This window comes from Magallana gigas, chromosome 1, assembly GCF_963853765.1.
Source record: "Magallana gigas chromosome 1, xbMagGiga1.1, whole genome shotgun sequence".
Classification (NCBI taxonomy): domain Eukaryota; kingdom Metazoa; phylum Mollusca; class Bivalvia; order Ostreida; family Ostreidae; genus Magallana; species Magallana gigas.
The window spans coordinates 35232348-35304436 of NC_088853.1; the positions used below are offsets into that span (position 1 = coordinate 35232348).

At 34.0% G+C, this 72089-nt stretch overlaps 2 long non-coding RNA genes across 2 annotated transcripts; one reads left to right on the plus strand and one right to left on the minus strand.

Annotated features, from left to right (window-relative positions):
• Positions 1–10901: 10901 nt before the first annotated feature.
• On the minus strand, positions 10902–15330 carry LOC117688002 (uncharacterized). Its single transcript, XR_010707767.1, has 3 exons — positions 13883–15330; positions 12896–13113; positions 10902–12388 (listed from the first exon to the last, which is right to left on the minus strand). It is a non-coding gene; the product is annotated as an uncharacterized lncRNA (long non-coding RNA).
• A 38907-nt stretch (positions 15331–54237) lies between these two features.
• On the plus strand, positions 54238–60108 carry LOC136270091 (uncharacterized). Its single transcript, XR_010707769.1, has 3 exons — positions 54238–54930; positions 58859–58954; positions 59094–60108. It is a non-coding gene; the product is annotated as an uncharacterized lncRNA (long non-coding RNA).
• Positions 60109–72089: the final 11981 nt, after the last annotated feature.

Here is a 72089-nt window from a genome sequence, read left to right on the forward strand (position 1 = left end):
AAAACGCTTCAAGATAGAAACTTGGAATTTTCTGTGTTGAAGCATTGATCGTTTGTATTTGGACATAAGGCTGGAATTTAGTTTCCGTCACTTCCGGTCCAAACCGGAAGTGTTTTAAAATTTTCGATTTTTCGAATTTTTCGTTTTAATTTCAAATGTTTATGCGGTTTGTAGAGTTGGTTATGCTGAACACGAAACTGAAATCCGTTTGAAAATCGAACGATGCAATACAGAGATATCGGGGTTTAAAAATTGATTTTTCCGGAAAATTTGATTCCGCGTCCTTGGTTTAAAAAATAGCGTAATGTTCAAAGTAAAATTAACTCGTACCAAAAATAATTGCTAAGTCGTACTTGAACACATTCGGATTTTTTTGTTAAGTCGTTCTTAAAATCGGAAAGGTTGTTGTTAAGTCGTCCTTAAAATCATTCGTATTTTGTTAAGTCGTACCAGGAATATTCGATTATTTTTATTTTTTTATTTTAGTTACTCTTGTAATTGGTTAAAGAGCTCTGCATCTTACAGGAACTTCCAGCTTTACTTCCAACATTAAAGGAAGACCCACTCGTTGCTTTGCAACGAGCTTTGCTCTAGTTATTATTCTTTTTCTTTTCTTCTGACTCCTCTTTTGCTTCATAACTCAAAAAGTTTTTAACCGATTTTGATGAAATTTTCAGAGATTTTTGCAAGTTGGCGTCCCTCGAAAGTATTAAAATTTTAAAGAGAACGTCACGTCCGTTTTGACGTGACGTCAATTTTAAAAATTTAAAAAAGTCATTTTGTCCCGGACTTTTCTCGAAAACGCTTTAAGATAGAGGCTTGAAATTTTCAATGGTTATGATTTGGTCGATTTACCTCTGTAATAAGGCTCGAAATGAAAATCTATCACTTCCGGTCCAAACCGGAAGTGAAACAAATTTTTCGAAAAAATGAATTTTCTGATCAAATCAAAAATGAATATGTGTTTTGTAGACCTTATCAAGCTGAATCTAACACTGAAATCCGTTTTAAAATCGGACGGTGCATTACAGAGATATCGGGGTTCAAAAATTGATTTTTCCGGAAATTTTGATTCCGCGTCCTTGGTTTAAAAAATGGCGTCATGTTAAAAGTAAAATTAACTCGTACCATAAATAATTGTTAAGTCGTACTGTAACACATTCGGATTTTTTTTTAAAAGTTGTTCTTGAAATCGGAAAGGTTTTTGGTAAGTCGTACTTAAAATCATTCGTATTTTGTTAAGTCGTACCAGGAATAATTCGATTTTTATCATCTTTTTATTTTAGTTACTCTTGTTATTGGTTAAAAAGCTCTGCTTCTTAAAGGAACTTCCAGCTTTACTTCCGACATTAAAGGAAGACCCACTCGTTGCTTTGCAACGAGCTTTGCTCTAGTTTTACTTTTGCAGTTTTCACCCTCACTGGAGGAGCAATAAGCACTTTACTCAAGGAGAAGTTTTAGTTGTTTAACGGCACAATGATAATATTATCTCCATCGTATATCAGTATTTTGTTTTGCTTTAAAAGAAATGTTCTATCGGGAGCAATCCCGTGTTCGTTTAAATTGCCAGCGTATATATTTGTCATGTCAGTAATACACATTGTGCTTTTTATGACGGCCGTGTATACGTATTGTAGAACAGTTGAGTTAAACTACCATGCATTGGAACCATTTTATTAACACATCTCCAAGTACTGAAACAATTCAAAATGTCTCCGTTACAGTAAAACAGTGGGGCGTTAAACATGTGTACGTCCGGCTCTACCAGCACATGCACTGTCGTCTAGGCACTATCGATCGGTTACCTGAGTCTCGTAATGCATCTAAATATAGAAAGGGGCACAGTTATGAACCAAACAACAAAAATGAGGTCAAAGAGGTTCATCTTTATGAAATGAAAATGCACATATGAATAAAAACATTTTGGTATTTTATGTGGAATTATCTTTGCGCGCTGCATGTATCAGTTAGTGCATTACAAGAAGCCCTTTCATAACCTCCTAAACGTGCACACCCCCGCAAAAAAAGACCGAACTGACAACAATTGTTTCTGCAAATACTGACTATATATTACGAAAAAATTAAATTAAATACAACGGAAGGATTTAAAATGAATTTCTTTACAACTTTGCTTCAATAAAGCATTAGAAATTGTTATTCCTTTACAAGTTATTGACAAGAAACTTTTGACGCCTCTAACTCCCTAATTAAAGGGGCCAGCCCCTTTTTCTGTATACCGAATGAAAGGTCTCGGTAAGACCAAGAACTTTTAAAATACATCGTAAAACAAATTATTATCAGGTAGAAAACTTAAACGGAAAATACGCGAATTTTTTGGCATTTTTTTCTAACCTTTGTTTCAACATCTATACCACTCCTTTTATTTGCATTAAGATAATAAATAAAATATGTCTCTCACAAATTCAAAGTATAAGCTTCCAAACCAGCCCATCTTTGAGACTTTGCAAGTCATCGTTAAAGCCAAACCCCCTTGGACAAAAGAAGTCATTAAATTTTACTAAAAGGGGAATAACTCAAAATCGGATAAGGATTTTCCTCAACAAAAATATGCAACGACAACATCGCGCGGCATGTTATCAGACCTGTAAATTTCAAGGCAATCGGTGAACAAACGAGCGAGATATTAAGGATCAAAGTTGCCGTCTAGAAGAAAAAAAAATAATAAGACATTTGAAATTTTTTCAGAATAATAGTAAGCCTAGCGGAAGACCTTAAAGGGGCATGGTCACGATTTTGTTAAAAATTCTATTTTAATGGTTTTATTATTTACAATGCTTTAGAAATGCATTTTTAACGAGCATATAAAATTTGAGAGTCATTCGTTGAGATATAAGCAGGATACAGGGCTCACAATTCTTTGTCATGTAAACAAGGCTCGTGCCCTATTTTTGTTTACATAGGTTTAATATATCAGTAAAAATTCTTTTTCCAGCTTATTTGTCTATCTTTTTATTTTTTTTAAGCATTTATAAACAGTTCCTAACGTTTAAAACATTCGATTAAGATTAAAACTGAAATTATTACTTCAACGTTCAAAATGTAAACAAACACTTTGTTTACATAGCGAAGAATTCCAAGCTCTGTAACTCGCTTAAATCTCAACAAATGACAATCAAATTTCGGTTGTCTATCAAAAATACCTTTCTGAAGCATTGTAAATATTAAAATCGGAAAAACAATTTTTGACCGAAACCGTGACCATGCCCCTTTAATTATATATTATATATTATAACGATCTCTCTCTCTCTCTCTCTCTCTTTCTCTCTCAAAGCAGCTGGAATTGAAGACACAGATCTAGATTCTATTACCGAAAAGCGATCGAGAATCTTTTGGTAAATCACAAAATTTAAGCCTAGTCTAATGGTCGCGGATCTTTCACAGCTGTTTCAGTTCTTGAATAAAAGAACAACACGTACAGTGTAGATTGGATAACTAAATAAAGAGTTTGTAAAGATTTCAAATATGAATACATATTTATTGTGATTAATTACTTGAAAATAAATGCATTAATGTAATGCATGTTAATCTGTGCTCTACATATTTAAACACAAACTTATTAGTTTTAATCGAAATAATTATCGTACGATTCACCATCTCAACTCGCCATGTTTTGACTGCAAACCCTGTCAACATTTTTAAAAGAAGCATGGCTTGCAAGACGTCGATAGTGAAAATTCAGCTCAATTAACGTATGACAGATTATGAAGGTGTGTTTCAATACAGGATATGTCGTGTTGACTTTTTCTTTTCAAAGTATATGCACTTTTCAATCTAATCCGAGGTTCCTCTGACTCTTACCCCCGCTTTTGACGTGCGCCACAATATGAAAGCGGGCCTTAAAGTCAGAGGAATCCTGGGATATTATCTGTCCAGTGTATTTTCACGTGTATGTTTTGCACATCTCTCTCTTGAATTTCTAGTTATTATTATGTATATGTATGTCTTATTGTGTATTAAACATGTTGAACAACACACCACGCACTGTAAAACAGTGCTATTAAAAGGGGTGGGGGTCCCAAGGTACACAAGAGTAGAATGTTGTAATTAGAGTGCATTGTAGTAACCTCTAATGATACAACGTTTACTAATGATATAAAGTTTCATTAGTGGTCAGGGTGTTTCATTAGCGGTCAAAAACCGTGACCTCTAATGATATGGGGAAAAATGAGAAATAAGTACTACCTTGACCATTAATGATACACATTTGCACACATTTTCAATTGCATTTAATTAGTGGATGAATTTGAAACCTTTAATGATATACATGATAAAAGATTATCTCTCTCTCTCTCTATTATCTATCTATCTATCTCTCTCTCTCTCTCTCTCTCTCTCTCTCTCTCTCTCTCTCTATATATATATATATATATGGTTTTGTTAATTATAGATTAAAACAACAAAGAATATCAATTAAAGTTGGCTTAATTAAAACTACTTAAAACAATAGGGATCATGTCGTTGTAACAATGAATGTTAACCCGGGTTAAAATTTCATTTTTAAACATTGATTATTGATTCGGGGAGGGGTTGGGGTTGGGGGGCTTTTCTAACGTTGAAAACTGAGTCAAAAGTCGTGAAATGTATACCCGAATTTCATTTCTCAACGTTGATTATTGATTTGGGATATTGGGGGGGGGGGGGCTTTTCTAACGTTAAAACTGATACCAAACGTCGTGAAACTTATACCCGGGGTCATTTTTAAACAGCATAAAAAAGTTTATTTCAATCTCTGATGACCTCACACGTTGAAAATTGACCAACTACAGGTTTTTGAACTGTCTTTAAAATAAAACTTGCTCTACGCAATTGTTGTGTATCTAATAAAAATATGGATATGGATTTTTCTTTTTTTTTTCTTCTTTTTTCGGTAGCGACAGTTTTTTATTAAGACTAAGAACTCTGTCTCTGGTTGTTAAACTGTGTAGATAGAGCTAAAAGGAATAAATGTGAAACAACATCGTCTCATGCAAGCCATGGTCCAGAGTCCGTTAATGTATACCTGTCTCCACCATGATCGTTCATGTTGGCCGTGGTTTGCTAAGATTGTAAAACCAATTCCGGCCGTTTATGTAATATTTCCGGTAAATCGCTTCAATTTCAATTTATTTTGAGAAGACATAATTATTAACTGACGGCACAATAATGAACAGTTGTCATATTTTTATCAGACAAGTCGCGATCAGTGATTATTTAATTAATTCAACTTAAAAATAAATTTTCTTAAACTTGCAAGATTTACAATTAAAAATGATAAATAATAAGCAACTGATCTTGACTGAAAAAAATATTGTGTTCAATACAGATACAAACACTACACAGAAACTTTTTCGTGTGTGTGTTTAGGGAGTATTGGACATTTATGACGCATTCGCCGGCGTAACGAAGAATCTTGAACCGGGTTGAAATTTGACCCGGATATCATTTTTGAACGTTGAAAAATTGACACCAAAAGTCGTGAAACTATACCTGGGGTCAGTTTTCAACAGCTTGAAAAATATCAGTTCGGTTTCAAAACTTTAACTTTTTCATACTATCTGCTATATTTGCCGTCTTGGGTAATTTGACAAATCAAAGGTTGATTTTTCCGACTTCAATCATTTAATATTTCATTAGACTGAAAACGTGGTATGTAGCAACCTCTAATGATACACCGTCCACTTATGATATAATGTTGCATGAGTGGACAGGATGTTGACCACTAATAATATAATTTTATTAAAACCGGGTCGGTTAACATTCTTTGTTACACCGACATAATCACCATTATTGAAGTAGTTTCAATTCAACCAACTTTTATTAATATTCTTTGTTGGTCTAATATATAATTAGGAAACCCACATATTCAACTTATCAACAGATTAGTAATTCAATTGTGCTACAGACCACAATAACAAATAGTCATCTGAATTTGACCTTTTCTATGTTAATAAAATCCCGCTAAAAGTTTAACAATGATTTTTTGATATCGTAAAATTGCTTTTCGTCAACTAAAAATTTTTAGCATAACTCCTTAATGATAATCAATTTGGATCTTCAAGTAAACAGACAAGGGTCATAAATTGTATGTATTTTGTCTGTATGCGACTGTTTCAGTTCAAGTAAAATGGCATAATTTCAGGGGCAATATGAGAATGGTATATTTTAATAAAGGACTATATAAATGATCAAATAACCGCCCCCCCCCCCCCAAAATTGTAACCAATTCGTATGTAGTATCGTATCAATATATAATTTTATATTAAATTATATCATATTATATCATCAAAGGTTGCAAATCCATCCACTAATGCAATTGAAAATGTTTGCAAATGTGTATCATTAGTGGTCAAGGTAGTACTTATTTCTCATTTTTCCCCATATCATTAGCGGTCACGGTTTTTGACCCCTAATGATATAAATCTGAAATTCTATCATTAGCGGACGGTTAGGTTGTTCGTTAATGATAAAATTATATCATTAGTGGTCAACATCCTGACTACTAATGCAACATTGTATCATTAGTGGGCGTTGTATCATTAGAGGTTGCTACAGTGCATGTTTGCATAATGATAACTTAACCGTAAATATTTGAATATAGCAAATATTTTCCATATCGCTTTCACTTATTTTATAAGTTGAAAAACTCAGACAGGCTTGTGCTTAGATAAATGAATATATTTGACATGGTTAATACCTTTCGCCTGGCTCTGAGAGTTGCTGTACTTGAAGGCTTATGAATGTTGTAATTATTCATGAAATGAATTTTAATGATTATCTTTAGTTAGAGGGATGTCTTTGTTTGAAATGGTATGCAATATGAAAGTTCCCAATGATAAGTGCATGAGAAGAAGAAGAAGTAAATTGTGAAACTTGCAGCTATGACTGTTGTGTTGATTAAACAGAGATATTGCCGGTTACCAATGGGAGGTTATATAACTCGGAATGTAGGTGAATGGGACATTATATACCTTTTAACTGGCTATGAGGATGTAGCAAGTTTATTTTCCACTAAGACAGCAACTAAAAGTATATCATGAGGCGAAGTCGAGGAAAATAGTTGCTGTCGAGGGGGACAATAAACTTGCTATCGTCCGAATAGTCAGTAAATATGTATAATATTATCCAAAAAAAACTTTATCTGTCGGCAATGCAGTATTCTTCTACGATAAGCAAATCAGAATTATCAGACTTAGAATTTAATGTAGTGATCGGATTACATCAGGGGTGTTTCGAGTTTGAAAAGGAGGGAAATTGAATGCTGCTGGTGAATGGATTTGATGACTATTCATCATTGACAGACAGCACGGAAACTATTGCCTTTGTGTATAAGGGTTTGCAGTGACCTTGAACCATGTCAATAGGTATAAGATTAAGGTAATAGCAAAGTTATGTATTAAATCCTTGTCTGGGCATATTTTCTCTTCTTTTAGTCCAATCTGGCTAATACCTCACTCACAGAGTGCCTATGGTCAAACAATATGCATAGACCTTAAATGAATTTTGTAGGGTCAAAGTCATATCAAATCACGCAAAAATCCTTTTTTTAGAGCATTTAAACTTTCAACTTAGCCCTATTTGGCTCAGACTTCACATAAATAGTGCTTTTGAGTAAGGGTGTGTACTGACCTTAAACCGCTATTTTCAAGGTCAACTGTGAAGGTTACAATGTATAGCAAAATTATATGAAAAATACTTGTCCGGAGTGTGTCTTCTCTCCTTTTTCTCCAATATGGTTCATACTTCACCCAAATAATGCCTTTGATCAAAGGATATGCAATGACCTCATATGATATTTGAAGATCAAGTGTCAAGGTCATATCAGATCACACAAAAATACTTATTTTATAAGAATATACATTCTCTTTTTAGCCCCTATTTGGCTAATGCCCCTGCGAGATGATCATGAACAATTCATGATTTCCCCTTGAATGATTCATGAATTATATTCATGAAATGTTCATGAAAAGTTCATGAGGATCCCATAAACTTATTATTGGACATTTTTTAAAATCATGAATTTTTGTTCATGAGAAAATGTTGATGAATATTCATGAACATACTTTTTCATGAATAATTCATGAACAGTTATATTCATGAAGCTTCATCATTTGATGAATGTCCAATAATAAGTTCATCGGATCTCCATGAACTGTTCATGAATAAGTTTAATGAATCTTCATGAACTGTTCATGTGAATAATTCATAAATAAAATTCATGAACTATTCAAGAAAATTCTTACCTTCTACATTTTGTATATAATAAGGTAAAATCTCCTAATAAAGCAATTATAAAATACTTTATTATAATAAATTGAAGAATAATGAGACAATATCTTTAGTATTACATAATTCTTATGTACTGACTATCACTTTAAATAATCAGCAAGTTTTATAAAGTTGTTTTAAAAAACAACAGGTAATGATATCAATACTAACTCATTAGCTTTAAAGGAATGTTACAATATTAGAATTGACATACCAATATGCAATGATTTGAAATAAACGCGACATTAGAATATGATTACTAGTTGATAACTATCAATATGTTCTTTATGAAATCTTCCTTTGTTGCATCTTCCTTGCCTTTGCTCATGTTGATTTCACTTGTATTCCATATATTGCAATGTGCATTTACTACATAGTAGGTAAAATGCTCCATCCTTTAAATGATTATTTTCTATAAACCCAGAGTGTCTTGGTGACAATACTTCTTGGTGGCAATTCTTCAGGCTTCACATATAGCCCCTTCGGTGGCAGAAGAGTTGTACCCAGGCGCGTAGCTAGGCGTACGCAAGTACGCAAGTGCTTCCATATCATTTTCAGAAAAGAAAAAAGAAATAAATTAAAAGAATAAAAATAAAATTTAAATAATGCTGATTAATGAAAACTTTCTTTTAGGAATAAAAACTAAACTAAGCCGCTGTTATCTCAGAATTTGCTGAGAAATAGCGCAGACGACTTGCCTTTCTTTTTCAATAAATAAAATAAAAATTGCCCTTCTGTTATATTCTTTTATTATTTGCATGCAATTCTATAGCCTGAGTGATAGGTTGACAATGATTATGAATAGATTATCGAGATCGAAATAACGGAATCTTAAAGTTTAAATATATGAGTATTTATGTAGACAAAAATGTTATAGACCATTAGGAGAGAAAGCACAAGACTTTTTTGATATAGAATAAATAGATTAAATTAATAACATTATAAATAAGGCACTACTTTTTTTTCTTTATCGTTGATATTATGATGAGGTTGAAGTAAGCATTTTACACATTAAAAATTAAGGTTATTTTGATGAAACTTCTTTTTATTGATACTCCAAATCAAGTGTTTGAAATGCCGAAAACTCGCCAGCTTCCGGGCGCCCCCTGGGCCTCATCATGACCTCGCTCTGAACCCATTGGGGGGATCAAGGCGGCCCCCAAATCCCCTGCCTTAGTTTGCTTCCACAATAAGGAAGCCTTGGCTACGCCCCTGGTACCTCTGTACTGTACAAAAATAATATGACAAATAGCAGTATAATTATGACATGTCGTTTAAAACATTTGGAACATCAACTAATCATTCAATCATCTCATTTAATTTTTATTTCAAATATTTTTATCACACGATAATGCTGAAATTGCACTAAAGCTTAAGAATGAGAGTGCTTACCCTAGAAAAAGTGATATCGCAAAAAAATAAAGCAAGATGAAACAAGATGAGAAATTGAAGAGAAAACATAAATAGGCATTATGGCTGCTGTTCAATCCATATCAATGTATCTATATACTTGAATAAAATACTTCTTAAATTAATTACGATGAAACTATAACTGTTTCCAAATTTGTAAATGATACTGGCCTTTCTAATAGAAATTTTCAATTACTTGCAATAGCATTTATTTATACCTTACTGAAATTTATGTTCAATGATCACTATCTTTAAGGCTGTCCAATATTCTGGTTTCACTGCATAATTCTAGAGTAAAAAAAAATTGTATTAACTCAAATGACATCAGCATATAACTTTACCTTGTAATTGCACCGATTTAGGTATATCAAATGTGTAATTTATTATCAATTATGTAGTTCAAAACATATAAATTAGTCAAAAAAGAATTTCACTACAAATTAAAAACCGCCATTTTGAAATGTTTGAAAAAATGAACAAAACTTAATCTTAGTTATTTCAATATACATGTAATATACATACTATATTACCTTTAATACCATTACTTTGAACTACATCTGCTGCATTATCTTCTTACATGTTCCATGCTTAATTAATCCATCGCTCATGTTGAAGATTCGTCTGCTTTCATTCAAAATGCGTAATCACTGGGCGGAAGTGACGTAATAGAATCAAAACAACCCACTGACTGTGTATTTTGAGACTCTTTCATTTGGTTTAATAAATTTTTTTAACATATGTTAATAATAATAAAAAAAATATCTTTAAATGAAACTCATTATAAAATGCTTAAGTTTTCATTATTTTATTTTCAGAGAATGAAGAAACGTACGATTTAATATCGTTCAGTTTACACAAGTTGTGTCTGTTAAATTTCAACCCCCTCCATTTTTGAACCCTCAAGGTTTTGGAACTTAAAAAATAATTTACACTCAATTAAATATTCTTTCATACTTTATTTCTATAAATTGCATAATATTTGAAAGTAATATTTTCATTTTTGCTTAACATTAAGTTAAGGGAGTATGGGACTGACACCAAGGTAATTAAAATTTTTTAAAAATTGGTTCAACAAATAGCATTGCATTTTTTCTAACAAAATATAACAATTTTTGGATAGGTTAATATGTTTGTTTCCATGGTAACGGTATCCAAACATACCCTTGTTGGAAATACTTCCGTTCATCAAAATACACCACTTATAACAGAAATGAAGCAATGTTACATCGTTTATAGTAATTTTATTTCATTTTTCTTATATGCTATTTAAAATACATTGACAGAAGAACAATTTATTAAAACAAAAATTCTGAAAGCCTCCTCAGTATCATACAATGTGCGACCGAATTTCCTCTGCATGATTCAAATTTGTTGCTTTTTGTGTTGACCTTCAATGCAAAATGGTCAAAAAATCTGTTTTGATATAATTGGAAGTTTTATTTTTGAACTTAAACGAAATATACAAATGTTATGCTTTCACTGGAAAAGGAGAAACTCATATGTCAATGACTTAGATAAAAAGATATTGCAATCTGAATTTACTCTGGTCTGTTTTTACAATTTCGTGCCATTTTCACTTGATCACTATTCTAGTGTAGATAAAATAATCAATACCAACTTTTTGTTCAATAAAGATTGAGTCAATTAATAATATCTTTACTACAATGCTGGTACTTTATAAAATTCACCAAAAAAGTAAAATATTATTCATTTAAATCCCAAATTTCCTCTGTTTAACTTGAAATTCCTCTGCTGAAATACAATTTTTTAAACCATTTGCACCTTATAACAATATACCAGGTAGGAACAAAATAATTCTAGTATGTATAAACAAATAAATATTTAATTTATGATTTGCTACATGTATCTTATAATTATTTTTTTCAACTCAGAAACATAAAAAAAGATTGAAATCAGCATTACATCATGTACAAAATGCACAGTACAAATGCCGAATATAATTTTAAGCTTTTTTGGCAGAACAACATCCATAACTGTTACAACCATATATTATGGTATGATTTTTTTTTAATACTAATCAAGTTTATACAGGACATTTAACTCCTCACATGTATATGTACAATGTAATAGATCAACAAACTTATACAAATAATGCACCCAAATCAAAAGCCATTTCAACATTGTTGCATGTATTACAAATCTAGCATAACTAATGAAGCTGACAATTACCGCTCCAGAACGAACGCTATCAACAATTTTATTATATATCTAACATAAATATTGAAGCAGACAAGAGCACATCCTTGGCTTATCCTTGCAACATCTGCTTTTTATTTGGGCAAAGATGTAGTATTAACATCTTTTGAGATACTGTATGACTTTGAAAGTTAAAGTTGTGTGTTATTTTCTCACAATATAGATGGTTCCTTAAGATTTCCTTCACATGATAAGCATCTAATGTTTTACCAATATTTGTGTCAATGTTTGTCCGAAGTTTGGAAATCATTGTGCTATCTTCATCACCAACTATTGTCTCTTTACAAATAGACCCATCATTCACATCCTTGACCATCTCTTCTATCATGTCACTCTCCATGGCCTTCATAGAACTTCCCGTTCCAGTTGATAATGCAATCATGTGGAGGAGGTGTTGATTTGGAATTGAGAGACAGGGTACATGTGCGACAGGATTTCGATCTTGTTGAAAAGTTTTCTATTTTTCCAGAAAATGTCCCGATCACAGATGAATGACCTGAAAGATGGGAAATAGCATCAACTTAAATACTTATACATAGAGAAATATCTAAAAACTGTTGTGACATTCAAACACAAGGATTTCTTAGGATGTACAATTATGGTTCACAAAGACGAGGCCTCGGACAATTCAGGGTTTATTTAACTACATGCAGTTTGATTTCCATGGCATTCAAAAATTATATAATATAGAATTTACTGATATAACAAACAAACTTTTTAAATGAATGAAAGACTTTCAATTGGCATACTCATGCTTAGAGTATTAAAAAGAATAAAATAAATGACAAAAAATATATTGCACAATGATAATCTCTGGGACTAAGGATTCAGTCAAAATATATATGGAATAATACATTAACTTTTACCTTACTGTATGGGGGCTTTAATTTGTTGATATGAAAGAGTATACCCTTGAAATCCATGAAAATTAAACCAATCACAGTGATACACTGTACCAAACGAAATTACCCAGTAGTTTATGTACTAGTAATTTATCAAATACCTGATAAACCGTCATGACTTCACTCTCTCTATCTATTCTGCCAACCAGCATATTTCTATATATAGCTCTTCTTCATTAGGAGATCAATACAGTCTAAAAATGGCCTCGACCATCGAGCTCTCTTAAATGCATATCTGCTTACATCCCTAATTCCACCAAACTCCTCCACTGTCTCCAACCAGAATCAGACATTTAGACAACTTCTTCATGGTCAACATCTGTAATATTAAGTTACATAATCAGGAATTTTGGCACCATGAGAGAATTTTAAATGGAACACCAGTTGGTTGCAAAGTTGATCAGTAAAAAAAATATATGCATATGTACTTGATATTATAAAGGCATAAACAGACTCTAAGGTTAACTCAGATTTAACAAACATAATAACATTTACTAAGAGAGGAATAGTTAATATAAGACAATGACTTCTGAAATCTTTACTTTTAAATTAGATGTTCTCCAATCAAATAAATGCAAATATTTCAACATGGAGAAGGGCATGGGGCTGTGAAAAGTAATTTTTGAGGGAGCATTATTGTGAAAGACTGAAAGTCACACAAAAACTCCAGACACTGTAAAAGTGTTTTAACGGAAAAAAAGACACCATCTGAGGTTGACATTGTACTTGACATCTATTTTACGCCTATTTGAAATTTATTTTGCTGTCAATATGTAAATTATGAGTTAATGTGTATAACATAGTGTATATCATTACATAAAGTGTTCAATCTGTCTTTCTATTTTAAAATACATCTCCTGACATCATGGGTTTCCAATAGTCTAACTCTTAACCCCACACATAATGGCTGTCAGTTTACAATTTCTATCAAAACTAAATCATTTTTAACCTCACTCATATATAGCATCAGAAATTACTGATACAAAATCAAAGTCATCATCATTTGCAGTTTCAACTTGTAGCTTATAGTCTGTCCCGAGTTACTGCTTCCATCACTTTTTGATTATTTTTAATAAAAATACACATACCTGTGAAAGAAATGCTGTTGAAGTCGATAAAAGGGAAAATATCCAAGATATCTTAATTGACAAATTATCTTTTTTCACTCATAAAAGTTCACAGGAACAAAAACAAATTTCTTACAGAGATTTATAATGGGAAATGTTTACATCTTTTCTCCATTCGGAAGTACTCCAGACACCTCGCACAATTATTCAACGTTATCATCCGGGCTTATTTATGGCTGATGCAATGCAAAATCTCAGCAGACTTTTTATTTTGGGATGTGTATTGAAACCCGAAGAGGTAGAGGGGGCGTTTCAAAACATATAATCTGGACATTTTTTATAATAGTGGATGAACGTAGTTTGAACTCAAAGGTATTTATGATTATCAAAGTATCAAGTGAAAAGTAGTGGAAGCAAAAACTCGGGACAGAGTATAAATATAAATTGAATACCAGATAATTTGACTAATGAATATGCATAGAGACGACAGGAGATTTCGCATGTGTGGTATGACATCATTTTGAACCATACATTTAAAATCGACTACTGGAAACATCTGATTATCTGAAACATGTGACGACATGATACAAATTCTGATATATGTTAGAATTAAGTTTAACTATTAATAATGAGAGACAAAGAATTCCACTGTGTTCTAATATGTGTATTGAACCATAGTGGCATACTGTCAAAAACTTGTTTAAATAATTATAATTATTTTTTTTTTATTATGAAATTACATCTCAGGTGCTTGGGGCTTTACTTACGAATATGTACGATGCCTACTTTGATAGGCATAGGTATCTTACATATCAATGCTTGTGCATTACAACGCCATAGCATTTATAAAGAAAAATTCAATGATGTCCATACCAATTTTACTTTTACTCTAGTCTAAGCAAGATTCGCCGAAACTGCAAATCTGAAAAAACGTCTATCAAAAACTTTCAGTCTCGGCGAACTTAATCCTGCTGAGATTACCAATACTTTTACTCTATCAACATGATCAATGAATGTAAGTCAAACCTGGACAGATCGCTTTTACTGGCGTCGAGTCATCTTCATCCATCTCTGATGAGAATTTTTTCAGCTGTAATATCAAAATATGTGATTGGTCTGCCCAAGAGAACGTCCACGTTCGCACTAGACCATCCTTTTTCTGAACATTAGCAACCTTTCTGTGGCGATTGGTCTTCGCAGCGTTCAAAATCAAATCCACGTTTCCTCCGCATTGCCGAAAACTGAGCCGATATTTATGTCGTAAAAAAATATTTTGGGTTAAATTAACTCTTATTATCATTTATATTCACGCTTTATTATTTAAAAAAACCTATAAAACCCTTTCCAATATAAATTTTATTGTTTAATACCTTAGAATTGAACAAACAGATTTAACGACCGCGAATTGGTTTACGTCATTCAGAGTTGCGCGGTAGATTCAAAATCGTGAGTCCCATACTTCCTTAATTGACAAATTGAAGTTCAGTGTGTTTTTGTAAAGGAGGCGAATCGACATGACACCTCATAAACAATGGCGGACTCCTCGAAACTCGGAGTGTAGTAACGGTAGTTGTCTAAGTTTAAACAGCTAATCATAAATGCATTCTTGGAAGTTCTCAACGGAATATTTATGTAACGGATTTGTAACTTCTTACAAATGTGTGCAACAGTAATGCCTTTTACAAAGAAACCGCAAAGGTTCTAAACTCGACGGGGTCCAAATTTCAACCGAATGTGCTCGGAACATTTTCTCTGTTGTTCTCCCAGGAACAGACGCACTTCGTCTTGTGTGTATTTATGCTTCTATGATAGACTGACAACCTACCACGTCTTGAATAATCTTGATATACAATGTACTTCAAACAAATTGGAATTCAACGTATACTAATTTTTTTTTCAAAGAAATATGCCAATTTTAAAATTATTTCACTTTTTCTGTTTAGTTTACAAGGTTTTTAACAACATAAAACAGCCATAATGTATCATCTGCAAAGACTGATTATTCACTGATAAATTATGTCATTTTTATAAAAACATAAATTGAACAATGAAGAAATTAAGCGTCAAATTTAGGATCTAGTAATGACCATTTGATCATGATGTCTGAGACCTTCGTTGTTGTCAATGAATTTACATGTTTCTTAGAATTGAATAAATAATGAAACTATAATATATCACATCTTTCTTTTTCAAAATTAAAGGCGCCACATTTATATAGGTGTTTGCATGAATATTCATGAATGTTCATGAAGACTGTGTTTTAATATTAATATTTTAAGATTTATAATTTTTTTAAAAAAGATAATATTCTGAATACTAGAGTAAACTATGTTATTTATAAAATATTTGAAATTAATTATATATTTCGTAAATTAGAACTTCATGAAAATTCATGAATGTTCAATACCTAGAACTATTGAATACCAGGTATTTCCTGTATTCTTGTACATTCATAATTTGTTCATGAATTACATTTTAAGAATATATTCATGAATAAAATTCATGAACCACCTTTACGAACCAGTTATGAACCAGTCATGAATACATCATGAAACTTCATGAACGGTTCATTAAAGTTCTTAAAATCATGAATTTCATCTCGCAGGGGTACTTTACCTAAGCAGAGCGTTTTGGTTAATTGCGTGCAGTGACTTTAAACAAAGACAATGTGAAGGTCATAGCAGATCTCTTTAAAATCAGTTTTAGACCATAGATTATTTCCCAATTGCTTAATCTTGGTCAGAATAAAGAAAATGCCTGTATTTTAGGGGGAACGATATTGAATTAGAAGTCCTATGTCAGCTGGAGAAATTTCTAAGTTATAGGTCAAGATCAAAGCAAAATTCTCTGAAATTGTTTTTATCCTATTGTCCATAACTTTTGCATTACATGTTTTAACTAAATATGTACTCATCAAAAGGTGTTACGGAAAATGTGCACACATTTTATGGAAATATTTGGTGCTATTTTTCAGGGTCAGGCGAGCTTCTAGGCCTTGAGCATTTTTCACAATTGAAAGCATGAAGAAAAATATACAGACATTCATCAACAATCCCTGAAAAATTCCAGCTGATATCTCGATTACTTTTTGAGGATATGCGTGGACAAAATGACCCTTAAAAATTTACAAAATCGTCAATATCTGAAACTGGAAGTCAGAAAAAGAAAAAAAAACCATAATAACTAGATCGTTCTCGTTGTGAGCAACGAGTGGGTCTTCCAACCGAATTTGAGTAGATAAGACGACTTTAAACACGAAATTGTTCATCTGCGCAAAAAATTAGGAGAAAAAAAATTCGGCACTCGGGACTTGAACCCGGATCGCCTGGGCCATGTACACGGCTCTATCGACTGAGCTACTCGGACTCTCCCTTCAGGACTTTGATACTTCATTTCTCGAGAATGCCTTAGTCGATTTTTCAAGAAATTTCATATTCTGAATCAGTAAACAGGTTTTTATCAACTTTTAAAATATAAAAAAGAAATATTAAAAAGTTTAAAAATTCGAAAAAAATAATTTTTGAAAGTTTCTCCTTATGACAAGAGGAAGTGGCGGCGGAAGTTTTCTTGAAAATGTTGCACCAGAAAAACGGTAGATCTATCATCTCTGAAAATTTCAGCCCTATATCTTCACTCGTTTTTTAGAAACGTCGCAGACAACATCCGCTTTTAAAAACCGTTTATCGACGATAACTTCAGACCGGAAGTGAATTTTTAAAAATTGAAAAAAACCCCAATAAACTTCAGTTTCTGAAGAAAGAAGACCCTAATAAAGAAAAAGATGCCGTAGAATAACAAGAGGTCTTCCGTTTCCAACGGAAGACACTAATAATCTTAACAAGGACAATAATAGAAAGGTCTTCTGTTCGAACGGAAGACCTTAGTAAAATAAAAGAAAAATCTTGAAAATATATAAACCAGACGCTACAAAATGTAAACTTGATCTTTTTTTTAACTTTTTGAAACTGTTCAGCAATTTTCATATTATTCCTCAAACTCATAACGAAATAAGATGTGTAAAACTGAAGTGGGACAGACGGACTGACTGACGCAGAGGAAAGCTATATTTCTGTTCCCTCCGGTGAAACCGGTGGGGATTAAAAAAGAAAATACTTACAAGTCTATACGTCTGCGGAAGTTTTCCAGTCTTTCAACAACGGTCGTTAATTCATCTGACGTATCTTTTAGTATTTTCCTAATAATTGACGATATCCCTCTTTTCATCTCGTTTCTGCGATTAAACATGTTTTGATATATTTCCATCGCAACATCTTTCCTCCATGATGTAGAATTAAGATTTGGGGTTGTCACTATTGTTAGCAAAGCATAACCTAGTATAACAACTATTTCAGCAATAGGATTCACTAGTGACGCCAGCCCATATAATATTGTTACAAGTAGCCCGGTATATACAAGTTTGAAGGCGTCTACAATTGTATTTAGTTCAAATTCGCCACGCGGATTCAATGAATAAAACCTTAGTATTTCGTCACGAATTTCGGTCGCTATGGTTTCCTTAATTAAATCCAAAGTCTTTCTAGTTAACTCTTTTTTGACTCTATTCAAAGTAAAAATCGACCGAGTGTAGTAATAACCACACTCAGTGTTTCCTATACCATCAAGATAAGCATCACAGCACAGTTCTGTAATTTTTTTTTTTGTTATAACACGATCTGTCACGTTGCTAACAATATCCTCAAGATTGCTTAATGGTATCTTCGATATCTGTGATTCAACATATTGCTGATATGATTTAATTTTTTGATGTGCAATAAATTTGACAACTTCGTCAATTTTTTCGGACACATGGTGTAGATGAAAAGTCTCAGAATCCATGTACTGTTTGTATTTTTGGGTAACTTCTGTCTTTGTTTCACGAATATCATTCCATGTGCCCTCGATAAGAATGACTTTAACGAGGTCATTTTGCCTTTTATTGAAGAATGCATCCCAATTCTCGGAATCCTATAATAAACAATAATTCTAAAGTCTGCAATTTTAAAACAAAACAAAAAACAAACAAACAAGAGGCCAATTGGCCTTAACGGTCACCTGAGTAGCATATGACCCATACACAACCTTGTCGAGGAGTCTCATATATGCATTTACAGGGTTGTCTTTAAAAATTAAAGTAAAAGGAGGAAATGAAAAAGAAGAAGGGGGTCTGGGGGTCTTGCTTATATACATGTATATGATTTAATTAATTAAGTTTCATTCTGGAGTAGAAAAGTTATAAATGTGCAATGACTACAACCTCCATGCCTGAAATGTTTCAAAAAGAACTGTGAAACCTATAATTTTGGCGAAAAACTTCTACAAAATCATGAATTCAGTTTTCCATTCTAGTGTGTGGGAGTAAAGAAGATAATTTTTAAACATTATATACATGTACACCTATACATCCATTATGGCCCTGCCTTAGAGTCAAAACCCATACTCCAGGGGACATAAAAAATCAATTTTCAGTAAACGACTTTTTGGTAAACATAATTGTAAGTCAATTTTCATACAGATGTGACAGAATGGAATAGAACATTTTTAAACATTATAAGCACTAACACAATATCCCCCCCCGCCCCGCCCCCTCATGTCCTGAGCCCCTGAGCCAGGGTTTCATGAATTTCACAATTTAGGTAGAAGAGTTAGTGGACATTATAACCATGTATTCATATTTTTTGCCCACATGTGGGAGTAGAGGAGAAGATTTTCTAAAGTTAATACATTTTAACTATATGGTTATATTGGACCCATCCTAGAGCCTGAACCCCTAACAAAGGTAGCATAGATTTCACTAATTTAATAGAGGGTTTAATGGACATTATATTCAGGCATTTAGTTTTTACCAAACATATATGGGAGTAGAGAAGACGATTTTCTTAGATGTAATACATTTTTACTATATGGCCATATTGGCCCATCCCTAGAGCCTGAACTCTTGACACATGGGTCATGAATTTCACAATTTTGGTAGAGGGCCTCATGGACATTAACATATTGCGTTTAGTTTTTAACAAATATATATGGTAGTAAAGAAGAAGATTTTTAAAGATTTATTACATTTTTACTATATGGCCGTATTGGTCACACCCTAGAGACTAACCCCTGACCCAGGGTCATAAATTTCACAATTTTGTTAGAGGGCCTCATGAACACCATAATCATGCATATAGTTTTTAACAAATATATATGGGAGAAGAGAAGAATATTTTCTAAGATTTAATACATTTTATGTATATGGCTATATTTGCCCCACCAGAAAGCCCAAACCCATGTCCCAGGGGCCAAGAATTTCACAATATAGGTAGAGCAGATTTTTGAAAATTTGGCTTTTTTGCTTATTTTGTCCCACTTGTGGCTCCCCGGTGGCGATAGAGCCATGAATTTCACAATTTGGATTCCTCTTACCATAGAAATGCCTCACACCGAAAATGGTAACAATCAGGCTGGTAGTTTACTCAGGTGATAAAACAAAAAAACAAAAACAAAAGAAGCAAAAATAAAAAAAACATCAGTTGCCAAATATTGGGCTTTGCCTTTATCTTACCATATAAGAAATTAAATTTTAAAGTGACATTACCTTTTCGTCAATAAATAGTTGGTCATCTACATCCTTCACGATAACCTCAAAGACACACACGGTTCCAGGTTTTTTATTTTTTCCTTTTAAGTCTTTACAAAGTACAATATTTTTCGCCAGTGATTTTACTTCTTCAACACACTTAGTTAATTCTGAGCCTTTAAGGTGGGCCCTTGTGGCTTCGAGATAGTTTTGTACCACAATGTCAAATGATTCCAACAAAATTTTAAGTTCTTTCGAATCCAAATCTTCTGTCCATGTGTCTGAAAGATCAAATTTTAAAAATTTAATCAAAATCAAGTACAATAACAAACGGTTACAACGGTTATAACAAAGTCTCAGGGAAGGGCGATATGACTACGTTATAAGCGTAATTCGTTTTATCCGTCAAGTTTACATACATTATAAGCGTAATTCGTTATATCCGTCAAGTTCACAACTTAAGTCAGGGGAACAAAATTCTCTTCGCTGTCGACGTCAAATCACTATAAGCGTATATATATATATATATATATATATATATATATATATATATATATATATATATATATATATATATATATACTCGAGAATCAGGGTCAATGTCGACGCTCGATATACATAGCATCAATGTCGACACTTAGGAAAATTGAGTTTATAAGCGATTTCTAGTTGTAATTTGACAAGGATGGACTTTGGTAAAATTGTTTTGCCGTAATTAATACATATCTCATCGTTTTATAAAATAAAATCTAAGAAAACAAGAGATCTCAGAATCGTGTCGACTTTCGCAATATATACGCGTCGACATTATGTTTTTCTGCAGAATGTCAACACGAAAAAATGTATATGTGTTTGAAAGGGGAATTACTGTTCACGTCTTATTTCGTGTTTTGAAAAGAAAAATAGTTTTAACATACATGGAGATTTTATTTATCGAAACGCTACACATATTCAGTGTTTTCTTTTTATGTCGTCAACTGCATTTAGTTTTTGAGCGGAATTTGCAAATCTTTCAATAAATCGATGTATTATCTCAGTTTTTCTAAAAATAGACAAAGAGTTGTCCCGCATGACAGTGATGCGGAAAGTCCCGTCTACTTTCGTTTTTCAACTTACTCGCGTATATTTACATTATGAATTCTTTATTTCTCGCGGCATTTCTTGTTTCTAGATTGTAATTTTCGTTTGAAAGATAAAAAGAAATAGTTTTATAATTGTATCCACCGGAGTATACTAATTCTTGAACTCTTTTTTAGGGAAAATACATACATACTGCGAAAGTCGACTCGATTCTTACATCTCATGTTTTCGTAAAGTTTATTAAATAAAACATTTAGATATGTTTTGGATAAGGCATATAAACATCATCTAAGTCATTTCTTATTAAATTACAACGGGAAAACGCTTATAAATTCAATTCCCCTACGTGTCGACATTAATGCTATGTATATCGAGTGTCGACATTTTATATATATACTTTCCCCCCTAAAACCAATTTTCCCGGAAATGTTACCCTTTTTGGAGAAAATAAGATTTTAAAAAATAGCGTTTGTTTATATCTATATATACACCTGTTCCTCGCTCCGGAAAGAATAAGTACAAGCCAAATATTTATAATAATATATTGTCACATTAAATGCATGTATACACTATTTCAAAACTTATAGTTTTAGGGTGTTTTCTTTTGTTATTCGCACCATATGAAAAAGTACAAGCCTAATGTTCTTATCCATTAAATCACACACAATGTTTAAAATAAATTCTTTATTTACCACACCTAAAATATTCCAAGCCCCATTTTAATAAAACCCTTTTCCCGAGAATTCTTCTCTTTGTTGAGAATATAAGGTTATTGGAATAAACAGCGTGCGTCCCCAACCCCCTTCCGGTAAGAGTACTTCTCTGGTCGCGTCTTATTCTTTTTTAGAGCGTCTTCATACATATTTACATGTTTTGTTATGTCTTAATTATAAGTTAATATACATATGGATGCAGATATATCATGGCATGACATTCAACACATCTTATATACCTTCGACGCCTTGTGCAAAAAATTGCGATTACGAATTAAGTTGCAAAAATTTAAGACTGTTCACTTTCGGGAAAAGATATCAAAATTAAGTAACTTTAACTTTCATCTAGGGGAAATAATCTGAACTACAAGGCATCATACAAATATTTAGGGATGATTTTCAACGAAAATACGTGATTTTAAAGTGATTTGAAAGTGAGAGCCCTGGGATCCGTCTTCTAAAAAATCAACGCAATTAAATTGGTTCGATTCCGAACCTTCGAAAAATTATTTAATAATTTTGTTATATCCGTCCTTTATTAGCATTTGGGTTGGGGATACAAGAAGCATCATTGTATCGAAATTGTACAAAATCGAGCCCTCCGATATTTTCTCGGTGTTCATCGGATTACTCCGTTGCTAGGTACAGCGGGTGGTAAAGTTCTAAAATCCACCACGAAATGAACATTTTGCGTCTGTTGAATCGACCAGTATATATGGAAAATGAACGCATTACCAAGTTGGCACGGTGCGCAAAACAATTCATCTCACTGGAGCTCTCAAGTTAAAAATATCCTGGAATCTCTAAACATGGGAAGTACTTATACCAATTTTTTACCTTGTAATTTGAACTATGCAGAGGAAAATTAACGTAATAACTTCGAAACCGAATGTTTCAAAAATATTCAAGATGTGCCAAAACTTCGAACATATATCCTATTTAAATCAAGCTATTCCGTTGAAGAATATACGTTACGTTAGATCCTTGGCAATGTTTAGATGTGGTGTACTTCCTCTAAGGATTGAAACAGGTCGCAATACAGAGGAGAACTGGTACAGGAAAGAATATGTAACTTGTGTGACTTAAATGAAATTGAAAATGAAAAGTTTTCTTAGTAATATTGTCCATTCAAAATATTACCAATTATAGTACTCTGTTCACTAATCTAATATGTAAATATCTCCGCCGAATTGCTCATTGTATCTATAATTATACAACAGAAACATTTGACAAAGCCAACTAACTCCTAAAACACGAAATTTTATTCACTCTGTAACAGTTTCAAAGCGACTTATAGGTCCATTGGCCGGGTGTATTGACATTATATCTGTAAAATGAATTTTGTAATTAATTATATACATGTATACATATCACTATGATAAACTATTGACTTAATTGCTATATATTCTGCTTTGTAACGACTCACAGGATGATTTGTTTATTGGGTTGTATATGTTTTATACCCATTCCCCCTGTTCTCTCCAATTTATAAGTCTCAAATCAGTGTATGACTCCTTTTTATTTTTTAACATAACTGATTTTCAAATTACATGTTGAATATAATACACTTTTGATTTGCAATTTTGACAAAATTAATGTAACGTTATAAATTCTATGTAACATTGGCATTTTTTTTTTATTATAATCTAAAACTATTACGTTATATATCAATATTTTATACTATTCGACTTTTCCCATCAGTTATTTTGATTTATCATTAATTAAATGGGGCCTATGTCCGAAAAGTTTTTATGTGAAAATTATGAAAGTTTGACAACTAGAGATTCTACCCTCACCATATATTGATCCGGAGTACTTTTTCAACGTTGAAAATTGAGACCAAAAGTCGTGATATTTATACCCGGGGTCATTTTTCAAAAGCTTGAAAATAGTTTTCTGAACTCTGATGACCTTTACGCATTTAAGTTTGAGCTTGTTCAAAATTAAATCCAATAACTGAGTTTTGAACTGTTTTTTTACTGGAACTTCAAATTGTTCAACACGGTTTATTGTACATTTATATCCTTTATGTCCCTATACATATACGGACGTGGCTGTGTTGTTTTAAACCCCTGTCACACCTGGCTGGCTGACAACGCACTAGAAACGCCGTGGGAGCGCGGTACAAACGCTAATAAACACAGAGGAAACACCAAGAGAGCGCGATGATCGCAGCAACAGCTCTCGGGGGTCGCTGTGTGAACGCAGCAAAACAAAAATCAACTCGTTCAAACGCTGTGAGTGCGTAATGATAGTGCAATAAAGACGCAGTGAGATCCCAAAGGACTCCAAGAGGTCTCCGTGCAAGTGAGGAAGGTATATTGCTACATAAGTAAGGAAAAATGACTACAGAAAATATTAAATTCACCGCTTTCATCATATAGTTTTTTGTTAGGTTATCATCAAGGGTTTGACTCTGTTAAACTAAATAGGGTACATGTACATTCAGCTTAACTTAACAATGATAGTGGTAGACTATTGGTTAGTAACTCTGACAATTTTCAGAACAGACATTTATTGTTTCCGAGCCCGATGTTTATCACTCTATTTAAGTTAAATGGATGTATTACAAGTATAAGAGAACCTATTTTTTCACCTTTTTTTTTCCTAACTGTAGTTTTTACAATGGTGGTTGTGCACCACTAGAAGGTGCCATGAGAATTTCAGCCAACAGGGATAGAGCCTCCGATGTTTTCGAGCCAAATGTTCTTTTACATTTTTTAACATATATAAAAACACTGTTAAAGGTCGGGACCGCTTGATAAATTCACAACAGTAATGTCCACATGAAATATTTATGCACGTTGGTTTATTTCTATTTTAATTCCCTTTGTGAACTGTAGGGTCTGATTCTGCTTAACTAGTGAGGGTACATGTACTTTCAGCTGAACTTAACAGTGGTAGTGCTAGTCTATTGGTAATTAACACTGAAAAGTTCAGTCCCAAAAACCAGACAATCAATGTTTCAGAGCCCGATGTTTATAGTTATATTTATGTTTATGAGATGTATTACATGTATAGAAAGACCTAAATGTTTTAAAGAAGAAGTTGTATAAACACAATATATCGACAGTGTAAGACCAATTGCGGATGACTCTAACAATTTCAGCTCCAGCGTAAGGTGTTTCGATGTTTCAGAGCCCGATGTTTTAATTGTCTTTTTCCCTACACAAAGTTTTTACCATGGTAGCTGTCCACAACTAGTAGGTGCCATGAGAACATCAGCCCACGGAGTAAGAGCCTCCGATGTTTTTGAGTCAAGTCTTCTTTCATCTTTTAAGAAGTTGTATCAGCACAATATGTTGACAATGTTAGAGCAGTTGCGGGAGAACCTAACAAAATCATCTCCTGGGTATGGTGTTTCGATGTTTCGGAGCCCGATGTTTTTATTGGAGTTTTTTTCATTTACTGTTATTTTTACAATAGTAACTCTCCACCACTAGTAAATGAACACTTCAGCTAACGGGGTAAAAGCATCTGTTGTTTTCGAGTATAATGTCCTCTTTCCTTTTTTTTTAGCATATATATAAACAAGACTGTACAAGGTCGACACCGTTTGATAAACACAGCACTAATGTCGACAAGAAAGATATATACGTTGGTGTTTTTCATTTTTAATTTCCTTGGTGTACAGTAGGGTCTAATTCCGTTAAACTAGAAATGGTGTATGTACTTTCAGCTTAACTAAACAGTGATTGTGCTACACTATAGGAAAGTAACACTGAAAAATTCGGTCCCTAAAGAACAGACATTCAATGTTTCCGAACCCAATGTTTATAATTCGATTTAGGTTAAATAGATGTATTACTGAAGGGCCTATATCTTTTAAAAAAGAAGTTGTATCAACACTATATGTTGACAGTGTCAGACCACTTGGGGGTGAACCTAACGATTTCATCTCCTGGGTATGGTGTTTTGATGTTTCGGAGCCCGATGTTTTTATTGTTTTTTTCCCTTGCTATAGTTTTTACAATGGTAGCTGTCCACCACTAGTAAACGAAAACTTCAGCCCACGGGGTAAAAGCCTCTGTTGTTTTGGAGTACAATGTCCTCTTAACTTTTTTAACATATATAAAAACAACATTGTACAACGTCGACACCACTTGATAAACACAGCACTAATGTTGACACGAAAGATATATACGTCGGTGTATTTCACTATTAATTCCCTTGGTGTACAGTAGGGTCTTATTCTGTTTAACTAAATATGGTACATGTACTGTTAGGTTAACCTAACAGTGATAGTGTTAGACAATTGTTTACTAAAACTAAAAGTTTCAGTTTCAGTCCTCACAGAACGGCCATTCAATGTGTCCGAGCCCGATATTCATAATTGTATTTATGTTAAAGAGATGTGTTACAGGAGGGCCAATATCTTTGAAAAAAGAAATTGTATCAACATGATATGTCTACAGTGTCAGACCACTTGGGGACGAACTGAATAATATCAGTTCCGGGGTAGGGTCTTTCGATGTGTAGTAGCCCGATGTTTTTATTGTTTTTTCCCTAATTATAATTTTTACAATAGTAGCTGTCCACCACTAATAAGTGGCATGAAAATTTCAGTCCACGAGGTAAAATCCACCGTTGTTTTCGAGTACAATGTTCTTTAACCTTATTTTGACATATATAAAACAATAAGGCACGAGGTCGACACCGCTTGATAAACACAGCACTAATGTCGACACAAAAGATATATACGTCGGTTTATTTCATTTTTAATTCCCTTGGTGTACAGTAGGGTCTGACACTGTAAAACTGTAAAAAGTACATGTATTTTCAACTAAACGTACCAGTGAGAGTGCTAGTCTTTTGGTTATAACACTAAACATTTAAGTCCAAAGAGAACATTTTACGGATAATGGTTCGATGTTTCCAAGCCTGATGTTTATAATTCGATTTAGCTTAGGTTGTCCATCCAAAACTATCATATTTCATATCTAATAGATTGCAAGTTTGATCACTAAAATCTTAGTGTGATTTTAACGAGTTTATTAAATAATAAAGTCTCACCTTTGAAATCTTTCAAAAAATTCAATTTTGATAAATTTATCATATGTTGAAGTTAACATTGAGGTCTATGGGAAAAATGCATTTTTAAATATATTTCTTTAGTACAAGTAATTTTCTCACATTGGTCTTGGTAAAAAGTTGCAAAAGCTTTCTCCATCTTCGAATATACTAAAATAATTCATAGTTTACCATATTTTTTTCAGAAAATGATTTTTTTAAAATTTTCCTAAAGGGCAGACAACTCTTAAAAAAGTTTTAAGTGCAAAACGTTTATTTAATCAACTACATACATACACCCAAGTTTGGTTTATGTCAGTCTCATAATAGCTTCAAAATATGTATCTGATGTAGTATAGATCAATCAAAATTGTTAAATTCACCTTAGTTATGGATGGACTACCTTAAATAGATGTATTAAAGGAGGGCCAATATCTTTTTAAAAAAGATTGTATCAACACAATATATTGACAGGGTCAAACCACTTGCGGGTGAACCTAATAATTTCAGCACTGGAGTCGGGTGAATCGATTCTCCGGATCTCTATGGGTTTTTTGTGTGGGTTTTTTTCCCTAACAATAATTTTTACAATAGAAGGAGGCATGAAAACTTCAGCCAACGGGGTAAGAGCCTCCGTTGTTTCCAAGTACAATGTTCTCTAACTTTTTTTAACTTATATAAAAACAACACGGTAAAATGTCGACCGACACCACTTGATAAACACAGCACTAATGTCGACACTGAAGATAGGTTTTTTTTTCAATTCTAATTCCCTTGGTGTACAGTAGGGTCTGATTCTGTTAAGCTATATAGAGTATTTGTACTTTCAGCTGAACTTAACAGTGATAGTGCTAGACTTCTGGTTACAAACACTGAAAAATTCAGTCCCAAGAGAACGGACATTCATTGTTTTCGAAGCCCGATCTTCATATTTGTATTTATTTTATATAGATGTATTACAGGAGGCCTATGTCTTTTTAAAAAGAAGTTGTATCAACACAATATGTTGACAGTGTCATAATACTTGCGGATGAAACTAACAATATCATATTCAGGGGAGGGTGTTTCGATGTTTCGGAACCTAATTCTTTAATTGCTCTTTTTTTCCCAAACGATAATTTTTACAATGGTAGCTGTCCAACACTAGTATGTTCCATGAAAACTTCAGCCCACAGAGTAAGAGCCTCCTTTGTTTCCGGGTTTTATGTTCTTTAACCTTTTTTAAACATATATGAAATTAACGATGTTAAAAGTCGACACCACTTGATAAACACATCACTAATGTCGACACAAAAGATTTATATGTCAGTGTATTTTATTTTTAATTCCCTTAATGTACAGTATGGTTTGATTCTGTTAAACTACATAGGATACATGTACTTACAGCTTAATTTAACAGTGATAGTGCTAGACTTCTGGTTACAAACCCTAAAAAATCAGTACCAAGAGAACGGACATTCATTCTTTTCGAAGCCCGATTTTCATAATTGTATTTATGTTAAACAGATGTATTACAGGAAAGCTTATATTTTTAAAAAGTTGTATCAACATAATATGTTGACAGTGTCATACCAGTTCCAGATGAACCTAACAATATCTTTTTTGAGGTATAGTGTTTTGATGTTTCAAAAACCCGATGGTTTTATTGTTTTTTTTCCTAACTATAATTTTTACAATGGTAGCTGTCCACCACTGGTAGTTGCCATAAAAACCCAAGCACACGAGATAAGAGCCTCCAATGTTTTAGAGTCAAATGTTCTTTTACCTTATTTTAACATATATAAACACAACATTGTAAGATGTTGATGCCACTTGATAAACACAGCACTAATGTCGACACGAAATTTATATACACATCGGTTTATTTCGTTTTTAACTGCCTTGGTGTACTGTAGAGTCTGATTATGTTAAACTAGATAGGATACATTTACTTACAGGTACCTTAACAGGGATACGCAGCACTGTTAAGGCTTACTACGAAAATATCAGCGGATTTAAATGTTCATACACCGATGCATCTATCACTACAAAATATTTATGTAAAGTTATTCTTTCATGATATAAAAGTGATATAAAATAAAACAGTATAGTAAATGCAATTGTGTATTACACTTAGAGAACTTTAGTCCATAGTGAAAGAGTCTCCGATGTTTTCGAGTCAGATGTTCATTTTGTAAAATGTCGACATCGCTTGATAAACACAACCTTTATGTCGATTCAAAAGATGTGTACGACGGTGAGTTTCAATTTTTATTCCTTTGGAGTACAGTAGGATCTGATTCTGTTAAACTAAATATGATACATGTACTTTTAAGTTTTCCTACCAGTGATAGTTTAAGATAATTGGTTACTTACACTGAATATTTCAGTCCCCACAGGAGGGAATTTAATGTTTTGGGGCCCGATGTTCATATTTGTATTTATTTTATATAGATGTATTACAGGAGGGCCAATATCTTTTTAAAAAGAAGTTGTATTAACACAATATGTTGACACTGTCTTAATACTTGCGGGTGAAACAAACAATATCATCTTCAGGGGAGGGTGTTTCGATGTTTCGGAACCTAATTTTTTTATTGTTTTTTCCCAAACCATAATTTTTACAGTGGAGGCTGTCCAACACTAGTAGGTTCCATGAAAACTTCAGCCCACAGAGTAAGAGCCTCCATTGTTTCCGGATACTATGTTCTTTAACCTTTTTTAAAACATATATAAAATTAACAATGTTAAAAGTCGACACCACTTGATAAACACATCACTAATGTCGACACGAAAGATTATATGTCGGTGTATTTTATTTTTCATTCCCTTGGTGTACAGTATGGTTTGATTCTGTTAAACTACATAGGGTACATGTACTTACAGATTAACTTAAAAGTGATTGTGCTAGACTTCTGGTTACAAACACTAAAAAAATCAGTACCAAGAGAACGGACATTCATTCATTTCGAAGCCCGATCTTCATAATTGTATTTATGTTAAACAGATGTATTACAGGAAAGCTTATATTTTTTTTAAAAAGAAGTTGTATCAACACAATATGTTGACAGTGTCATACCAGTTCCGGATGAACTTAACAATATCTTTTCCAAAGTATAGTGTTCTAATATTTTTCAAAACCCGATGGTTTTATTTTTGTTTTTTTTCCCCACTATAATTTTTACAATGGTAGCTGTCCACCACTGGTAGTTGCCATAAAAATCCCAGCACACGAGATAAGAGCCTCCGATGTGTTCGAGTCAAATGTTCTTTTACTTTGTTTTAACATATATTAACACAACATTGTAAAATGTTGATGCCACTTGATAAACACAGTACTAATGTCGACACGAAATATATATACACATCGGTTTATTTCGTTTTTAATTCCCTTGGTGTACAGTAGAGTTTGATTATGTTAAACTAGATAAGCTACACGTACTTTCAGGTACCTTAACAGGGATACGCAGCACTGTTAAGGCTTACTACGAAAATATCAGTGGATTTTAACGTTCATACGCCGATGCATCTATCAATACAACATATTTATGTAAAGTTATTCTTTTATGATATAAATGTGATATAAAATAAAACAGTATAGTAAATGCAACTGTGTATTACACTTAGAGAACTTCAGCCCATAGTGAAAGAGTCTCCGATGTTTTCGAGTCAGATGTTCATTTTGTAAAATGTCGACATCGCTTGATAAACACAGCCTTAATGTCGAAACGAAAGATATGCACGTCGATGAATTTCAATTTTAATTCCCCTGGAGTACAGTAGGATCTGATTCTGTTAAACTAAATATGATACATGTACTTTTAAGTTTTCCTACCAGTGATAGTTTTAGACAATTGGTTACTAACACTGAAAATTTCAGTCCCCACAGGAGGGGAATTTAATGTTTTGGGGCCCGATGTTCATATTTGTATTTATTTTATATAGATGTATTACAGGAGGGCCAATATCTTTTTAAAAAGAAGTTGTATCAACACAATATGTTGACACTGTCTTAATACTTGCGGGTGAAACAAACAATATCATCTTCAGGGGAGGGTGTTTCGATGTTTCGGAACCTAATTTTTTTATTGTTTTTTCCCAAACCATAATTTTTACAGTGGAGGCTGTCCAACACTAGTAGGTTCCATGAAAACTTCAGCCCACAGAGTAAGAGCCTCCATTGTTTCCGGATACTATGTTCGTTAACCTTTTTTAAAACATATATAAAATTAACAATGTTAAAAGTCGACACCACTTGATAAACACATCACTAATGTCGACACGAAAGATTATATGTCGGTGTATTTTACTTTTAATTCCCTTGGTGTACAGTATGGTTTGATTCTGTTAAACTACATAGGGTACATGTACTTACAGATTAACTTAACAGTGATTGTGCTAGACTTCTGGCTACAAACACTAAAAAAATCAGTACCAAGAGAACGGACAATCATTCTTTTCGAAGCCCGACTTTCATAATTGTATTTATGTTAAACAGATGTATTACAGGAAAGCTTATATTTTTAAAAAGTTGTATCAACACAATATGTTGACAGTGTCATACCAGTTCCAGATGAACCTAACAATATCTTTTTTGAGGTATAGTGTTTTGATGTTTCAAAAACCCGATGGTTTTATTGTTTTTTTCCTCACTATAATTTTTACAATGGTAGCTGTCCACCACTGGTAGTTGCCATAAAAACCCCAGCACACGAGATAAGAGCCTCCGATGTTTTCGAGTCAAATGTTCTTTTACCTTGTTATACATATATAAACACAACATTGTAAAATGTTGATGCCACTTGATAAACACAGTACTAATGTCGACACGAAATATATATACACATCGGTTTATTTCGTTTTTAATTCCCTTGGTGTACAGTAGAGTTTGATTATGTTAAACTAGATAAGCTACACGTACTTTCAGGTACCTTAACAGGGATACGCAGCACTGTTAAGGCTTACTACGAAAATATCAGTGGATTTTAACGTTCATACGCCGATGCATCTATCAATACAACATATTTATGTAAAGTTTTTCTTTCATGATATAAATGTGATATAAAATAAAACAGTATAGTAAATGCAACTGAGTATTACACTTAGAGAACTTCAGCACATAGTGAAAGAGTCTCCGATGTTTTCGAGTCAGATGTTCATTTTGTAAAATGTCGACATCGCTTGATAAACACAGCCTTAATGTCGAAACGAAAGATATGCACGTCGGTGAATTTCAATTTTAATTCCCCTGGAGTACAGTAGGATCTGATTCTGTTAAACTAAATATGATACATGTACTTTTAAGTTTACCTACCAGTGATAGTTTTAGACAATTGGTTACTAACACTGAAAATTTCAGTCCCCACAGGAGGGAAATTTAATGTTTCGGAGCCCGATGTTCATAATTGTATTAATTTTATATAGGTGCATTACTGGAGAGCAGGTGAAACAAACAATATCATCTTCAGGGGAGGGTGTTTCGATGTTTCGGAACCTATTTTTTTTGATTGTTTTTTCCCAAACCATAATTTTTACAATGGAAGCTGTCCAACACTAGTAGGTTCCATGAAAACTTCAGCCCACAGAGTAAGAGCCTCCATTGTTTCCGGATACTATGTTTTTTAATGTTTTTTTTAAACATATATGTAATTAATAATGCTAAAAGTCGACACCACTTGATAAACACATCACTAATGTCGACACGAAAGATATATATGTCGGTGTATTTTATTTTTAATTCCCTTGGTGAACAGTATGGTTTGATTCTGTTAAACTACATAGGGTACATGTACTTACGGCTTCACTTAACAGTGATAGTGCTAGACTTCTGGTTACAAACCCTAACAAATTCAGTACCAAGAGAACTGACATTCATTCTTTTCGAAGCCCGATCTTCATAATTGTATTTATGTTAAACAGATGTATTACAGGAAAGCTTATATTGTTTTAAGAAAAAGTTGTATCAACACAATATGTTGACAGTGTCATACCACTTCCGGATGAACTTAACAATATCTTTTCCGAGGTATGGTGTTTTGATGTTTCAAAACCCGATGGTTCTATTGTTTTTTCCTAACTATAATTTTTACAATGGTTGCTGTCCACCACTGGTAGTTGCCATAAAAACCCAAGCACACGAGATAAGAGCCTCCGATCTTTTCGAGTCAAATGTTCTTTTACCTTGTTTAGACATAAATAAATACAACATTGTAAAATGTTGATGCCACTTGATAAACACAGCACTAATCGGGACACGAAATATATATACACATCGGTTTATTTCATTTTTAATTCCCTTGGTGTACAGTAGAGTTTGATTCTGTTAAACTAGATAGGCTACATGTACTTTCAGTTACTTTAACAGTGATACGCAGCACTGTTAAGGCTTACTTTGAAAATATCAGTGGATTTAAATGCTCAAAAAATGATGCATCTATCAATACAAAATATTTATGTAAAGTTATTCTTTCATGATATAAATGTGATATAAAATGAAACAGTATAGTAAATGCAACTGTGTATTACATTTAGAGAACTTCAGCCCATAGTGAAAGAGTCTCCGATGTTTTCGAGTCAGATGTTCATTTTGTAAAATGTCGACATCGCTTGATAAACACAGCCTTAATGTCGAAACGAAAGATATGTACATCGGTGAATTTCAATTTTTATTCCTTTGGAGAACAGTAGGATCTGATTCTGTTAAACTAAAAATGATACATGTACTTTTAAGTTGACCTACCAGTGATAGTTTTAGACAATTGGTTACTAACACTGAAAATTTCAGTCCCCACAGAAGGGAAATTTAATGTTTCGGAGCCCGATGTTCATAATTGTATTTATTTAATATAGATGTATTACAGGGAGCCAATATCTTTTTAAAAAGAAGTTGTATTAACACAATATGTTGACCCTGTCATAATACTTGCGGGTGAAACAAACAATATCATCTTCAGGGGAGGGCGTTTCGATGTTTCGGAACCTAATTTTGTTATTGTTTTTTCCCAAACCATAATTTTTACAATGGTAGCTGTCCAACACTATTATGTTCCATGAAAACTTCAGACCACAGAGTAAGAGCCTCCTTTGTTTCCGGGTTATACGTTCTTTAACTTTTTTTTAAACATATATAAAATGAACAATGTTAAAAGTCGACACCACTTGATAAACACATCACTAATGTCGACACGAAAGATATATATGTCGGTGTATTTTATTTTTTTTAATTCCCTTGGTGTAAAGTATGGTTTGATTCTGTTAAACTACATAGGGTACATGTACTTACGGCTTCACTTAACAGTGATAGTGCTAGACTTCTGGTTACAAACCCTAACAAATTCAGTACCAAGAGAACGGACATTCATTCTTTTCGAAGCCCGATCTTCTTAATTGTATTTATGTTAAATGGATGTATTACAGGAAAGCTTACATTTTTTTAAAAAAGAAGTTGTATCAACACAATATGTTGACAGTGTCATACCACTTCCGGATGAACCTAACACTATCTTTTCTGAGGTATGGTGTTTTGATGTTTCAAAACCCGATGGTTTTATTGTTTTTTCCTAACTATAATTTTTACAATGGTAGCTGTCCACCACTGGTAGTTTCCATAAAAACCCAAGCACACGAGATAAGAGCCTCCAATGTTTTAGAGTCAAATATTCTTTTACCTTATTTTAACATATATAAACACAACATTGTAAAATGTTGATGCCACTTGATAAACACAGTACTAATGTCGACACGAAATTTATATACACATCGGTTTATTTCATTTTTAATTCCCTTGGTGTACAGTAGATTTTGATTCTGTTAAACTAGATAGGCTACATGTACTTTCAGTTACCTTAACAGGGATACGCAGCACTGTTAAGGCTTACTACGAAAATATCAGCGGATTTAAACGTTTATTCGCCGATGCATCTATCAATACAAAATATTTATGTAAAGTTATTCTTTCATGACAAAAATGTGATATAAAATAAAACAGTATAGTAAATGCAACTGTGTATTACACTTAGAGAACTTCAGCATATAGTGAAAGAGTCTCCGATGTTTTCGAGTCAGATGTTCATTTTGTAAAATGTCGACACCGCTTGATAAACACAGCACTATTGTCGATACGAAAGATATGTACGTCGGTGAATTTCAATTTTAATTCCTTTGGAGTACAGTAGGATCTGATTCTGTTAAACTAAATATGATACATGTACTTTTAAGTTTACCTACCAGTGATAGTTTTAGACAATTGGTTACTAACACTGAAAATTTCAGTCCCCACAGGAGGGAAATTTAATGTTTCGGAGCCCGATGTTCATAATCGTATTTATTTTATATAGATGCATTACAGGACGGCAGGTGAAACAAACAATATCATCTTCAGGGGAGGGTGTTTCGATGTTTCGGAACCTAATTTTTTTATTGTTTTTTCCCAAACCATAATTTTTACAATGGAAGCTGTCCAACACTAGTAGGTTCCATGAAAACTTCAGCCCACAGAGTAAGAGCCTCCATTGTTTCCGGGTTATACGTTCTTTAACTTTTTTTAAACATATATAAAATTAACAATGTTAAAAGTCGACACCACTTGATAAACACATCACTAATGTCGATACGAAAAATATATATGTCGGGGTATTTTATTTTTTTAATTCCCTTGGTGTAAAGTATGGTTTGATTCTGTTAAACTACATAGGGTACATGTACTTACAGCTTAACGTAACAGTGATAGTGCTAGACTTCTGGTTACAAACACTAAAAAATCAGTACCAAGAGAACGGACATTAATTCTTTTCGAAGCCCGATCTTCTTAATTGTATTTATGTTAAATGAATGTATTACAGGAAAGCTTACATTTTTTTTAAAAAGAAGTTGTATCAACACAATATGTTGACAGTGTCATACCACTTCCGGATGAACCTAACACTATCTTTTCTGAGGTATGGTGTTTTGATGTTTCAAAACCCGATGGTTTTATTGTTTTTTCCTAACTATAATTTTTACAATGGTAGCTGTCCACCACTGGTAGTTTCCATAAAAACCCAAGCACACGAGATAAGAGCCTCCAATGTTTTAGAGTCAAATATTCTTTTATCTTATTTTAACATATATAAACACAACATTGTAAAATGTTGATGCCACTTGATAAACACAGTACTAATGTCGACACGAAATTTATATACACATCGGTTTATTTCATTTTTAATTCCCTTGGTGTACAGTAGATTTTGATTCTGTTAAACTAGATAGGCTACATGTACTTTCAGTTACCTTAACAGGGATACGCAGCACTGTTAAGGCTTACTACGAAAATATCAGCGGATTTAAACGTTTATTCGCCGATGCATCTATCAATACAAAATATTTATGTAAAGTTATTCTTTCATGACAAAAATGTGATATAAAATAAAACAGTATAGTAAATGCAACTGTGTATTACACTTAGAGAACTTCAGCATATAGTGAAAGAGTCTCCGATGTTTTCGAGTCAGATGTTCATTTTGTAAAATGTCGACACCGCTTGATAAACACAGCACTATTGTCGATACGAAAGATATGTACGTCGGTGAATTTCAATTTTAATTCCTTTGGAGTACAGTAGGATCTGATTCTGTTAAACTAAATATGATACATGTACTTTTAAGTTTACCTACCAGTGATAGTTTTAGACAATTGGTTACTAACACTGAAAATTTCAGTCCCCACAGGAGGGAAATTTAATGTTTCGGAGCCCGATGTTCATAATCGTATTTATTTTATATAGATGCATTACAGGACGGCAGGTGAAACAAACAATATCATCTTCAGGGGAGGGTGTTTCGATGTTTCGGAACCTAATTTTTTTATTGTTTTTTCCCAAACCATAATTTTTACAATGGAAGCTGTCCAACACTAGTAGGTTCCATGAAAACTTCAGCCCACAGAGTAAGAGCCTCCATTGTTTCCGGGTTATACGTTCTTTAACTTTTTTTAAACATATATAAAATTAACAATGTTAAAAGTCGACACCACTTGATAAACACATCACTAATGTAAATACGAAAAATATATATGTCGGGGTATTTTATTTTTTTAATTCCCTTGGTGTAAAGTATGGTTTGATTCTGTTAAACTACATAGGGTACATGTACTTACAGCTTAACGTAACAGTGATAGTGCTAGACTTCTGGTTACAAACACTAAAAAATCAGTACCAAGAGAACGGACATTAATTCTTTTCGAAGCCCGATCTTCTTAATTGTATTTATGTTAAATGAATGTATTACAGGAAAGCTTACATTTTTTTTAAAAAGAAGTTGTATCAACACAATATGTTGACAGTGTCATACCACTTCCGGATGAACCTAACACTATCTTTTCTGAGGTATGGTGTTTTGATGTTTCAAAACCCGATGGTTTTATTGTTTTTTCCTAACTATAATTTTTACAATGGTAGCTGTCCACCACTGGTAGTTTCCATAAAAACCCAAGCACACGAGATAAGAGCCTCCAATGTTTTAGAGTCAAATATTCTTTTACCTTATTTTAACATATATAAACACAACATTGTAAAATGTTGATGCCACTTGATAAACACAGTACTAATGTCGACACGAAATATATATACACCTCGGTTTATTTCATTTTTAATTCCCTTGGTGTACAGTAGATTTTGATTCTGTTAAACTAGATAGGCTACATGTACTTTCAGTTACCTTAACAGGGATACGCAGCACTGTTAAGGCTTACTACGAAAATATCAGCGGATTTAAACGTTTATTCGCCGATGCATCTATCAATACAAAATATTTATGTAAAGTTATTCTTTCATGACATAAATGTGATATAAAATAAAACAGTATAGTAAATGCAACTGTGTATTACACTTAGAGACCTTCAGCACATAGTGAAAGAGTCTCTGATGTTTTCGAGTCAGATGTTCATTTTGTAAAATGTCAACACCGCTTGATAAACACAGCACTAATGTCGATACGAAAGATATGTACGTCGGTGAATTTCAATTTTAATTCCTTTGGAGTACAGTAGGATCTGATTCTGTTAAACTAAATATGATACATGTACTTTTAAGTTTACTTACCAGTGATAGTTTTAGACAATTGGTTACTAACACTGAAAATTTCAGTCCCCACAGGAGGGAAATTTAATGTTTCGGAGCCCGATGTTCATAATCGTATTTATTTTATATAGATGCATTACAGGACGGCAGGTGAAACAAACAATATCATATTCATGGGAGTGTGTTTCGATGTTTCGGAACCTAATTTTTTTATTGTTTTTTCCCAAACCAGAATTTTTACAATGGAAGCTGTCCAACACTAGTAGGTTCCATGAAAACTTCAGCCCACAGAGTAAGAGCCTCCATTGTTTCCGGATACTATGTTTTTTAACGTTTTTTTAAAACATATATAAAATTAACAATGCTAAAAGTCGACACCACTTGATAAACACATCACTAATGTCGACACGAAAGATATATATGTCGGTGTATTTTATTTTTAATTCCCTTGGTGAACAGTATGGTTTGATTCTGTTAAACTACATAGGGTACATGTACTTACGGCTTCACTTAACAGTGATAGTGCTAGACTTCTGGTTACAAACCCTAACAAATTCAGTACCAAGAGAACGGACATTAATTCTTTTCGAAGCCCGATCTTCTTAATTGTATTTATGTTAAATGGATGTATTACAGTAAAGCTTACATTTTTTTAAAAAAGAGGTTGCATCAACACAATATGTTGACAGTGTCATACCAGTTCCGGATGAACCTAACACTATCTTTTCTGAGGTATGGTGTTTTGATGTTTCAAAACCCGATGGTTTTATTGTTTTTTCCTAACTATAATTTTTACAATGGTAGCTGTCCACCACTGGTAGTTGCCATAAAAACCCAAGCACACGAGATAAGAGCCTCCAATGTTTTAGAGTCAAATATTCTTTTACCTTATTTTAACATATATAAACACAACATTGTAAAATGTCGATGCCACTTGATAAACACAGTACTAATGTCGACACGAAATATATATACACATCGGTTTATTTCATTTTTAATTACCTTGGTGTACAGTAGATTTTGATTCTGTTAAACTAGATAGGCTACATGTACTTTCAGTTACCTTAACAGGGATACGCAGCACTGTTAAGGCTTACTACGAAAATATCAGCGGATTTAAACGTTTATTCGCCGATGCATCTATCAATACAAAATATTTATGTAAAGTTATTCTTTCATGGCATAAATGTGATATAAAATAAAACAGTATAGTAAATGCAACTGTGTATTACACTTAGAGAACTTCAGCACATAGTGAAAGAGTCTCCGATGTTTTCGAGTCAGATGTTCATTTTGTAAAATGTCAACACCGCTTGATAAACGCAGCACTAATGTCGATACGAAAGATATGTACGTCGGTGAATTTGAATTTTAATTCCTTTGGAGTACAGTAGGATCTGATTCTGTTAAACTAAATATGATACATGTACTTTTAAGTTTACCTACCAGTGATAGTTTTAGACAATTGGTTACTAACACTGAAAATTTCAGTCCCCACAGGAGGGAAATTTAATGTTTCGGAGCCCGATGTTCATAATCGTATTTATTTTATATAGATGCATTACAGGACGGCAGGTGAAACAAACAATATCATCTTCATGGGAGGGTGTTTCGATGTTTCGGAACCTAATTTTGTTATTGTTTTTTCCCAAACCATAATTTTTACAATGGAAGCTGTCCAACACTAGTAGGTTCCATGAAAACTTCAGCCCACAGAGTAAGAGCCTCCATTGTTTCCGGATACTATGTTTTTTAACGTTTTTTTAAACATATATAAAATTAACAATGCTAAAAGTCGACACCACTTGATAAACACATCACTAATGTCGACACGAAAGATATATATGTCGGTGTATTTTATTTTTAATTCCCTTGGTGTACAGTATGGTTTGATTCTGTTAAACTACATTGGGTACATGTACTTACGGCTTCACTTAACAGTGATAGTGCTAGACTTCTGGTTACAAACCCTAACAAATTCAGTACCAAGAGAACTGACATTCATTCTTTTCGAAGCCCGATCTTCATAATTGTATTTATGTTAAACAGATGTATTACAGTAAAGCTTATATTTTTTTAAGAAAAAGTTGTATCAACACAATATGTTGACAGTGTCATACCACTTCCGGATGAACCTAACAATATCTTTTCCGAGGTATGGTGTTTTGATGTTTCAAAACCCGATGGTTCTATTGTTTTTTCCTAACTATAATTTTTACAATGGTAGCTGTCCACCACTGGTAGTTGCCATAAAAACCCAAGCACACGAGATAAGAGCCTCCGATCTTTTCGAGTCAAATGTTCTTTTACCTTGTTTAAACATAAATAAATACAACATTGTAAAATGTTGATGCCACTTGATAAACACAGCACTAATTGGGACACGAAATATATATACACATCGGTTTGTTTCATTTTTAATTCCCTTGGTGTACAGTAGAGTTTGATTCTGTTAAACTAGATAGGCTACATGTACTTTCAGTTACCTTAACAGTGATACGCAGCACTGTTAAGGCTTACTTTGAAAATATCAGTGGATTTAAATGCTCATAAACCGATGCATCTATTAATACAAAATATTTATGTAAAGTTATTCTTTCATGATATAAATGTGATATAAAATGAAACAGTATAGTAAATGCAACTGTGTATTACATTTAGAGAACTTCAGCCCATAGTGAAAGAGTCTCCGATGTTTTCGAGTCAGATGTTCATTTTGTAAAATGTCGACATCGCTTGATAAACACAGCCTTAATGTCGAAACGGAAGATATGTACATCGGTGAATTTGAATTTTAATTCCTTTGGAGTACAGTAGAATCTGATTCTGTTAAACTAAAAATGATACATGTACTTTTAAGTTTACCTACCAGTGATAGTTTTAGACAATTGGTTACTTACACTTAAAATTTCAGTCCCCACAGAAGGGAAATTTAATGTTTCGGAGCCCGATGTTCATAATCGTATTTATTTAATATAGATGTATTACAGGGAGCCAATATCTTTTTAAAAAGAAGTTGTATTAACACAATATGTTGACACTGTCTTAATACTTGCGGGTGAAACAAACAATATCATCTTCAGGGGAGGGTGTTTCGATGTTTCGGAACCTAATTTTGTTATTGTTTTTTCCCAAACCAGAATTTTTACAATGATAGCTGTCCAACACTAGTAGGTTCCATGAAAACTTCAGCCCACAGAGTAAGAGCCTCCTTTGTTTCCGGGTTATACGTTCTTTAACTTTTTTTTAAACATATATAAAATTAACAATGTTAAAAGTCGACACCACTTGATAAACACATCACTAATGTCGATACGAAAGATATATATTTCGGTGTATTTTATTTTTTTAATTCCCTTGGTGTAAAGTATGGTTTGATTCTGTTAAACTACATAGGGTACATGTACTTACAGCTTCACTTAACAGTGATAGTGCTAGACTTCTGGTTACAAACACTAAAAATTCAGTACCAAGAGAACGGACATTAATTCTTTTCGAAGCCCGATCTTCTTAATTGTATTTATGTTAAATGGATGTATTACAGTAAAGCTTACATTTTTTTAAAAAAGAAGTTGTATCAACACAATATGTTGACAGTGTCATACCACTTCCGGATGAACCTAACACTATCTTTTCTGAGGTATGGTGTTTTGATGTTTCAAAACCCGATGGTTTTATTGTTTTTTCCTAACTATAATTTTTACAATGGTAGCTGTCCACCACTGGTAGTTTCCATAAAAACCCAAGCACACGAGATAAGAGCCTCCAATGTTTTAGAGTCAAATATTCTTTTACCTTATTTTAACATATATAAACACAACATTGTAAAATGTTGATGCCACTTGATAAACACAGTACTAATGTCGACACGAAATATATATACACCTCGGTTTGTTTCATTTTTAATTCCCTTGGTGTACAGTAGAGTTTGATTCTGTTAAACTAGATAGGCTACATGTACTTTCAGTTACCTTAACAGGGATACGCAGCACTGTTAAGGCTTACTACGAAAATATCAGCGGATTTAAACGTTTATTCGCCGATGCATCTATCAATACAAAATATTTATGTAAAGTTATTCTTTCATGACATAAATGTGATATAAAATGAAACAGTATAGTAAATGCAACTGTGTATTACACTTAGAGAACTTCAGCACATAGTGAAAGAGTCTCCGATGTTTTCGAGTCAGATGTTCATTTTGTAAAATGTCAACACCGCTTGATAAACACAGCACTAATGTCGATACGAAAGATATGTACGTCGGTGAATTTGAATTTTAATTCCTTTGGAGTACAGTAGGATCTGATTCTGTTAAACTTAATATGATACATGTACTTTTAAGTTTACCTACCAGTGATAGTTTTAGACAATTGGTTACTAACACTGAAAATTTCAGTCCCCACAGGAGGGAAATTTAATGTTTCGGAGCCCGATGTTCATAATCGTATTTATTTTATATAGATGCATTACAGGACGGCAGGTGAAACTAACAATATCATCTTCATGGGAGGGTGTTTCGATGTTTCGGAACCTAATATTTTTATTGTTTTTTCCCAAACCATAATTTTTACAATGGAAGCTGTCCAACACTAGTAGGTTCCATGAAAACTTCAGCCCACAGAGTAAGAGCCTCCATTGTTTCCGGTTACTATGTTTTTTAACGTTTTTTTTTAAACATATATAAAATTAACAATGCTAAAAGTCGACACCACTTGATAAACACATCACTAATGTCGATACGAAAAATATATATGTCGGTGTATTTTTTTTTTAATTCCCTTGGTGTACAGTATGGTTTGATTCTGTTAAACTACATTGGGTACATATACTTACGGCTTCACTTAACAGTGATAGTGCTAGACTTCTGGTTACAAACCCTAACAAATTCAGTACCAAGAGAACTGACATTCATTCTTTTCGAAGCCCGATCTTCATAATTGTATTTATGTTAAACAGATGTATTACAGTAAAGCTTATATTTTTTGAAGAAAAAGTTGTATCAACACAATATGTTGACAGTATCATACCACTTCCGGATGAACCTAACAATATCTTTTCCGAGGTATGGTGTTTTGATGTTTCAAAACCCGATGGTTCTATTGTTTTTTCCTAACTATAATTTTTACAATGGTAGCTGTCCACCACTGGTAGTTGCCATAAAAACCCAAGCACACGAGATAAGAGCCTCCAATCTTTTCGAGTCAAATGTTCTTTTACCTTGTTTAAACATAAATAAATACAACATTGTAAAATGTTGATGCCACTTGATAAACACAGCACTAATTGGGACACGAAATATATATACACATCGGTTTGTTTCATTTTTAATTCCCTTGGTGTACAGTAGAGTTTGATTCTGTTAAACTAGATAGGCTACATGTACTTTCAGTTACCTTAACAGTGATACGCAGCACTGTTAAGGCTTACTACGAAAATATCAGTGGATTTAAATGCTCATAAACCGATGCATCTATTAATACAAAATATTTATGTAAAGTTATTCTCTCATGATATAAATGTGATATAAAATGAAACAGTATAGTAAATGCAACTGTGTATTACATTTAGAGAACTTCAGCCCATAGTGAAAGAGTCTCCGATGTTTTCGAGTCAGATGTTCATTTTGTAAAATGTCGACATCGCTTGATAAACACAGCCTTAATGTCGAAACGAAAGATATGTACATCGGTGAATTTGAATTTTAATTCCTTTGGAGTAGAGTAGAATCTGATTCTGTTAAACTAAAAATGATACATGTACTTTTAAGTTTACCTACCAGTGATAGTTTTAGACAATTGGTTACTAACACTGAAAATTTCAGTCCCCACAGGAGGGAAATTTAATGTTTCGGAGCCCGATGTTCATAATCGTATTTATTTTATATAGATGCATTACAGGACGGCAGGTGAAACTAACAATATCATCTTCATGGGAGGGTGTTTCGATGTTTCGGAACCTAATATTTTTATTGTTTTTTCCCAAACCATAATTTTTACAATGGAAGCTGTCCAACACTAGTAGGTTCCATGAAAACTTCAGCCCACAGAGTAAGAGCCTCCATTGTTTCCGGATACTATGTTTTTTAACATTTTTTTAAACATATATAAAATTAACAATGCTAAAAGTCGACACCACTTGATAAACACATCACTAATGTCGACACGAAAGATATATATGTCGGTGTATTTTATTTTTCATTCCCTTGGTGTACAGTATGGTTTGATTCTGTTAAACTACATAGGGTACATGTACTTACGGCTTCACTTAACAGTGATAGTGCTAGACTTCTGGTTACAAACCCTAAAAAATTATGTACCAAGAGAACGGACATTCATTCTTTTCGAAGCCCGATCTTCATAATTGTAGTAAATTTAATGTTTTTGAGCCCGATGTTCATAATTGTATTTTTTTTATATAGATGCATTACAGGAGGGCGGGTGAAACTAACAATATCATCTTCAGGGGAGGGCGTTTCGATGTTTCGGAACCTAATTTTTTTTATTTTTTTCCCAAACCGTAAGTTTTACAATGGTAGCTGTCCAAAACTAATAGGTGCCATAAAAACTTCATCGCACGGAGTAAGAGTCTCCGTTGTTTTCGAGTACATTGTTCTTTAACCCTTTTATAACAGACATAAAAATAACAGTGTAAAAGGTCGACACCACTTGATAAACACAGCACTAATATCGACACGAAAGATATATACGTCGGTGAATTTAATTTTTTATTGCCTCGGTGTACTTAAAGGTCTCATTCTGTTAAACTAGATAGGGAATATTTACTTCCAGGTTAACTTAATAGTAAAAGTGGTAGGTTATATGTTAATAACATTAAAAACTTCACTCCCCATAGAACGGACATTCAATGTTTTCGAGCCAGATGTTTATAATTCAATATAGGTTAAATAGATGTATTACAGGAGGGCCTATATCTGGGTGTTTAGATGTTTTGATGCCTGACGTTTTAATTGGTTTTTTCCCTAACTATAATTTTTACAATGGTAGCTGTCCACCACTAGTAGGTGTGATGAGAACATCTGCCCACGAGGTAAGAGGCTTTCTTGTTTCGGAGTACAATGGTTTCTTACCTTTTAATAACATATATAAAAATAACAATGTAAAAGGTTGACATCTCTTGATAAACACAGCACTAATGTCGACAAGAAAGGTAAATACGATGGAGTATTTCATTTTTAATTTCCTTGGTGTACAGTAGGGTCTGATTCTGTTAAACTTAATATGGCACATGTACTTTTAAATTAACTTAACAGTGATAGTGTAAGATCATAGGTTACGAACACTGAAAATTTCAGTCCAACAGACTGGACATTCAATGTTTTTCGAGCCCGATGTTCATAATAGTATTTATGTTAGATAAATGTATTACAGGAGGGCCTATATCTTTTAGAAAAGAAGTTGTATCAACACAATATGTTGACAGTGCCAGACCACTTGCGGGTGAAACTAACAATTTCATCTCATGGGTATGTTGTATCGATGTTTTGGAGCCTGATGTTTTACCGTCTTTTTCTTAACTATAATTTTTACAATGGTAGCTGTCCACAACGCGTAAATTAAAACTTCAGCCAACGGAGTAAAAGTCTGCTTTGTTTTCGAGTACAATGCTCTCTGATCTTTTTTTAACATGTATAAATTTAACAAGGTAAAAGGTCGACACCGCTTGATAAACACAACATTAATGTCGACACAAAAGATATATACGTCGGTGGATTTCATTTTTAATTCCTTTGGTGCACAGTAGGGTCTGATTCTCTTAAAATAGATTGGGTACATGTACTTTCAGGTTAACCTTATAGTGATAGTGTTTGGCTATATGTTAATAACACTGAAAATTTCAGTCCCCATAGAAAGGACATTTAAAGTTTTCGAGCCAGATGTTTATAATTCAATATAGGTTAAATAGATTTATTACAGGAGTGCCTATATCTTTTAAAAAAGAAGTTGTATCAACACAATATGTTGACAGTATCAGACCACTTGCGGGTGAAACAAACAATGTCTCTTAGGTAGGGTGTTTCGATGATTTGAAGCCCGACGTTTTAATTGGTTTTTTCCCTAACTATAATTTTTACAATGGTAGCTGTCCACCACTAGTACGTGTAATGGAAATATCTCCCCACGAGGTAAGTGGCTTTCTTGTTTCGGAGTACAATGGTTTCTTACCTTTTTATAACATATATAAAAATAACAATGTAAAAGGTTGACACCTCTTGATAAACACAGCACTAATATCGACACGAAAGGTATATATGTCGGTTTATTCCATTTTTATTTCCCTTGGTGTACAGTATGGTCTGATTCTGTTAAACTTAATATGGTACATGTCCTTTTCGGTTATCTTAACAGTGATAATGTTAGACAATAGGTTACTAACACTAAACACTTCAGTCCCCACCGAACGGACATTCAATGTTTTCGAGCCCGATTTTCATAATTGTATTTATGTTATATTTGTGAATTACAGGAGGGTCTATGTCTTCTAAAAAAAGAATTGTATCAGCACAATATGTTGACAGTGTCAGACGACTTGCGGGTGAATCTAATAATTTCAGCTCCGGGGTAGGCTGTTTCAATGTTTTGGAGCCCGATGTTTTTATGGTTTTTTTCTAAAACCGTAAGTTTTACAATAGTAGCTGTCCACAACTAATAGGTGCCATAAAAACTTCAGCCTACGGAATAAAATAACACTTTAAAAGGTCGACACCGCTTGATAATTACAGCACTAATGTCGACACGAGAGATGTCGGTGTATTTCATTTTTAATTTCCCTGGTGTACACAAAGGTCTGATTCTGTTAAACTAGATAGGGTACATTTACTTTCAGGTTAGCTTAACAGTCATAATGTTAGACTATAGGTTATAAACACTTAAAATTTTGGTCTTCATAGAACGGAAATTCAGTGTTTCCGAGTCCGATTTTTTTAATTCGATTTAGATTAAATAGATGTAATAAAGGAGAGGTTATATCTTTTAAAAATGAAATTGCATCAACACAATATATTTACAGTGTCATAACCAACTGCAAGTGAACCTAATAATATCATCTCTAGGGGAGGGTGTTTTGATGTTTCGGAACCCAATGCTTTTATTGTTATTTACCCTAACTATAATTTCTACACTGGGACCTGTCCACCACTAGTAAGTGGCATGAAAACTTCAGCCCACAAGGTAAGATCCTTTGTTGTTTCCGAGTACAATGTTCTTTGACCTTTTTTAACATTATATAAAAATATCACTTTAAAAAGTCGACACCGCTTGATAAACAAAACACTAATGTCAACAAGAAAGGTAAATAAGATGGTGTTTTTCATTTTTAATTCCCTTGGTGTACAGTAGGGTCTGATTCTGTTAAACTTAATATGGCACATATACTTTTAGATTAACTTAACTGTGATAGTGTAAGACCAAAGGTTACTTACACTGGGAATTTCAGTCCCACAGACCAGGCATTCAATGTTTTTCGAGCCCGATGTTCATTATTGTTTTTTTTGCTAGAGGGCCTAAATCTTTTAAAAATAAGTTGTATCAACACAATATGTTGACGCGACCACTTGCAGGTGAACCTAATAATTTCATCTCCTAGGTAGGGTGTTTTGATGTTTTGGAGCCAGATACTTTTATTGTTTTTTTTCCCCAAACAATAAGTCTTACAATGGTAGCTGTTCACAACTAATAGGTGCCATTAAAACTTCAGCCCACGGAGTAAGAGCCTCCGTTCTTTTCGAGTACATTGTTCTTTAACCCTTTTTTAACATATATAAAAATAACATTATAAAAGGTCGACACCGCTTGATAAACACAGCACTAATATCGACACGAGAGATGTATACGTCGGTGTATTTCATTTTTAATTCCCTCGGTGTACAGAAAAGTCTGATTCTGTCGACACTGCTTGATAAACACAGCACTAATGTCGACATGAAAGATATATATGTCGGTGTATTCATTTTTAATTCCCTTGGTGTACAGTATGGTCTGATTCTGTTAAACAAGATACGGAGGGTACATGTACTTTTTGGTGAACTTTACAGTGGAAGTGCTATATATCTAAATGCTCAGTAACACTGAACATTTCAGTCCCCATAGAACGGAAATTCAATGTTTTCGAACCCAATATCTATAATTCTCTTTGTGTTAAATGAAAAAAAATGACAAAAACAAACTCAACCGTCTCAAAAATCCATAAAACAAAATACAAATTTATAGGAGAACAACACGGAACTCCAAAAAGAATCAGATGCCTAGCAGGAGTGAGCATCCTCTGCTGACCGGTCGTACCCGCCGTGTCCTCCTTGAGATAATTTGGCATGTCATAATCGATGTAAATGTCAAAATCGGGAAAATGTCACGATAGGAAATAAAACGAAACGTTGATTTTTTGGTTTGTTTGGGATGGTCAAAATACAAACCTTGAGCCATTACATTGAAGGTAGCATCAGGTGCTTAGGAGGAGTTAGCATTCTCTGCTGACCGGTCACACCCGCCGTGTGGTCTTTGTCGTAATCTGGATAAAACGGAAAAGTCCGTAGACAATTGGGTGTTAATTACGGTCTAACAATTTGTATGAAAAACTTCAGTAGGAATGCAATCCAGTGGAAGATTTTATTTGCCCACAAGATCTTTGTATCGACCAAAGAACTTATGAAAAGATGACTTCAAACGAGACTGTTGATTGTCCTGTTTTATCAACTTGTTTGTCAGTAGCTTGCCTCGCCTTAGAAACTGTTCATACGTATGCCCTTGTATATCGAATTAACTGAGAGACAAAAACACCATATTCAGTTTATGAAGGTATATTGCTACATAAGTAAGGAAGGTTGACTATAAAAAAAATTGAAGTCAACGCGTTTATCATAAAGTTTTGTTGTTAGGTTACCATCAATGTCCATTTCCAGTAAAATATCCAAATATGAAATAGATGACGCAGACGCTGTGGTATCTTTTATTTCAAGTTCACTGAGATATATTGAGTCGACGTCAGTAAGGGAATAACAATTGTTAATTGATAATACGTCGTAGATATACCTGAATGTTGAGTTGAAGGCCACAACGAGTGATTTATTTTTTCACGTACAAGTTTTTTTTAATAAATTCTGTTTCATAAGAATACAAAAAAAAGGTCTGGTAACAATGGGGCACATTGGTACCCATGGGAATTCCAATAGATTGTTTGAAGACCTGATTTCCAAAAACTACATACAAGATGTTGCCTATCAGAAACTCAAGCATCTTTTTAGTGTCAACTTCAGGGTACTTGTGTGTGCAATCAGAATGGTTTTTAACAAAATATTTTTTTAGATTTCCAATGACAGGTAAGCATTTTCATGACTTCCATTTTTATAAAAGAAACAACAATCTATAATATCAAAAAACCTAGATTTTAATTTCTCATGGGGAATGGTTGTATAAAGTGTTGAAAAGTCGTACGTTTCAATGCTATTGATTTTGGTAAGAATTGTGTTAAATAGATGTATTACAGAAGGACCTATATCTCTTTTAAAAAAATGTATCAACGCAATATTTGGACCGTGTAAGACCACTTGCAGGTGACCCTACCAATTTCAGCTCCAGGGTAGGGTGTTTCGATGTTTCGGAGCCTGGTGTTTTATTGTCTTTTCCCCTAACCATAAATTTTACAATGACAGCTGTCCACCACTAGAAGGTGCCATGAAAACTTCAGCCCACGGGGTAAGAGCCTGCGATGTTTTTTTCTTTATTTTTTTTTGAGTCAAATGTTCATTTACTCTTTTTTATACATACATGAAAACAACACTGTAAAAGTCGAAAACGCTTAATAAACACAGCACTAATGTCGACTCGAAATACGTCGGTTTATTTCATTTGAATTCCCTTGGTGTACAATAGGGTCTGATTCTGTTAACAGTGATAGTGCAAGCTTTTTGGTTGGTAACACTGAAAATTTCAGAACCCATAGGACGGACATTCAATGTTTCAAAGCCCGATGTGTATAATTCTAATTTTGTTAAATATATATATCACAGGAGGGTCTATTTCTGTTAAAGGAAGTTGTATTATCACAATATGTTGACAGTGTCAGACCACTTGCAATTTCAGCTCCGGGGTAGAGAAGTTTCGATGTTTCAGTGTCCGATGTTTTTAATTATCTTTTAGTATTATTTATCAATTGAAAAATTACAGTAAGGACTGGATTTTTTAAACGAGAGATTGTATCATTATGTAATTTTAATGTGGTAATGTTAACAACCAGTAGACGACCCTGATTATTGCAGGCCTCATGGTAGGGGGTTCCATGATTCCTGTTCTGATGTTTTAAAATTCCATCATCGTATGTAGATAGGTTACAAAAGGGGCTGGATCTTTTGAACAATACATGTAATCCTAACAATAATTTTTACAATGGTAGCTTACCACTACTGGTAGGTAGTATGAGAACTTTAGCCCACGTGGTAAGGGCCTCCAGTGTTTTTTATTTACACTTTTTGACATACTGTAGAAGGTCGACACCGCTTGATAAACACAGCACTTATGTCGACACGAAAGAGTTGGTGTTTACATTTTCAGTTCACTTGGTGTACAGTAGGGTCTGACTCTTTTAAACTACATGGGGTACATATTCTTTTATCATAAGTTTACACTGATAGTGCTAGACTTTGTTAGTAACACTGAGAATTTCAATCTCCACAGAACAGACCTTCAATGTTTCCAATCCCGATATTAGTAACTCTTATTACTTTAATTATGTATATTGAAGGAGAGCCTATATATCTTTTAATGTAGAAGATGTACCAACACAATACTTTGACAGTGTCTCGATGTTTCTGAGCCCCATGTTTCATTTGCTATTTAATATTATAAATATATTGAGATATTATAGCAAGGACTGTAGATGTTATCTTCGCTGTAATTTTGATATGGTAGTGCTTAACAACTAGTAAATGACCCTGAATACTTAAGACCTCAGGGTACGGGATTTAAATGTTTCCGATTCCGATGTTTACAAATCCAATTATTTTTGTAGATAAATTACAAAAAGGCCTGGATCTTTTGATCTAGACTTGTAACCCTAACCATCAGGCCTGGATCTTTTGAACTAGACTTGTAACCCTAACCATCAGGCCTGGATTTTTTGAACTAGACTTGTAACCCTCAACATAAGTTTTACAATGAAAATTGACCACCACTAGTAGGTGCCATGCGAATTGCGTCCACAAAGTAAGGGCCTCCAATGCTTTCGGGTCTGATGCTTTTTACTCACTATTACATAATTATATAAAAACAACACTGTAAAAGGTCGACACCTCTTGATAAACATATCACTAATATCGACCTGAAAGATATACATGTATACGTCGGTCTTTGAATGTTCAATTTACTTAGTGTACAATAAGGTCTGGATCTTTTGACATACAGAGGGCATGTGTTTTTTTATCATAACTTTACACTCATAGTGCTAGACTCAAGGTCAAAAATATTTTGTTTTATCCAGAACATATACTTATCATTCAGTGCTCGTTTTGTAAAAGTCTATCTCAAAGTTCTTGAAAAGATTTTTTGTGACCCTTTCTTTTGATCTTATTTTCCAATATATCTGCCCTTGTTTATGGAACAGACTCTTTTGGGGGGGGGATATATAAAAGCCCATTGGAAGCTTTGTGCTATATTTTATCAATATTTTGAAATATGGCCCACTTTTCAAAAAGTATTGCAACTGAATCAATGTCAGAAGTTGGATGATGACAGAATGTCTCATATTAAATAGAATATTTGGCTACGGCACATTTTCCAAAATATGAAAGTAGAAATCTATAGAATAAATGCATATTAAACATTTAAATATATATGTATGTATAAAACAACTCGAAATTTCATCAAAAATTATTTTCATTTTATTTGCACCTTTCCAAACTAACTTTCTTAAACATGTCAAAACACTTGTGAACACATACATGTATAAATTCAATTTAAAAAGCACTTATTTGTAAATCTACCAAATATAAGTAAATAATCTGTAACACAAAAGCTATCTGAAAAATAAAAAAAATAATAAAAAGATAAAGTATTTAAATTATAAATGACTATTTGCAGAAGCTGTTTAAAGCATCTGAGCAAGGTCCATGAATACTATGCAGGTATGTTTAGGTTTCCCAAATGAGTTCACAACGATGTGTAGAAAATAATTTGTTATTCAAATATGTCATTATTAACTTCGACGTAACAATCTACATTCTTTACAATATTTCTAAGACAGTGAATCGTAATAAGTAACTATTCATGAACATAAATAAATCCGGTTGTTCTCTGTTATCAATAAGCGATTCTAAATTTCAATACAAGTGATACTAAATTTCATATTATCAATATTAAGTATCAAATAATCAGCTTTATATTTGGTAAGTGACTATTTCTAAAATAGTGAGTTGGAGGCTCCACCTGCTACGTGTACACTAATGAATGGAGGTATTTAATGCATCTACAAATCATGCGATATTAGGATAATTTGCATGAACTTGGGAGAGAACATAAGTATCAGTATGACTCATGCAGGGGGAAGTCTGGCCCAATTTTGTGTAATTCGAGCTTTAAAAGTACCTTATTTGAAGGATAGGCCACAATGTTTGGACGAGTAATCACCTATATCATATTACCGGTGTATGAAAATCATGAACGATCTTAAATAAAGTCTTACTGCTTTTAAATAGAAATACTGAGTTTAGTTTTATTAGACAGTTTTGTATATCATATGAAACAAAGTTGTATAATAATCATAAGTAAAGGACAAGAGCGTACAAGGCCTGACAAATCCCCCCGTACCCAGGATTTTGAAAAGGCATATGAACATATAAAAAAAATCTCTACATTTGAAAGTGTACACCAGGACATGTACATGTATGATATAGAACTGCATTTTCTGACAAATAAATAGTAAACATTAATACATGCACTTGGTATTTATTTCCTTTGGTTTATTTGTTTGCTTTCTAATCATTACAGCATGATCTCTTATCTGTGCTAGCGCTATTTCTATCCGACATTGAGTGTAAAATGAACATTACGCAATAATTGTCATAATACAAATGGTATTAGATATTTTTTACATAATAGCCCAATAAAAAGGCAAAACATGTTTTACTTAAAAGCAAATGAATTTTATATAAAACGCCGTTTAACGTTTCAAGCACCCTCTCAATCGAGAAGAATGGGGTGCAAGCCTCTGCCTATCCTAGTGAGCTAAGTTGACACATTAGGGTATAGGTGAATAAATTTAACTGCTTGACAATATTTAATACAGTAAAACTTTTTTGGTGAAACCCACGAATTTGGCCCATTATGGGTCTAGACTTCATTTTGAAAAATCAATAATAAAGTTCATTAAAAACTTATTCTTTAAATAAAAGTACTTTTAGGGTGGAGACTGGACCCATTCATACCTAAATTTTTGCAATTTAGAACAGTGAATGAACCAAGATTTTGGCATAAAACGCTGTGCAGCTTTATTTGGAAATCTATAACTGTCGTGTTTGTAGAACGAAAGCACAATATTGGCTTTCATCCTGAAATTTATACTAAAAACAATGCATACAAACCAAAAATTAATATTCAAACTTCAATTGAAATTCTTTCGTCTCCACTGCTTCAAGTGGGGCATATACAACGCCTTGTACGCCCCTGTTCGTTAATACGTATCACATTCTATCGCACCACTTTAAAATAAGCATATAATATCGTACCTTATTATATGATACAATATTGTATCACATTATACATTACAATGATATGTCTTGATACGGAACTGCATCATATAATATATTATTTTGTAATACTCATATACTTATATTTGCAAATATGCGTACATAAATGAATATATAGAATAGCGAAACGTTTAATTCTGTGTGAACATTTTAATGATTTCACAATGATTATCGCACATGCTTATCACATGCTTATCACTTGATAGTTGCATTATTGTAAACATTAAAACACGATTATTTTAATAATTCTCAAGGGTTTGCCTATTTCAAATGTAAATATAAGTTATAATCAGCATTATTATAATTTCATGTTAAATACTAAAATCTGATTGGTTTAGACGCAGTTGGTAATCCGTTCAATTACCCTGAGCGTTAGCAACACACTTGGCAACGGGTAACCCAACGAATTGCTACATGCGCGTAAATTATGCGCATATACCGTTTGCCATAGAATTCACTTCATTTCTATTTAAAAGCAGTAAAATTTTCTTTAAAATTAAGACATTCATTATAATAAAATAAATATCATGAAATACAGGACATTTTCATTTCCGCATCTTCAGCCTCTTTACACACGGATAGCAACAGACTTGATGGCTCGTGCCATCGTGAATGATGCTGCCTGTTTTAGCTCTTCTCAAACACAGGTAATTTGGACCTTTCTACATGGCAAATTGCTGCGGTAGGTAAGCAGAGAATGTCGCCACTTGATTTTCTAGACAAGTGGTTTACGAGGGCATGGTGCCCTGGCTGTACGGACACACAATTGAGTAAAAGTTGTCCTTAAACTTCTTGGTAGAGTTCATGTCTTGAGTGTGACATCTTCAACATCTTGGCAGAATTCGATGGAGAATGCATCTTCCATTTTCGTTCGCCAGACTGGACGAATCTTCAAGCAGAAGATACAGTGGCGTTGAAGGGGTTTGTTCTTTATACCTCATTCACATTCCAAGTGGAATTGAAATAAAACAAAAATGTTAGATATTCACTTGTTTGTTATATTAGGTTGAATCACTGGCATGGGATACCTCCATATTGTGACATAAAACGCTTAAATTAAGTAAAATATATACATATATATATATATATATATATATTTCGCAGGTTTCTAATTTAAAGAAAGTGACTAATTCCCTGCAAAGGGTTGACCTTCTGTACAGCGTGCATGTTGCACCATAACATGTCAGAAACTTACTGGTGTATAGTTGACAATGTTCAATCAACCTACTTTTCATGTAATTTTAGCTCCCATCTGTAACTTGCAATTTTACTGTGTAAAGTCAACACAACAGTCATAGCCGCAGGTTTTCGCATTTTACTTCTGATTCTCATGTACCTAACATATGGGGCTTACATATTGCATATCAATTTCAACAAGTGACACCCCTCTAACTAATGATAATCATTAAATATCATTTCATGAATTTTGGCAACACCCATAAGCCTTCAAGTACAGCAACTTTCAATTTTACAAAAATATTGACAGGTACTTTATCCGAAACTGTCCCTTGCTACCTTTAACTTACACTAACATTCTCTGAAAAGTCATCTTGTCTTAAAATTAAAAAGCTTATGCTATTCTGAGAAAAAGTACACCACATTTTGCCAATTCCATTGAGGTTTAAGAAAAATATGGCCGTTTAAGTGAACCCACCATTTCCACTTTCCTCTATTTAACAGAGATTCATAGGGCTCCCCATAAATAAAGCATCTTAATCTAATCTTTTAGAGGTCAATTGTTGTTCAACCTCCTTAAAAAAGAAACCCTATTTAATACTACAAACATCTACTTGATATTATCATGATAAAAGCATCACATCACTTAAAAATACCATTACATGTATACCTCCCCCTATCTTTTGATTTTCACAAGAAGCATTAGTTGAACACTTTTACCTAAATTTCTGAAACTTGTGGCAATCTCCTTGAGTCATTTTCACACATAATAGAAAACAACCATCATTGATATTTAAAATTGATCTCTTTTGGAAAATGGATGATTTGTAGCATTTTTATTCACAAAAAGACATGCCGCCCTACATCTGATTTCTTGTTTTCATGAAAAACTAAGCCTACAATCATATTTAGTGGATATCTTATATATTCTGGTTTCTCCTTTTAACTTTGCTAAAATAGTAAGACCTACATGTGTGATGTCTGCCTTTAATTAAAATGAAATTCAACCACACCTGGGTACCTGGGAACGGATGAGAATTCCATGAGAAATGTTCAAATTTTTCTACATTTTTGATGCATATATACAATGAAACGGTACAAATATGTTGTTTTTTGTTCATTTCAAGAGTAATTATCATACAGATGTTATTTCAAGGTCAAATGTACATTTACATATCCTACATGTAATGGTGATGGAGTCAACTGGAAAGAGGGGGTGGCTTTTTCAATTCAGTATAAATACATCTAAAATATCATTTATGGATAGGAAGGAGCAAAAACTTGATTTTTTGACATATTGTATAATTTGATAACTGCATCTGTCTACATGTAAAGTTCAGTTGAAATAAAAATATGCTGTTTTAAAAAAATTTGGTCATATAAGTCAGGTGGCTTACTGTTATTTCATAAAATCAGACAGCGAAATGGCTGCAAATTCATAAATTTAATGAATCAATTGATCAAAACTATTTTAAAGTATTTATTCTTATCTCATTAATTAACTGAAGCCTATTAATCGCACCAGGGTATGAAATACCTACTCTCTAATCCAATTTACTCTAGTGGTGGTCATTCTACACATTCAAGAGGGAGTTACTCCCCTTGAATATTTTTGCTAATAAATCATGTAATGACATCTACAGCCAAAAAATTCATCCATTTTCACAAAATATATTACTTATGGTACAAAATCCACTCAAAATTACACTGAAATGAAAAATCTGAAAATACCATGTTGTCTTGAAGGTGGCACAGGACAGTTTTTTTTTTTACAATTCATTGCAGCCAGGGGATGCGTGTCTTCAGAACTCTGTAACTAGAATTTCCTCAGTTCCCATTCCGGTCAAATAACTTTAATTCACTCTTTATAAGGCCAATCACCAATTTCTGAAGAAAATCACTAGTCAAAACCTGTAAAATTCTCTACATCCTGGTTTTTATTAGCTTTTAACCCTTTCATATTTTGCTAATTTTTCAGCTTTTTAGACCTCCCCCAACTAATTCCCTGCAAAGGGTTGACATTCTGTACAGCGTGCATGTTGCACCATCACATGTCAGAAACTTATCGGTGTATAGTTGACAATGTCCAATCCAACTACTTTTCGTGTAATTTTACCTCCCATCTGTAACTTGTAATTTCACTGTGTAAAGTCAACACAACAGTCATAGCCGCGGGTTTTGCATTTTACTTCTGATTCTCATGTACCTAACATATGTGGCCTACATATTGCATATCAATTTCAACAAGAGACACCCCTCTAACTAATGAAAATCATTAAAAATCATTTCATGAATTTTAGCAACACTCATAAGCCTTCAAGTACAGCAACTTTCAATTTTACAAAAATATTGACGGGTACTTTATCCGAAACTATCCCTTGCTACCTTAGGATGCTTCCACACAAATTTTCCTGACTGGTTAGTTTCTGAGAGGAAGATTTTTAAAGATTTACTCAATATATTCCTATGAAAAAAATTCAACCCACCATTGTGGCCCCACCCTATCCCTAAAAGGTCATGATTTTCACAATCTATACTACCTTAGTATGCTTCCACACAAGTTTTAGCTTTCCTGGCCAATTGGTTCTTGAGAAGAAGATTTTTGAAAAGTTCTTAAATTTTTTCAATAATTCCTAATTATCTCCTTTTGAAAAAAAGGGTGGTCCTTAGTTTTCACAACTTTGTATCCCCTTTGCCTAATAATGCTCTGTGCCAAGTTTCGTTGAAATTGGCCCAGTGCTTCTGGAGAAGATGTTGAAAATATGAAAAGTTTACAGACAGACAAGCAACAGACAAAATGTGATCAGAATAGCTCACATGAGCTTTTAGCTCAAGTGAGCTAAAAAACCAGTTATACATTAGTACCCGACACAATTCATGCTTTTCACTGAAAGCAACTTAACAGCTATGCACCAGAACCTCAGGCGATTGAAACTGTTTATATAGAAGCCTCATTCCAAATATTAATAAGTATACTGGGTTATTGCTTTAGTCCACTGAAAGGAACTTAACAGGTATATACCTGGTATTAATCTGTACCCTTGGCTATGGATAGCTCTATTGGGTGAAAAATAACAGCTACACATTAGTATTTTTGGCTATTGATACTGTCACTGAGAGCAACTTAACATCAAAATTAGTACCCTAGGTTATTGGTAGTAGTCTCTTGAAAGCAACACAGCAGCTGTACATTAGTGTAACTTACCTCTTGATATTCGCTTTATGGTAAGAACATAACCATTGTACCATAGTAAACTTAGCTTTTCCTATGTTCACCATGACGACCTAGCTTATTGATATGGTCCACTGAGAGAAACATAATAATTGTAAAATAGTGCACTAGGCTATTGATATGATTCACTAAAAACAACATTATTTCAAAAATTTTAAAAATGCACTCTCTTTTTCTACAGTTTTGAGGTTTCTCCCCTTTGAATAAAGATCGGTCTTTCATTTCTGCAATTTATACTTGCCTTCCCATAAGGATGGTTTGTGCCAATTTTGGTTGAAATTGGCGAAGCGGTTTTACAAAAGAAGTTCAAAATGTTAAAAGTTAAAAGACGGACAGATGGACGATGGACAAAATGTGATCAGAATAGCTCACTTGAGCTTTCAGCTCAGGTGAGCTAAAAATCAAAACTAAAGTAATGAAAACAAACCACATTTTCCACAGAGATTCAAAACTGTTACAAATGAGGAAATAGAGAAATTTTTCGACTCCAGGCTAGCAAAATCAACAAAAAGAAATACAGCATGGGGATTTTTCAAGGTAAATGTGTTTGCAGCAATTTGACATTTGTATAAAAATCTTTAAGGGTCAAGATTTGTTGCAGAATTTACACAACCAAACACAAGACCCCCAAACGTTACACAATGTCAGTCTCTAAAACACAACTCACTCCTTTTAGATTGGAACATGGAGATCTATGGTTCTGTACTAATGGTGCAACATTAGACCTGCAAACAGCAAATGTGTCAACTCTTGCCAGTCATCTCTCGTGATTTTATTGTGAAGCCAGCCCCAAAGAAAAAGTTGATGATGATGTTTAGCCTTTTTACCACAAAAATACTTTGATCAATATCAAAGGAGCAATAAATCGCCATCTTGCTGACATTCAGAAAGATGTAAATATAGTCCATGACAAGGAGTTCAGAACAGCCAATGGAATCTTGGATGGTTTCTTTAAAGAGCGAACCTGACTTGATCTGTCAAAACCAACATCACTTAAAGATATTATCGAGATACATGATCTGCAGAAGATTTATAAATACCTCCAAGGTGCCACATCATCACCAGTGGTTTTGCGCCATGCTGTATGGTACTTTCTGTCCATCAATTTTATTACCAGAGGTTTAGAGTTCCACCATAAGTTTAATCATAACTGCTTTGTCTTCTGCACAGATGAAACTGGCCAATATGCTGCATTACAACACAAAACATTACAAAATAATCATCAAGGTGGTGTAGATGCCAATGACAGCCATACAGACAAGAGAATGTACGCAACTGATAATGAAAACTGCTGTCATGTTTATCTCTTAAAGTTACTGATGTCAAAAACTGATTCAAATGCTACAAATCTTTTCAACCAATACATATAAGAGAGAGTTCATTCTGATATTTAGTATTCAGCAAAACCCCTGCCAAAGCGCACTTTCAACAAGTCTCTCGGGGAGATTTGCTTTGCTGCTGGTGTGGAGCATAAATACACATCCCACTGTTTACGGGCCACTGCAAACACTTACCTTAATGATCAGGGATTTGAAGCACGACATATCATGTTCATGTCGAACCAAAGGAATGAGAGTTCAATGAGGTCATATAACAGATCGCTCTCCTCTAAGCAAAAAAAAAAAAGCATTCTGCGATGGCGTCTGCATCTTCATCCCCTTTTACGATCGTAGCTCTTCCACCGCTGTCGACCAGGTTCTCGAACTTGCCACCACGAACCCATGAAAATCAGGCTCTACTTGAAAACTTACCGTCACCATCGGCACATGAGACCACAACTCTCATATCGTCAAATTCCACAGCCACATCATCGTCCTCAATGCCCGCAACATTGAAAACAGTTAACATGAACATGCAAAACATTAATCCAACAGCTGGGTTTTTCAATAAAGCAAACTTCAGGGAGAGCACATATCGTTTTACTCAGTTGTGCTTACTGTATTGTTACGTGTTGATAATGTTTATTCTTAATGAATAAATCATCTTGTTGGAAAATACTCATGTATTGTTATTGAATTAAAACTTTTGCGATTAAATATAGCATTTCTCAAAAAAAAAAAATCTTTCTTCATAACATTTTTAGCACTATATTTCCCATTTCACAACAGCTGATTTTTTGGCTCTTCCATCAATTACCAACACCTGCTAGTAAAGGCGCAAATTTTAAAACTACGACCATTAATAAAATAAAAAATAAAATCAATATAAATATAATTTGTTTGCTCGCATTGGTGTGTCATAGGACCGACAAATCCAAAAAAAAAAACCATTCAATGCTTATATGCACGATACATAGCCATTGTACCTTAGAACAGTAAGCTAATCATATGTTCACCTAAGAACACCATATTATGTTATGCACGACACCCTAGCTTATTGATATGGTCCTCTAAGAGAAACATAATAATTAAACAAAAGTACACAAGGTTATTGATATGAATCACTAAGAACAACATGATTTCATTAGTATACAGAAACACTCATATCATCCAATGGGACCAACATGGCATTTCATTATAATATCTATAGTTCACTAGGATAAATAAACATAGATAACCACAGATTACAAAGCTCACTAAGATGAGGCATCACCTAATGAGGCATCACTTTTATGAGACCACCTTTATCATATCATATGAAAATCATACTTTATGATCTTGGATATTCCTGGATTCTGTTGGACACAATATCGTATATCATCTGTTCAAAAAATTGTATGATATTAATCATATGTTCATAAAATTATGTTAATCAATACAATAATATCAAATTAAATACTGCATCCTATCATACTTACAAACAATATCATATACTACAATAAAATACCGTAATAAACAATGATGAGATATGATATTGCAACATATTATATGAAATTGTATTCTGTTATACATTATTGTATTTGATCACATAATACAATATCATATTACATAATACATCATAACAGTGAATCATATAATACTATATTTTATCTTTTAGTAAAATATTGTATTGTATGACACTGTGTCATATTTGATACATAAAATTATATCATATCATATGAACCAATATAATTCAATACAACATTGTATCATATCAAATGATACAATGTCATGTGAAAAAGTAAAAAATTATATAATACAATATTATATTATACATATTGTATCATGATACAATAATATATATCACAATTAAATATAGTACAATTTTATGTGATATGATAATATATCATATAAACCAATATCATATTATACCTCAATATCGTATGAAAGCAACCCAACAACTTAGCACCTATTTCCCTGGTATTAATCAGTACCCTGACCTATGAATACGGTCTATTGAGTGAAATAAAACAGCTACACATTAGTATTTTTTGTCTATTGATAATGTCACTGAGAGAAACTTAACATCAGTAGTGGTACCTAAGGCAATTGGTAGTCTTCTGAGAGCAACACAACATCTATACATTAATATAACTTGTCTATTCATAAACCTTCTGGTAAGAACATAACCATTGCACCTTAATACAGTAGGCTAAACATATGTTCACCTAAGAAAACCATATCATGTTATGCATGATACCCTAGGTTATTGATAAGGTCCTCTGAGAGAAACATAATAATTGTAAAATAGTACACTAGGCTATTGGTGTGAATCACTAAGAACAAATTCCTATCATCCAATGAGACCAACATGGCATTTCATAATAACATCTTAGGCAATGATACAGTTCACTAGGATTAACACAACAGTTTTCAATAAGTAATCAAGCCTTTTGATCAAATGTCATTAGGAGAGCTACCAATTGTACAACAGTAACTCAGGCAATTGATACCGTCTAATCAGGGAAACACGTAAGTTACACATATGTTACAGAATACGATTCACACTGTCCTTTGAGAGCAACATAATAGTAATACATCAGAACCCTAAGCCATCGATATGGTCAACTGAGAGCAACACAACATTATTCTAAAGAACCAAACCAATTGGTAGCTATACTAAAAGCAACCGAACAGTTGTACAATCCAGTTTCATAACAGTACTCAAGGCAAATGATGATGCAGTTGATACCAAGTATCCAATGCTATTGGTACGGTCTACTAAGAACAACAAAACAGTCAAACATTCGTACCCGACACAATTCAAACTTTCCACTGAGAGCAACCCAACAACTTAGCACCTATTTACCTGGTATTATTCAGTACACTGACCTCTAAATACTGTCTATTGAGTGAAATAAAACAGCTACACATTAGTATTTTTTGTCTATTGATAATGTCACTGAGAGAAACTTAACATCAATAGTGGTACCTAAGGCAATTGGTAGTCTTCTGAGAGCAACACAGCATCTATACATTAATATAACTTGTCTATTCATAAACCTTCTGGTAAGAACATAACCATTGCACCTTAATACAGTAGGCTAAACATATGTTCACCTAGGAACACCATATTATCTTATGCATGATACCCTAGCTTATTGATAAGGTCCTCTGAGAGAAACATAATAATTGTACAATAGTACACTAGGCTATTGATGTGAATCACTAGGCAATGATACAGTTCACTAGGATTAACACAACAGTTTTCAATAAGTAATCAAGCCTTTTGATCAAATGTCATTAGAGGAGCTACCAATTGTAAAACAGTAACTCGGGCAATTGATACCGTCTAATCAGAGAAACACGCAAGTTACACATATGTTACACAATACGATTCACACTGTCCTTTGAGAGCAACATAATAGTAATACATCAGAACCCTGAGCCATCGATATGGTCAACTGAGAGCAACACAACATTATTCTAAAGAACCAAACCAATTGGTAGCTATACTAAAAGCAACTGAACAGTTGTACAATCCAGTTTCATAACAGTACTCAAGGCAAATGATGATGCAGTTGATACCAAGTATCCAATGCTATTGGTACGGTCTACTAAGAGCAACAAAACAGTCATACATTCGTACCCGACACAATTCAAACTTTCCACTGAGAGCAACCCAACAACTTAGCACCTATTTACCTGGTATTATTCAGTACACTGACCTATGAATACTGTCTATTGAGTGAAATAAAACAGCTACACATTAATATTTTTTGTCTATTGATAATGTCACTGAAAGAAACTAAACATCAATAGTGGTACCTAAGGCAATTGGTAGTCTTCTGAGAGCAACACAACATCTATACATTAATATAACTTGTCTATTCATAAACCTTCTGGTAAGAACATAACCATTGCACCTTAGTACAGTAGGCTAAACATATGTTCACCTAAGAAAACCAAATTATCTTATGCATGATACCCTAGCTTATTGATAAGGTCCTCTGAGAGAAACATAATAATTGTACAATAGTACACTAGGCTATTGATGTGAATCACTAAGAACAAATTCCTATCATCCAATGACACCAACATGGCATTTCATAATAACATCTTAGGCAATGATACAGTTCACTAGGATTAACACAACAGTTTTCAATAAGTGATCTAGCCTTTTGATCAAATGTCATTAGAAGAGCTACCAATAGTACAACAGTAACTCAGGCAATTGATACCGTCTAATCAGGGAAACACGCAAGTTACACATATGTTACACAATACGATTCACACTGTCCTTTGAGAGCAACATAATAGTAATACATCAGAACCCTAAGCCATCGATATGGTCAACTGAGAGCAACACAACATTATTCTAAAGAACCAAACCAATTGGTAGCTATACTAAAAGCAACCGAACAGTTGTACAATCCAGTTTCATAACAGTACTCAAGGCAAATGATGATGCAGTTGATACCAAGTATCCAATGCTATTGGTACGGTCTACTAAGAACAATAAAACAGTCAAACATTCGTACCCGACACAATTCAAACTTTCCACTGAGAGAAACCCAACAACTTAACACCTATTTACCTGGTATTATTCAGTACACTGACCTCTAAATACTGTCTATTGAGTGAAATAAAACAGCTACACATTAGTATTTCTTGTATATTGATAATGTCACTGAGAGAAACTTAACATCAATAGTGGTACCTAAGGCAATTGGTAGTCTTCTGAGAGCAACACAACATCTATACATTAATATAACTTGTCTATTCATAAACCTTCTGGTAAGAACATAACCATTGCACCTTAATACAGTAGGCTGTAACAAACTAAAATTCGTTTTGTATAATTATAATTCCCCTTGGTTCACCTTTTCGGTTTATCCTTTGGAGAGCCCCTTGTTTTAATACTTTGACCCTTGGTTACCGTGGTAACATATCAATCCTGTGGGGAGCCCCTCGTTGATACCTTAAATAGTTGGTAAAAGTATGCACGGGTAGTACCCGGGAACATCAGCCGATAGACGTGGTCGTCATCCCGTCTAGTGCTCAGGGGCCTGTTTTAGAAAAACATCAGGTATTTAAACAACCCATTTTTGTACGTTTTAACCACACGTGTTTGAATAGGTTTTCGGTAGTATGTTTTTCTTTTTGTTTATTTTATTAGGGTCTTTTCTGCCTTGTTTTGCTGTAAATTTCCCCGTCCCTACAGAACGTCAATACCTGTCAGGGAAGGAGGGTTCTTGGGTGCTGAAATATTTCCGGCTCCTGTATTTATGAGTAGCCGTTTCCATTTTCATGGGATAATTTATAGAGACCGCTGTTCTACAGTGAGTGAGTGAACTACGGCGGCCCTTTCGACACATCTCTAAAACTACTTATGAATTTATACCTGAGGGTGATCCTCGCAGTTTTACCAATTTATAATCGTCAATGCAGATACGTGCTTTAACTTAACATTGTGAAAGTTTGATATTTATATAATTTGTGTCATTTGAAAACTTATATTCTGTTTATTGAGTTTATTGAAAGAAACCTCCAATCAGCGTGGACGAGGCCATGGGTTATTTACATTTCCAAGGAAAACTTTCGTCTAATGAAGCCTCGATAGACCCGTGCAGCATGTGAAATTTCTACATGTACTTCAACTTAGTTCTGGTGGTTGCCGATATACCTAAACCTGACTGTAACCACGTGTTCACCTGAGGGTTCTTAAACACCACGTGCACCGGAACCGGGCTGACTATATAGACTTTTCCTTCATTTCATTATTTAATTTGTATATTTTTGTTTGTTTGGTTTTTTCTCGTTGAATTTTCTGTTTAATTTTATTTTATTTTGTTATTAAATATTTTGTTAAAAATTTCATACTTGTTCTGTTGATTTATGTAAGTTCATCAGGATGCATAATCACACATCCTCACAAATGGTGGCATCGGTGGGATGCATCTGAGCTTGCATAAATCAAAAGATTTTCTTGTGTTTGCATGTTAGAAATTTTGACTTTGATATTTCTTATTTTTGTATGTTTCAGTGCATAAACTTTCACAATGTCACATATGCCGAAATGGATGACCGAGCTTATCGCGAAAGGGTCAAGCGTCAAGGACTGTTTAGAGGTGTGGCGTCAGGAGCAGGAGGCAATGAGAGCTGAGAGAGAGTCTGCTAGGGCTGAAAGAGAGGCAGTGAGGGCAGAGAAAGAAGCTGAGCGAGAACTTGAGAAAGTAAGGTTAGCTCATGAAAGAGAGGAGCGTCAAGCTAAGAGAGACAGAGATAAGTGGGAGGCTGAGAAAGAGATTAAGTTGAAAGAGTTAGCTCTTAAAGAAAGAGAGTTAGAAACTGGTCCCTCCCCTCAGAGTGTTCAAACTCCTAGTGTAAAGTTGCCCAAATTTGAAGAAGGTCAAGACCCTGATGTTTTTCTAAAATCATTTGAGAAAGTAGCGGGCTTACAAAAGTGGGATAAATCTCAATGGGCGGTTCGTTTAGTCCCCATGCTATCGGGTAAAGCTCTTGAGGCCTATTCTAGATTGTCAGATGAGGAGAGTGAGAATTACGATGCTATTAAAACTGCTATTCTGAAAAGGTATGAATTGACTTCAGAGGCTTATCAGGATAAGTTTAGGAAGTGTAGACAGTTCAGTGATGAGTCATTTAAAGATTTTGTTGTTCGTGCAGAAAGGTTCTTTCACCATTGGTGTGATAGGGAGGATATTGGTTCAGACTTTGAATTGTTGTTTGATTTGATTTTGAGAGAACAGGTGATAGGAAGTTGTTCAAATGATTTGCAATTGTGGGTTCGTGAGCATACTCCAAAGTCTATCAAAGATGTTATAACTTTGTCGGAGTCATTTCAGGTTGCACATAAAGGCAGTAATGTAGGTGGTGGACGAGGTAACGCAGGGGAAAAGCCGGGTCCCAGACCCAATAAGTTTGGTTCAGGTCAGTTCCAAAGGGGTAAGCATGTCTCGCCATCAGAGCAAAGTAAAACATGTTACAAGTGTAACCGGGTAGGACATATTGCGCCAAATTGTCCTTTGCGTAGTACATATCAGTCGAAACCTCCTTTTAATCAAAACCACCCAGGGAATCAAAAGTCGAAAGAGCGGTTTGGTTTGTGTCTTGATGAAAATATGATAGTTTCTGATCAGGGTGATGGTGTTCATGAGAATAAGATGGTTGTTAAGTTGTCTGGCGTATCAGCTACTGATGAGTCTAGTCTTGAAACATGTTGTGAATCGGGTCTAGATTTGGTAAGTGGGGAAGTTGGTGAAAAAGTTGTCTCAGTTTTGAGGGACACTGGATGTTCCACTGTGTTTGTTAATAGTAAGTTGGTTTCAGATGATGAAAAAACTGGGAGAACAAAAGTAATTACTTTGGCCGATGGTACAAGGAGAACTTGCAGTGAGGTGATAGTAAGTGTGAAAACGCCATACATTTCAGGTAAGGTGCACGCGCTATGTCTTGACTCACCTTTTGCTGATGTAATTATTGGCAACAATGTAAGCATTGTAGTACCGAAAGAGGCAGCACCTTTGACCATGATTGAGACTGCAGAAACAGTGGATGAAAAAGAATGTGGAGTTGTTCAAACTAGATCAGAGACAAGGAAACAGGAGGATGCAAAGAAACCAAAGCTGGATGATTTGAAAGAAGTGGACACAGAACATGAAGGTATGTGGTGTAACAGAGAGAAATTGATCGAGCATCAGAAAACTGACGACAGCTTGAAATCGGTGTTAGAGATGGCCCAAAATGGTCCACATGAAGGAAAGTCTTATTTCATCCTGAAAAATGATTTACTGTATAGAGTTTTTGACTCAGACTCTGGCGAAAAGGTATTCCAGATTGTTGCTCCAAAGAAACTGCGCAGTAGTATTATGTCATTAGCTCACGACACGCCACTGGCTGGACATCTTGGAAACAAGAAAACAAGAGAAAGAATTATGAGAAACTTCTTTTGGCCAGGTATGTATATAGATATATCTCGGTATTGTAAGTCATGCTCAAGTCATATTTGTCAAAAGGGGACGCAAAGAGGGAGAACGCCAAAAGCGAAATTGGTGCCAATTCCAAAGATCGATGTTCCATTTTCCAGAGTAGCGATTGATTTTGTGGGCCCATTACCGATGACAGAAAAGAAAAACAGGTATATTATGGTATGTATGGATTATGCCACTCGATTTCCAGAGGCTTTTCCGATGAAAAATCAAGACGCAGAAAGTGTGGCAAATGCGCTGATAGAAATGTTCTCAAGGGTAGGTTTTCCTAAAGAAATTTTATCAGATCAGGGGACAAATTTTATGTCATCTCTCATATCAGAACTCTGCAAAAGGCTCAAGGTCCGTAAGCTGTCAACTACCCCTTATCATCCCCAAGCAAACGGGCTAGTAGAACGATTTAATGGGACTCTTAAACAGATGTTGAAAGCATATGCAGTTGTAGAGCCATTAAAATGGGATGTTCATTTACCATATGTACTTTTTGCCTATAGAGAGGTCCCGAACGAAACAACAGGTTTTACTCCATTTGAACTTCTTTATGCCAGACATGTCAGAGGCCCCCTGGACATATTAAAGGAGCAGTGGGAAGAACCAACCGAGGAACAAACGTCAGTTTTAAGTTACCTGATGGAAACCCGAGAACGGATGGAGACAGTACGTAAAATGGTTACAGATATGGAATCTCTAGCAAAGAAGAATCAGAAAAGATACTATGATAAAAACGCCAGAAACAGAAATTTTGAAGTAGGTCAAAAAGTCTTAGTTTTATTGCCTACAAGCACTTCGAAACTATTGGCGCAGTGGAAAGGTCCGTATGAGGTGACACAAAAAGTAAGTCCTGTTGATTTCAAAGTGAGGTTGTCCAAAAGCAAAGAGACTGTTTACCATGTGAATATGCTGAAGGAATGGTTCGAGAGAGAGCCGGAGGAAAACAGTAAGTCTGAAATTATGGCATGTTTGAATGTTATTTCTAGTTTAGCCAATGACGACGTTCAGATAGCAGACGACGTGGTGTCAGATAGAGTTCCGACCCTACAACAGACAGAATCAGCAACTGACGTACAGTATTCAACAAACCTGACTGCAGAGCAAATGGATCAGATTCAGAGGTTAGTTGAAGAATTTGGTGATATTTTTACAGATGTCCCCAAGAGAACGCATTTGATGAAACATTCATTGAAAACTTCTACGGAGGTGCCAATTCAGATGAAACCATATCCGATCCCCTATGCATTACAAGACAAAGTGAAGCGTGAGTTACAGCAAATGATGGACCTTGGTATCATTGAGGAAACGGACAGTCCGTATTCAGCACCAGTCGTCCTCATCAAGAAGAAAGACAACTCGCTGAGATTCTGCGTTGACTTCCGGGAGTTGAATAAGATTACGGTATTTGATCCTAGACCAATGCCTAGAATAGATGCTATTTTGAATAAGATCAGCAAAGCTAAATTCATCAGCAAATTAGACCTCACAAAAGGATATTGGCAAGTACCATTAGACGATGACGCTAAGCGTAAAAGTGCATTTGTAACACCATTTGGACATTTCAGTTTTACAGTTATGCCATTCGGAATGGTGAACGCACCGGCTACTTTTGTAAGACTGGTAAGCAAAGTTCTTACAGGGCTGGAGGATTTCACGGAGGCATTCATTGATGATATTGGTATTTATAGCAACACCTGGGAAGAACATCTTGAACATCTGGGGACAGTGTTCGAAGCCTTGAGAAAAGCAAACTTAGCAGCTCGACCGGCAAAATGTGAGTTTGGTTTTAATGAACTTTGTTTTCTTGGTCATACCATAGGGAGTGGGAAAATAAAACCGATGATGTCGAAAGTAGAAGCCATACAAAACTTTCCGATTCCAACTACAAAGAAAAAGGTAAAGTCTTTTCTAGGTATGATTGGGTTCTACCGGAAATTTATTCCAAACTTTGCCACAGTAGCACTTCCGCTTACAGACCTGACGAGAAAGAGAACGCCCAACAAGATCAAATGGACAGACGACCTTGATCACTCCTTCAAAGAGTTGAAAGGTAAGTTACTATCAGAACCAGTTCTTCGAAGTCCAGACTTTAGCAGATCATTTATTTTGCACACAGACGCAAGCGCACACGGTGCAGGCGCAGTACTAGAGCAAGAGTTTGAAGATGGTAAACATCCAATTTGTTTTTTAAGCAAAAAGTTCAGTCCTGCTGAGAGAAATTATGCTGTGGTAGAAAAAGAGTGCCTAGCTATTGTGTGGGCGGTTCAGAGTCTCAGGGTGTATTTAGAAGGTAAACCATTTGAAATCGAGACTGATCATGCACCATTGCAGTGGTTACAGAGGTCAAAGCTATCTAATCAAAGATTGTTACGATGGAGTCTTCTTTTGCAGGAGTTTGTGTTCTCGATTAGGTATATTCGTGGTACACAGAATTCAGTTGCAGACTCTTTGTCAAGAATGTGTTCGGATGATGCGATTGACTAATTATATGCTATAGCTTTGTGTCTGGATAAATATGGATTTATATAATGCATTTGTATATAGTTTGCGTTTGTTTATTTTCAATTTTAGTTTGTTGGTTTGGGTGGACTAAATGTTGTTTAGTCTTATAAGAGGGAGGTATGTAACAAACTAAAATTCGTTTTGTATAATTATAATTCCCCTTGGTTCACCTTTTCGGTTTATCCTTTGGAGAGCCCCTTGTTTTAATACTTTGACCCTTGGTTACCGTGGTAACATATCAATCCTGTGGGGAGCCCCTCGTTGATACCTTAAATAGTTGGTAAAAGTATGCACGGGTAGTACCCGGGAACATCAGCCGATAGACGTGGTCGTCATCCCGTCTAGTGCTCAGGGGCCTGTTTTAGAAAAACATCAGGTATTTAAACAACCCATTTTTGTACGTTTTAACCACACGTGTTTGAATAGGTTTTCGGTAGTATGTTTTTCTTTTTGTTTATTTTATTAGGGTCTTTTCTACCTTGTTTTGCTGTAAATTTCCCCGTCCCTACAGAACGTCAATACCTGTCAGGGAAGGAGGGTTCTTGGGTGCTGAAATATTTCCGGCTCCTGTATTTATGAGTAGCCGTTTCCATTTTCATGGGATAATTTATAGAGACCGCTGTTCTACAGTGAGTGAGTGAACTACGGCGGCCCTTTCGACACATCTCTAAAACTACTTATGAATTTATACCTGAGGGTGATCCTCGCAGTTTTACCAATTTATAATCGTCAATGCAGATACGTGCTTTAACTTAACATTGTGAAAGTTTGATATTTATATAATTTGTGTCATTTGAAAACTTATATTCTGTTTATTGAGTTTATTGAAAGAAACCTCCAATCAGCGTGGACGAGGCCATGGGTTATTTACATTTCCAAGGAAAACTTTCGTCTAATGAAGCCTCGATAGACCCGTGCAGCATGTGAAATTTCTACATGTACTTCAACTTAGTTCTGGTGGTTGCCGATATACCTAAACCTGACTGTAACCACGTGTTCACCTGAGGGTTCTTAAACACCACGTGCACCGGAACCGGGCTGACTATATAGACTTTTCCTTCATTTCATTATTTAATTTGTATATTTTTGTTTGTTTGGTTTTTTCTCGTTGAATTTTCTGTTTTATTTTATTTTGTTATTAAATATTTTGTTAAAAATTTCATACTTGTTCTGTTGATTTATGTAAGTTCATCAGGATGCATAATCACACATCCTCACATAGGCTAAACATATGTTCACCTAGGAACACCATATTATTTTACGCATGATACCCTAGCTTATTGATAAGGTCCTCTGAGAGAAACATAAGAATTGTACAATAGTACACTAGGCTATTGATGTGAATCACTAGGCAATGATACAGTTCACTAGGATTTACACAACAGTTTTCAATAAATAATCTAGCCTTTTGATCAAATGTCATTACAGGAGCTACCAATTGTAAAACAGTAACTCGGGCAATTGATACCGTCTAATCAGGGAAACACGTAAGTTACACATATGTTACACAATACGATTCACACTGTCCTTTGAGAGCAACATAATAGTAATACATCAGAACCCTAAGCCATCGATATGGTCAACTGAGAGCAACATAACATTATTCTAAAGAACCAAACCAATTGGTAGCTATACTAAAAGCAACTGAACAGTTGTACAATCCAGTTTTATAACAGTACTCAAGGCAAATGATGATGCAGTTGATACCAAGTATCCAATGCTATTGGTACGGTCTACTAAGAACAACAAAACAGTCATACATTCGTACCCGACACAATTCAAACTTTCCACTGAGAGAAACCCAACAACTTAGCACCTATTTACCTGGTATTATTCAGTACACTGACCTATGAATACTGTCTATTGAGTGAA